Source organism: Tenrec ecaudatus, chromosome 11 (assembly GCF_050624435.1).
Source record: "Tenrec ecaudatus isolate mTenEca1 chromosome 11, mTenEca1.hap1, whole genome shotgun sequence".
Lineage (NCBI taxonomy): Eukaryota > Metazoa > Chordata > Mammalia > Afrosoricida > Tenrecidae > Tenrec > Tenrec ecaudatus.
Window position 1 is genome coordinate 58,866,457 of NC_134540.1, and position 72,089 is coordinate 58,938,545.

General features: G+C 39.0%; 1 pseudogene; it reads left to right on the forward strand.

Annotated features, from left to right (window-relative positions):
- Positions 1-3,284: 3,284 nt before the first annotated feature.
- LOC142460933 (uncharacterized) lies at positions 3,285-57,161 on the forward strand (annotated as a pseudogene).
- Positions 57,162-72,089: the final 14,928 nt, after the last annotated feature.

Below are 72,089 nucleotides of genomic sequence, written 5' to 3' on the forward strand. Positions count from 1 at the left end.
TATGCCATGCACTTTAGAAGGCCGATGTAAGTATAGTATAAAATAGTATGCACCTTTGAAATATAATCTCATATTATATTTATATTGTGCTAATATAAATTTGCATAGATTCCCCATGCAAATATAATCTCTTTTTAAATTTTTTTCATAATCAACCCTATGCTGTGATCTTTGAATAGCTGTAGCAGCTTCTATAGACCACTTAAAATATTAGTTGCACTTCAGTTATCTGTGCACCAAACTCACATAATTCTTTCCCCTAGGATAGGATCTTCAAGAAAATTTCTATGCCTTATTCAGTCTTACATGCTTCATGATGTGCACAGTGCCTGGTGCATCGTGGAGGCTCCACGATGTTTGCTAACTTGTAATGCACCAGAGTTAAGTGGCCCACATGGGGATCCAGGCCATGACCTTCCCCTCATTACCACTGAAGCCACAAGAAAAGTAAGAAAAGTGGAAAGCTTTCTTGTTATCTTTAAGCTTTAATTAAAGTATATTTAATTCTCAAGACAAGTTCCAGTTGCGTGACCCTGAAGAAGAAAAGAGAGTGTCCTGTATTCATTAACTGAGCTAGTTCCTCCAGGAATCTCCATCTTAAACAGTCAATATCAGCCTGGACAAACGAAGGGCAGATTTAAGTGTGAGACATCAACAGAGAGAGATGGAGACCAGAGAAGTCAAGGAACTGTATTATGGGTAAATCTAGGAGCTTCATCCGGGCCACTGTTGCCATCTGTATTTCTAAAGCTGCTGTAAGCACTGAGAGAGACCACAAAATGAAAGGAAAGCGCAAAGCCACCGCTCTCAAAGAGACTCCATTTGCTTTTATATCAGATTTATGTCTTTGTCTTCTTTTTAAATTGTTTAAAATCTGTTTGCTGTTTTATACCTGTAACTAGGCTTTTATTTGCTTCTCTTCCATGAAGTTTCTATTCCTCTAAGGTATGGGAGAGTAGCTTTTTCAGTAAAAGAGGTCTGAGGGAGTAATGTAGGTCTGAGGGGCAAAGACCTTGATTTCCGTCATAATATCCAACCCTGCCGTTGTGGTAGGAAAGCGTCATAGGCCAACAACCTGAGGTCCTGCATCAGAAATGATGGACCGTATGGAGAACAATGAGACCTTAGGGCCAGAAAATGGCTAATTAACAGCCTGCTTTATTCAGACGACACACCTAGCTTGCTGCAAGTGAGGAGAACTTGAAGCATTTTTTATGAAGATCAATGATTGCAGCCTTCAGTCTGGATTACACCCTAATGTAAACAAAGCCACAATCCTTACAACCAGACCAATAGATAGCAAATGGAGACAAATTGAAACTGTCAGGAATATTGTTTTGCTTAGAGTTACGGTCAATGCTCATGGAAGCAGCAGTCAAAATATTACATTGCTTGGAATAAATCTGCTACACAAGACTTCTTTAAACTACTGCAAAGCAAGGGTGCTCCTTTTAAGACAAAGGTATGCCTGAAGTGGTCCCATATGCATGTAAAGGTTGGGCATTGAATAAGGAAGACTGAAGAAGAATCGATGCATTTGACATAGTGTGCTGGCAGACAATGTGAAAAGTATCCTGGACTGCCACAAGAAAAGAGTGAAGTGGCTGCTTTGCCATACGATCCAGCTGAACCCAAGGTGCCAGAGGCATCAGTCACAGCTAGAGAGGCAATGTAGAGTCTTTGGCAGCCTTTGGTGAATCACAACATTGACCCTTAGGAGTTTCGAGAAAAGTTCTGCCATCCTCTGAAGAAAACTACCCACCTTTGGAAAAACTGCTGTTGGCCCCTTACTGGGACTTAGTGGAGACTGAATGCCTCACCATGGCCCACCAAGTCACCATGAGGCCAGAGCTGCCCATCAGGAACCGGGTATTGTCTGACCCACAGAGTTGTGATGTTGGACCTGCACAGCAACACTCCATTGTTAAATGGAAGTGGTGTATGTGAGATTGTGTTAGAGCAGGACCTGAAGGCACAAGTTAGGTGCATGAAGAAGTGGCCCAAATATCCACACTCTCCACTCCTGTCACAATACCTTCCTTCTTCCAGTCTACACCTATGGCCTCCTCATAAGTTGTATGAGGAACAGAAAAATAATGCTTGGTTTACTGATGACTCTGTACAGTATGCTGGTACCACACATAAGTAGACAGCAGCAGCACTACAGCCCCTTGCTTGGATCTCCCTGAAGGACAGTGGTGAAGGGAAGTCTTCCCAATGGACCATTCAGTTAGCCTAGAAGGAGAAATTGCCAAATGTGAGACTGGGTGCCGATTCATGGGCTGTGGTTAATGGTTTGGCTGGATGGTCAGGGAATGGGAAGGAACATGATTGGAAAACTGGTGATAAGAGGTATGCGGATAGACCTCTTTGAATGGGGCAAAAAAAGTAAAGATACTTGTGTTTCATGTGAATGCTCATGAAAGGGTTACCTTTGAAGAGGAGGACATGAACAAAGTGGACATGGTGGTGGGGATGGAGGTTATGCATGAACACAGCAACATGGACTGCCACTCACCAAGGCTGCCTTGGCCACTGTCACTGCTGAGTGCCCTAGCTGCCAGCAGCAGTGCCCATCTGCCAACAACGAGTCCTAACTATTGGACCAAGCCTCAGGGAGATCAACCAACAACCTGTTGGCAGGTTGATTACATAGGACCTTTTCCGTCTTGGAGGGGGTAGCATTTTGTTCTTACTGGAATAGACACCTATTCTGGAGATGGATTTGCCTTCTCTGCATGCAAAGCTTCTGCCAAAACTACTATTCGTGGACTTACAGAATGCCTTACCCACTGGCATGGCACCCCACACAGCATTGCTTCAGATCAAGGAAATCACTTCACAACAAATGCAATGCGGCATTGGGCCCGTGTCCATGGAATCCACTGGTCATATCATGTTCCTCATCATCCTGAAGCAGCTGGCATCGTGGCATGATGGAATGACCTCCTGAAGACACACTTATGGTGCCAGCTAGGTGCCAGCTAGGGGAAATGCTCTCCAGGAACTGTATACGCTCTAAACCAGCAGCCAATATATGGTGCTGTGTCTCCAATAGCCAGAATTCATGGGTCCAGGAACCAAGGGTGGAAGCCAAAGTGGCACCACTCACTATTACTGCTGGTGATCCACGTGCAGCATTTGTGCTTCCTATTCCAGGAATCCTATGCACTTCAGGCCTGGAGGTCCTGGATCCAAAGAAAGGAACTTTCCCACTGGGAAACACAGCACGGATTCCACTTACCTGGCAGCTGAGAATTCCCATTGGCCACTTTGGGCTTCTCATGCCTTTGGATCAACAGTTCAGGAAGGCTGTCACTGTACTGAGTGGTGTGATTGATCCTGGTGACCAAGGGGAAATTGGGCTGGTGTTACTTAATGGAGATGAAGTGGAATATGTCTGGAATCCAGGAGATCTCCTAGGCCATATTTTAGGACTACCTACCACGCCGGTGCTTAAAGTAAGTGGTTACCCAGAGCCACCCAATCCTAGTACACTGTTTTGTACCTGCTTATATTTCATTAAAATTCCTCATTGGGTTTTCATTCCTTTGGCAAAGACATAAGGTTCGTTGATATTGAAAGTAGAGGAAATGGGGGAGAGGAATTGGAAGCTAAAGAGAATGAGCAAGGTGCGATATCTGGCCCAGTACAGAGACAAAAGAATGTGAACACCTACAAATGAGCTCCTGTCTGCCAACTCAAATATCCCTAGAACAATGTTTTTGAGAGCAAGAGAAATTTGGGTCAAATTCAGGTGCTTATTAATACTATGTGGCTTTCTCACTCATTATAAATTAAATACCTAAGGAACAGAACTAATTAAATGACTTCTCAACCACTAGTGTAAGTTAAAAGGTGGTTTGTTTGTTTTTTTTTCTGTAAAAGAAAGAAGTCATCCTGACTGAAATTCTTCACACTTGTGAACTCCTTGCTCGGGTTGGTTCATTCATCCAGGTCACTGACCAAGTCGGAAAGCAACTAAAAAACAGATTGTACTATTCCCAAGTACAAGGAGACTTTGTATGAGACTTCTAATTCAAAATTCCTTTTATGGGGCATTTACTTTTCAAGAGCATGTCAGATTAGGTACATGCAACTGAATGTTGTATCACAGAACATTAACCATGATGATATTCAGCCAAACAAAAAAAACAACCTGTTACCATTGAAAAGATCTGGACTGACAGAGACGTATGTAGGACAAAGGACCGTGGGCTCTCTGGGTTTCCAAAGTGGTTAATCTTTGCAGAACCAGACTACCACATATCTCTCCTTCAAACTTGCTGGAGGATTAAACCACCAACCTTTGGGTTAACAGGGATCCTTTTAAAATAAGCAGTACCCCCAAAATCTCCAAAGATTTTGATGCTCATTTAGTCTATAAAAGCTATGTTTGAATTTTCCTCATCAGGGCACTTTATTTTTTCAATATGAATAAACTCCTCATAAATTAATAATCAAAAATCTTCCAAACAAGCTAACTAGGGACATTAGGCCTCATTGCTAATTAATGTTGCTTGAGTTTGAGGTTGGAGCTTTTTTTTTTTGTTGAATTTTAATATATATATATAACATATCATTCCATATTTCGATCACATCAAGGAGACTTGTACAATTACTACCAGCATCAGTTTCCAACCATTCCTTTGCTACGTGAACTCCTTGATGTTGTCTCCCTGTTACCTCACGATCACCACTGTAACCCCCTCCACCAAACCCCTCATTATACCGTCCGTCCATATTGGTTCAGCAGTCTTGGGCTTTGTGCACCGAAAAGCTGAAAAGCATATAATACAACTTCAAGAGGCATAACACCCCTGAGATACACTCTGCTATGAATTGACAGAAACCAAAGGAAATAATACAAACCAAAAATACAGAGAATTTTGGAAACCAGATCAGGTCCAGCCTGCATCATAGAGGGAAATCTACTTTAAATGTTTTAACTGGAAACACAGGGAATCCAGGACAGATGACCCCTTCAGGACCACTGGTGAGAGTGGCGATGCCTGGAGGGTGGAGAGAATGTGGGGTGGAAAGGGGGAACCTATTTATAAGAATCTATGCATAGCCTCCTCCCTGAGGGATGGACAACAGAGAAGTGTGTGAGGGGAGACATTGGACAGTGTAACATATGACAAAATAATAATAATTTATGAATTTTGAAGAGTTCATGAGGGAGGGAGGAGTGGGGAAGGAGGGGGGAAAATGAGGAGCCAATATTAAGGGCTCAAGTAGAGGGCAAACGTTTTGAGAATGATGATGGCAACAAATGGACAAATACGCTAGAAACAATGGATATATGTATGGATTGTGATAAGAATTGTACAAACCCAATAAAATGATTTTTAAAATTTAACTGTTTAGGTCAGATTTATGCCTTGATCTTTTGTAACCCTCTCTCCCAAGCACTCTGTTTAGTGACCACTTTCCTCCCATCCTTCAATTTTAGAAAGGGGAACTTCTCTGGAGGTTTATTTCCTGTGAAGTTCCACAAATGAACCTTGGGCTCCCACTGTCTCCCATGGCCTTCTGCGTGCTGGATTCTCATAGTTTAGGCTCTGTTCCTGATCCCTCCTTCAACTTTGGATTATATAGATTCCAATCCCTTGGGCACTGATGATGGTGTACTTCTTACACGTAGACTTAGTTGACATCTCTTAGATGGCTGCTTCTTTAGAGACAAGCCTTTAAGATCGCAGACACTATTTTATCTGATAGCTGGGCTCCATCTAGATTTTCCGTCACCACATTTTGCTATAGCGCCTTTACCTTCTGTGTTCCCTTCCTGAGGGTGAGTATGAAGCAGGGCCATGATGGAAGAACTAATTGTTCTTAAGTTGGAGCTAGGATTCATTTTGAGCCAAAAATTCATTCCTGGCTCTATGCCATTTTTTAAAATTTGCTATAACTTAGGAGTTAATACATATGTCATATCATCCCATAGTTCAATCACACCAAACAAAATTGTACAATTGTTTCCATAATCAGTCTCCAAATCTGGTTTCCTTCCTGGACTTCTTGACATCACCTCCATTTTATCTCCCACCCCACTACATCCTGCCTTACCCCAAAACCTTGTTCTATTTGCTTTCCCATTAGGCTCATTCTAGTTGATCAGATGCCTTCTGGTTTCTTGGTTTCCCTCTTACTTGTGGCTAAAGGAATGCACATCATTCTGAACTTTACATGTAATCTATTCCATTTTGTTTCTCTTTTTGCAGGAGAAATGTATTTTTCTGATTGATTTTGTTTGGGTTGTCGGTATTTTTTCCTGTCTTTCTTTTATGTTTTCCTGTCTGTGAAATCCAGGGGTCTTTAGAGAGAGTACCTCAATTAATGGCTTATTGGAGGTATGAGGAGGGAGACTGGAGGGAAATGGGGAGCTGGTAGCAATGGGTGCAGGAAAAAGGAACAGTTCTGAAACTGTTTGTGGTGATGATAGTATACTTCTTTATGATATGACCTATTGAAGTGCATGATATGTGAATTATATGTCAATAAAACTTTTATTAAAAATATGAAGGAATTTATAGACTCCATGTTCAGGGCTGGCTGGGTGAGGCCAAACCCTCCCCTGATGTTCTATACTCTTTCATGCCCTCTTGAATTTTAGTTAAGTACTCAAACGGAAGAGAGTGAAGTGAAAAGATAGGAAGGAATTTTGTTCCTAAAACACCATATGGTGGATTACTTACAGAACATGCATATTGGATAGTTTGGTGAGCAAGAAAGTAGATTTTAGTGTTCAGATGCACTGAGATTTCTAGGGATTGTGGCTTCTAGCTTTAACTACTTATATACCACCTAATATTAGTAACCAACGATCTTCATGATGCTGTCTAATGTATATGTGTTTATAAAGATAATTCAAAATACATTAAATGTTTCACATATTTATATAAATATATACTATATAAAATACGCTTCATATTTATGAATAAAACAAGGGTGCCATGTCTTTTTATCACCATCAATTTATAGTTGGATCCACTTGACACCAAATGGCAGGATTTTGAAATGTAAAGCAGTGGACATATCACATTTATTCTCATTACATGGAATTTTGCAACAACCTAAAATGTATTCCTGGCTTATTCCTGTTCTGCAGCTGAATGCAAAGGGGCTCAAAGAGCCTGAGTGGTATTCAAAATCACATAGTTAATGACTGAAAAGGCTGAAATATAGTATTTGGTCTTCTCCCAATCCTCGGGCTTTTTATATTGCCCCTTTTCCTTCCACATCCCCCAAGCCTTTGAAGGGTCTGCGTTGCTATCACAAGGCCAACCATCTCTCTCTCAACCCACACTGAATATTAACCTGCTTGGGAATCCTCCATAGCCTATGATGGCAGTGATGCCTTGAACAATTTAAGGCTGATAAGAAGTCCAAGGAAAGAATTTTGCTATACTTTATTGATAATTTACTTCCAGAAGTCTGATTGTACTGCATTATGTACTACAGAAGACTTATTGTGATTCTACAACAGCAACTCAATAAGAACACCGTAAAACTTCAAATCCCAGATTGCAGAAGTTAAGACAAATTTTCAGTGATTTAAAATAAGTTGTGAATATTCTTGTTGAATGTGAAGACTTAATAAACCACGAGTCAACAATGCGAAGCGACCCTTGGCATTGTGAAGTGCGTCATCGTTACATTTATAAATAAAACAAGGGTGCTGTGTCTTTCATTGTTAGAACACCTCTTGGTGCCAGCCTGCACCTTTCCTCTGAGGTTTTCTATGGTTCTCGCCTTCTACCAGCCTCGTGATGCTCGCCGAGGAAGCTCTTGTTGTTCCAGTTAAAGTGAATAATGAAAAGAAGACAGAAACAGAAGATAAAATGCTTGTTGTTGAGTTGGTTCCAATTGCTGGTGATATGATCTGTACCACTGTACAGCTGGATCTCCTGTTTTGCATGGGTTGCAATCCCACGGAGATAGGCTGCTAACTCTTTCTGCAAAGCGCTGCCTAGGGTATTGGATCAGCCAGTCTTTCTGTTACTAGCCAACCACAAATTGTTTCCACCACTCAGAGACCTCTCTTACAAGGAAAAATCGGTTTAAATAAGTAAAGTTCAGCTAAGATCAATGCAAAGTCAGTTAATTAATGAACATTCTAAGGAACTGAGTTTCTGCTTTATAAACCAGACTTGTCATCAGGACTTCATTTTACTATTTATCATCTATAAACTTGATCAACATAATTTCCTGTTATTTTGATCATTGCTCAACTGATTTTGATCACTGACTCTGGTGTAGTTCATTACTTAGTATGACCCTTCTAGCAACGGTCCTGCAATTTATGATGTATTGTAGATTCTAACCTTCATACCCGTGGTTCTATCTGTGATGTGAATGATAAAGAATTAAGGTGGGATAAATTTTGAGTCTCTACCATACAAAAGGGCGTGATTCCATTTGGGTTGCATGCTAGTTCTCATTTTTGATATCTCTGTTTAAAAAAAATAACTAACTTCCAGTTTTAAACTTCTCCCTTAAAATGCAAATCACCAACTGCTACTTTATTGAGTTTCAGTCACAGAATTGCCTCCCATGAGACTTGACCCATCAAAGACATAAAGAAGTGATCAAAATGTCCTTTACTCAATTGTTTGACATGGGAAACAAAAACCACACTTCATCAAAGCCCTCTTTGCGACCCTCCTCCTTCTTGCCCTGCCCCGTACCTGCCCCTCCTGCTCCTGGGACTCCTGGCTGAGCATACACAGAAGAATAATGCCGAGTTAGCTAGTGAGAAGAACCAAATGGTCACCAAGACTCAAGTAGCCATCTTGACCTACATTGGACAACTGAAAAATTCACTCTCTTACTCTGACGCCTGTATCTGGTTTGCCTTTGCCTGACCTCCACTCTTTCTTTCTTGAGCTAGCAGCCTATATTGCCTGACTCAATTCACCAGCTCCAACAGCCTTGTTTCCACAGCCCAGATTATCAGTGGGAAGAGCCATCCATGAAGACCTCTGAACTTTGGATTTGGGATGTGCCATCCTCCACAAGCACATGGGCTCCTTCCTTGATAGTTAAAGAGTTCCGTGAGGCTTATGAGCAAATTGTCAAACTCGGAGGCATGAGGGAGAACACTGAGGGTAGAAGTGGTAATGAAGTAGTAAAGCATTTTTGGGAAAAGCAAACTAGGGTCATTTTTACCTTGGACCTCAGAGGGACCAACCTTGTACTCAAATCTTTCTAAAAGAAATTATATGTGCACTGGCGTTTTCAGAATATTCTTGATTGTGCTGGTCTGAAGTAGTCAAGTAGACTGTGCTCTTGCTTTGAAAAAGCTTTATTTTTCATCCTGCTCGAGGTTATAACTGGTGTATAAAAGTTAAAGAGCTTGTCAAAGCTGGCTTGTCAAAGCTAAAAGAATCTAGCCCACAGGGAACGTTGGGTACAAACTATAGGACTACATGAAAATGGAGTCCTTTTCCATTTGAAGTGCCCAACATTTCAGAATGCATATTCAGGGGAAGATTTGCTTTGGGATCATCAGAAATTAAGCACAACTTGAGAAGGTAAAATCATTTAGAGAATTGGGTGGAATTTATTAGCAAGTGGTTGTGAAAGGAGTAGGAGCCCTGGCCATGTAGTGGTTACATGTTGGCCTGCTAACCACAAATTTGGCAGTTCAAAACCACCAGCTGCTCCATAGGAGAAAGGTGAGGCTTTCAATTCCTATAAAGCGTTACAGCCTCAGAAACCCATACAGACAGTTCTGTCCTATTGATTGGATCATTGTGAGTCAGCATGGATTTGATAGCAGTGAGTGTGATTTGGGTTTGATGAAATGAGTACATGTGTATTTGAGGAGGGCATTAGGACACCGATTTATTGATGATCAGACTAAATCAAGTATAAAAATATCTTCACTCCTAAGCCCCTCTATGAGGGGATCTCCATTGGCCGACACTTGGGCCTTGGGTCTCCACTCTGCACTTCCCCCTTCATTTAATATAATATATATATACACATACATATATACATATACACATATATACACATACATACACACACTTATATCTTTTTTTTTTTGCATGATGCCTTATATCTGGTCCCTTGGGCACCTCGTGATCGCACTGGCCGGTGTGCTTCTTCCATGTGGGCTTATTTGTTTCTGAGCGAGATGGCCGCTTGTTCACCTTCAAGCCTTTAAGACCCCAGACACTATCTCTTTTGATAGCCGGGCACCATCAGCTTTCTTCACCACATTTGCTTGTGCACCCATTTGTCTTCAGCGATCCTATCATGGAGGTGTGCAGTCAATGATATGATTTTTTGTTCTTTGATGCCTGGTAACTGATCCCTTTGGGACCACTCGATCACACAGGCTGGTGTGTTCTTCCATGTGGACTTTGTTGCTTCTGAGCTAGATGGCCGCTTGTTTATCTTCAAGCCTTTAAGACCCCAGTCACTATCTCTTTTGATAGCCGGGCACCATCAGAGGAGATTTGTTAATTAGGGTGTGAGGTAGTATCGATGAAGAACACAGCTTTCCCCCAGATCCTGGATGCTTCCTCCCCCCAACTACCATGATCCGAATTCTACCTTGCAGGGCTGGATAGGACAGAGGCTGTACACTGGTACATATGAGGGTTGGAGGTACAGGGAATCCAGGGTGGATGATACCTTCAGGACCAAGGGCGTGAGGGACGATGCTGGGAGAGTGGAGGGTGAGTGGGTTGGAAAGGGGGAACTGATTACAAGGAGCCACATGTGACCTCTTCCCTGGGAGAGGGACAGCAGAGAAGGGGGGAAGGGAGACCCCGAATAGGGCAAGATATGACAAAATAACGAGGTATAAATTACCAAGGGCATATGAGGGAGGGGGGAAAGGGGAGGGAGGGGGGGGCGAAAAGAGGACCTGATGCAAGGGGCTTAAGTGGAGAGCAAATGCCTTGAGAATGATTGGGGCAGGGAATGTATGGATGTGCTTTATACAATTGATGTATGTATATGTATGGATTGTGGTAAGAGTTGTTGGAGTCCCTAATAAAATGTAAAAGAAGAAAAGAGGAGAAAAAAATGATTAGGGCAAAGACTGTACAGATGTGCTTTATACAATTGATGTATGTATATGTATGAACTGTGAAAAGAATTGTATCAGCCCCAATAAATTGTTTAAAAATATATATATATCTTCAGCATCTACTCAAATGTGATAGGATGGAGGTCCAAAATCGAATTCATTTTGTGCAAATTACATTCTGACTCAAAGGGGAACTTCTGCTCCTGTCCTTTCAGACTCCATACAGAGCAATGTGAGTAGTATCTTGAAATGGTGTGTGTTTCTTTTCTAGGCATTCCATACACTGCTAATAATATAATAATCGATCACTGACCTGTTTTATCACTTGAGGGTTTAATTTTTCTCTGATATCTCTAAAATGATTTTTCTTCAAGATAAACAGTATGCCATTGTGTCAGTCTGGGCAGACTAGAGAAACATATGTGTATTAAGAAAGAGCTTTATCTACAAGAGCAATTGAATACTGTGAAAAGTTCCTAGCCCAGTTCAGATCAAGCCCATCAGTCCAATATTAACCTACAGGTCTGATACCAATCTATAAAGTCCTCTTCAGACTCATGAAATACATGCAATGATGCTGAATGCAGGAGGATCACAGGGCAGTGGGTTGGAAGTATTGTGGATCCAGTGGTATTTTAAGCATTTCAGCACTAGTAGGGGTCTCTGCGTGGCTCCTCCAGCTCCAGAGGTCTACTTGCATCAGGTTAGGTCCATGTGGCTTCTCCAGCTCCCAGGGTGCACCATGTGTCTTATCAGTAGAGTGTCTCTCAGGAAGTGGAGCAGAGAATGTGTCTCCTGTCTCCAAGGAGGAAAATACAGGAATTCTAAGAATTCTCAGAAGAAGGCCATGCCCACATAGAGGCCTCATTGACTATGGTCTGATTGACAGACTAGAATCCACCCCTTCACCCCTAATCCAATCAAGTCACAAATTGACACCATATTATGTAACTACCACAGCCATAGAATAAAAAGACAACTTTGAAATTAAATATGTAAGCCAACACTAATGTTTAATAGTTATGTTGACTTGGTAAGTGACCTAATCTAGAGAAGGTTAACTTTTTAAGTTTAGTAGAAATCCAGTTGTAGTTACAATTTAAGGGAATATTTCCCACTGTGAACGGAACCCTGATGGTGTTGTGGTTATCTACTGAGCTGTGATCCCAAAGGTAAACAGTTCAAAACCACCAGCAACTTTTGGGGAAAAAGACTGAGATTTCTGCTCCTGTAAACAGTTATGGTCTCTGAAACAAACAGGGAAGTTCTACCCTGTCCTATAAACAAGGTCGCTATGAGCCTGCATCAACTCACAGGCAGTGAGTGTGTCCCACTATGATAGTTATATTAGATGCAGCTTCATGACATATTTAAGATCTTACTAGTTAGACATTTTATTTCTGAATTTTGACTGTCTGTATTCACATCTTGCCTCGGCTATGTCCTATGTAGCCTTCGACAAATTATGTTCTCCCATGTCCTACCTATTCTTCTGTAAAATGACAACTGCAATTGAACCTACCTGACAGGACTATTTTCTTCGATAATAAGTAGTTCAGGGTCCAGCTTCCAGGATTAACATCTATAAGTAATGTAACCAGGAGCTGTCACTGGAGGTTAAGGACAGACCAACTGGGAAAGTGCTACACACTCATACAATTCTCCAAGTTTGTCTTCTTTTCTGTCAGCAGGTAGAATTTCAGACTTTTATCACTGTAACTATTATGAAATCTCCACCTCAGATTGATATAGACTTCTAAGAATTGTTATTGGTATCTCTGGAAGCCAAAAAGAGGTCTCAACCTAGAGACTTGAATTCTTGATTTTTGAGTTCTTCTTAAGATTGAATGACATAGCCAACATTGCCTCGCCCCAAATCTACAGCCAATCCTTATACTTCTGCATTGGTCCTAAGAATGCTAAACTCTTAAGAGACCTTTCAATATTGCATATCACTTTTCTTTTTCTTGCATAGAGCTCTCGGGTTGTGCAGATGCTACTAACCAAGAGGTTTGAGGTTCTAATTCACCTAGAGATTAATCATAAGAAAGACTGTATAGTCTGCTTCCAAACAAATCATCCATTAAAAGCCAATGAACCACAGATCTGCTCTGAATATGAGTCAACATGAGTCAAATACACTTGATGGGAATGTATTGTGTTTTATTTTTACCTTTGATATATTAAATAAGCTCTTTTCAATTTATTCTAAAATATATTTAACACCGCCCCCCCAAAAAAAGCCTTTGAACTCTTCCTCTTTCCCATATATTTTATCTGCCCTGAATTAATTTTCTATAGTGGTTCTCCCTATTTCAACTCACTTACTCTTCTGTCTTTCTAGTGTACTTTTATTCTTCTCTTTGTATCACATCACCTGTCCCATCATTTGTCTGTCATACTCTGGTGGATACATGTTGGTCATACTGTGGAGGATAGTGTGTCACTGTGATGTTGGAACCCATGTCTGCTATGTCAAATGCAAGCAGTTACCCAAAGTGAACAGGTTTCAGCGAAGTTTCCAGACTAAGAACAGACTACAAAGAATTGATTGGCTGTTCACTCTGGAGGAAGCAGTCTGTAAAAATCTTATGCAGAGGATATAAACATTGTCAGAGACTGAAGGCCTAATGAATGGAAGCACAACCTTGTTAGACATAGTGTTGGAGGACAGGACCCTTGGGACAAGACACTCAAAATGTGACTGAGGAGGAACTTCTTTCTCAAAATAGAGTCAACCATGTTGACGTGAATGGAGAAAAGTCTGGGGGAGTGGAGCATTTGAGACCTTCATTTGCTGATGGGGCACAACTCAAAGTAAGAGAAAACACCTGAAAAAATCTACAAACCAGACCTTGAAAAGCATGAATGTGCACATAGGAAAATTGGAAGTCATCATAACTGAAAAGGTATACACAAAGATCAGCATCTTAGACATGAGTGTGCTTAAATGGACAGGTATTGATCATTTTGGTATTGCATTCTTTTGATTAATTTCCTCAAACATTAATGATGAAGACATTAATAATATTACCAACCTTTTTGGTTATAAACTGAACACATTTTGGGGAGTGAAGAAATTGATTAAATATGCAATCAAGATGCCTTGATAATTAGAACAGTTGGAAACAAAGGGGAAGGAACTGTAGTTGGAAAATAAAGGCCTTGGTGATTAAAACGAAGCATGATAGAATTTCACAAGACCAATAACTTGTTCATAGCAAACGCCTTTTTTTAAAAAACATTTTATTAGGGGCTCATACAACTCTTATCACAATCCATGCATATACATACATCAATTGTATAAAGCACATCTGTACATTCTTTGCCCTAATCGTTTTCAAAGCATTTGCTCTCCACTTAAGCCCTTTGCATCAGGTCCTCTTTTTTTTCCCCTCCCTTCTCACTCCCCCCTCCCTCATGAGCGCTTGATAATTTTAGATTGTTATTTTGTCATATCTTGCCCTATCTGGCGTCTCCCTTAATCCCCTTCTCTGTTGTCCATCCCCCAGGGAGGAGGTCACATGTAGATCCTTGTAATCGGCTCCCTCTTTCCAACCCACTCACCCTCTACTCTCCCAGTATTTCCCCTCACACCCATGGTCCTGAAGGTATCATCCGCCCTGGATTCCCTGTGCCTCCAGCTCCCATATGCACCAGTGTACAACCTCTGCTCTATCCAGTCTTGCAAGGTAGAATTCAGGTCATGGTAGTTGGGGGGGAGGAGGCATCCAGGATCTGGGGTAAAGCTGTATTCTTCATCGGTACTATATCGCACCCTGACTGACTCATCTCCTCCCCTAGACCCCTCTGTGATGGGATCTCCAGTGGCCGCCCAATGGGCTTTGGGTCTCCACTCTGCACTTCCCCCTTCATTCACTATGGTATTTTTTTTGATGATGCTTTATACCTGATCCCTTTGGCACCTCGTGATCACACAGGCTGGTGTGCTTCTTCCATGTGGGCTTTGTTGCTTCTGGGTAGATGGCCACTTGTTCACCTTCAAGCGTTTAAGACCCCAGACACTATCGCTTTTGATAGCCGGGAAGCATCCGCTTTCTTCGCCACATTTGCTTATGCACCCGTTTATCCTCAGCAATCATATCATGGAGGTGTGCACCCAGTGATATGATTTTTTTGTTCTTTGATGCCTGAAGAGCAAATGCCTTTTTACAACACAAAAGGTGGCTATATGCATGAACTTCTCCAGATGATACAGAAAAATCAAATTGACTACATTTGTGGCAAGAGCTGTAGTGGTATAATGGTTATACATTGGACTGCAGTCCACATGGTGGGCAGTTCAAAACTACCAGCAACTCCACAGGAGAAAGCCTGTGCTTTCTACTACTACCCGTAACAGTTACCATCTCAGAAACTCACTGGGTGTTTCTATAGTCACCACTGACATGATCAAGACAGTGAAGGGTTTTTTGTTTGGGAACAAATGATGGAGAAGCTCAATACCAGCAGCTAAAACCTGGCTAGGAACTGTTATGGAAGCTTGCATTACTCAGATGGAAGCTCTGCTTGAAGCTGAAGAAAATGAAAACAAGTGCACAGGAGCCACCATACGACCTTGAGTCCAGCCCAGGTGGATTTGGAGGCCCTCTCGTGAACAGGTCGGACGCACTGACAGAAGCACTGCCGAGGAGCTCCTTTCCACAGTAGAGTGCGCCAAGGTGACTTGCGTGGAAGGAAGCTGGTGGGAGTGGAGCCTGTGGGATCTTCATTTGCTGATGGGGCGCAACTCCAGGTAAGAAGAAACTGCTGAAAGACTCTTCTAATAATTGAAATTTGGAATGCATAAATATCAATTCAGGAAAATTGAAAATCATCAAGAGCTTCATCCATGAAGAACGTAAAAGGTTGTCAAAAAAGACAGGAAAGAAAGAAAAGATCAAACTGGATGCTGGCAGAGACTCTGAAACTTGTTCTTCCTCATTTGCTAAGGCAAATGGAAGAAAGGATGAAATCAAATAGCTGAATAGACATGTCAAAGGGCAACGTGAGAACACAAAGTAAAATACTAGAATGAAATGTGAAAGATGTAAGGTTGGAAAACCAAAAGGGGAGTGTCCACTCAGCATATCTTAAACTGAACGAATTCAAGAAAAACAATTAAAGCCCCTAGTGGCAATCTTGGAAACTTCTATGGGCAACATATTGAACGATGCAGAAGCATCAAAAGAAGATGCTAAGAATACACAGAATCACTGGACCAAAAAGAGCTCCTTGACATTCCCCCATTTCGCGAGGTAGTATATGAGCACGAGCCAATGGTGCTGAAGGAGGACATTCAAGCCGCACTGAAAACATTAGCCAAAACCAGACTCCAGGAATTGATCATTTCAACAAGATTATGAAGCACTTATTCACAAGATTATGAATAATTTCAACAAGATTATGAAGCACTTATTCACCTATGCCAGGAAATTTTTAAGACAAATACTTGGCCAATTGACTGGAGAAGCTCTATATTTGTACCCATTGCAAAGAAATATGATCCAAGAGAATGCTCAAATTATAGAACAATATCACTAATATCACATGTAATTTAAATTTTCCTGAATATCACCCAACAACCATTGCAGCTGCACATCGACAAGGAGCGTCCAGAGATTCCAGCTGGATTCAGAAGAATATGTGGGACAAGCAATACTATTGCTAATGTTAGTTGTATCTTGGTGGAAATCAGAGTATACCAGAAAAATGTTTACTTGTGTTTTATTGATAATGGATCATCAAAAACTATAGATAGCCTTTGAGAAAAATGGGAATTCCAGAACACTGCTTTGTGCTCATGAGGAAGTAGTTCATCGATCACGAGACAGTTGCTTGCACACGACAAGGGAATATTGCATGATTTAAAGGCAGGAAAGGTGTGTGTCAGGGTTGTATCCTCTCATCATACTTAATCAATCTTTATGCTGAGAAAATGATCTGAGAAACTGTAAGGTTTATTAATAACCTTCAGTATGCAAATGGAACTACGTAGCTTGCTGAAAGTATGCAGGACTTGAGGCCCTGGCTAATGAAAATCAAGCATTGCAGTCTTAAGTATGGACTACAACTCAATATAAAGGAAACTCAAATCCTCACAACTGGCCCAATGGAGAATATCGGGATGAATGTAAAACACATGAAAGCTGTGAAGGACTTTGTCTTGCCTGAATCCACAATCCATGCACAGGGAAGCAGCAGTCAAGAGGCCAAAAGACGAGTTGCACTAGGTGAATCTACTGTACAACACCATGGCTTGCATAAGGCACTTGTCACTTTGGAGACTGAGATGCACCTTATCCAAGCCGTGGTACGTTTAGTTGCCTTATTGGTGTAAAAATTGAACATTGAATAGGGATAACTGAAGAAAAATTGATGCATTTCAATTGGGGTGCTGACCAAAAATACTGAAAAGACTGCTCAAAGGACAAACCAATCAGTGTTGGAAGTATGGCTCGAATGTTCTTTAAAATCAGTGATGGCAAGACTTCATCCCATGTACTTCATGCATGTTGTCAGGAGAGGCTAATCCCTGGAGAAGGACATTGTGGTCGTTACATAATCTGTTGTCAATTTGATACTGTAGCATGAAGGGGTGGAGTTTAGACTGTCAATCATATCAAAAAGGGTTGTACAATCAATTTTAGAACATATTATTCTTTCTTTTACTCATTGTTATTAGCTCCTCATTTCCCCAAAATTCCCGTGCCATACCTCCAAGAAACGATTTCCAGTTACCTCACTCTTTCTAAAGCATTCAACTTCTGAATTTTCATAATGCACTTCTGTTTCCTCTCTCTGTTCACTCATGCACAGAAGTATTACATGTGCTCATCTTCTCCTCCCTGAGAATCACTCCTTGATGGTCTTAGTCACGAGGCAAATCTTCAAATACAATCCGTTATCAGCAAAAGTCTGTAATTTTGATGTGTCAAGGAACTATGTGGGCGGACCGCACACCTTTTTCCTTTCCACCTCGCTTTAAAAACAATGAAGTCTTAATTTTAAATCTGAATTTATGGTCATTTTATCACAGTAGCCAACTTTGATCTCAGTTGAATTCAACCAGGAATCAATGTCCAAGAAATCTTCAGCTGACTGCACCTCACCGGAAGCTTACTGCATATTCTCTCGATTCACCTGTTCTTCAGACCTCGGACACCTTTGTTGGCATCAGTTCCAAATTGTGTAGTCCCCTCCTTCTTGCCTTGGTATTATGACACCAAAATGGCAGCAGAAGAATAACTTTAAGCCAAAAAAAAACCTACCAAGATAACCAATTCTGCTAAGATCTCTAATAGATTAGAGATTCAAAGAAAAAATTCTTTGAGAGAGTAGCACTCTTATTAAATCCTTAATATTGGAAGCAGAGGAACCAACAGCCTCAGAATATGAGCTGAGGAAGGAGTGCCAGTGGAAAGTGGAAGAAGATAAGTTCAGGTACACCAACACAAAGAACCTTGTGGTTGCGGTAGAAAATAATGCTACAGTTAATGGAAGTCAATCCTGAAGAGGCCCTGAAAGTGCCAGGGGTGTGCTCTCTGCTACTGAGCTAAAGGTGCATGGTTTGAACTCACAAAAGGCACACTGTGGGTCGAGCCCATCATCCAGAATAAAGTGTGTTTCTGCTTTAATCACCCTCCGGGTCATATCAGCAGCCCCCCCCCCCCCCCCCCGCCCCAATGGCCTGCATCGCCCACTTTGGGAAACCCTGTTAAATTGAATCTTCTTCTCAGGGTGCATTTGTGTACTCTGAGCATCGTTCATTCAGTCCCAAACTTAGAGCGTTTTTATTATTTTCTCCAAGAAGTACAGTTTAGCCTTCACTTAAACATAATTGATTGTCTGATAATGTTATGCTTTGTGCCTATCCTGGGTTGTCTGAGAACCGTCCCCTGGATCAAAGGTTATGAATCTGGAAAGACATCTCTACAGCCTCGGTGAGACCCATAACTGTGCTCCGAATGGCTGCTGGCATTTAAGATAGATGACACACGCCAATCCTGAGCTACTTCTCTTAGAGTCTGTGTCTCCCACTAGAGAACTAGAGCAGCCTCCAACTCATTTGCAATTTTAAAATTGCAAATCCAACTCTTGGGAGAAAATTGAGTGAATCACAAGTGACTATTGCTTAAGTTTTACATGAGTAAATATATTGGCTGTGTTGGTATTATTCACAACTCAGAGCCACAAAATACATTTTTGTATCATTTTATTTGTAGAAGAAAGATACAATTATTTTCAGAATAATTAACTCCTCAGTTTAGTGACAATTATGTTCCATTATAATAATTAAAATCACACCCTGCTATTTGGATGAACTCAATAGAATAATGATTTCTTAGGGGAAGATTTAATCGGATCATTATTTTTCTCTCCAGCACCAAAAATATCTGTAAATTATTTTAACTCCTTGTACTACTGCTTAATTTTAAATTTGTTTGCTGTCCTGTTAAAATAAATATGATAAGATATTAGTCCCAACCCTCTTCCTGTCTTTAACCACCTGCATGCCACAGCTGACAGTGGAGAGAGTCTGGGCCTTTGCAAGATGTAGAGACGATGAGTGGGCACCGTGTCAGGACTATGGAGAATGGAAGCATCTGAGTCCATTGGATGTGATCAAGTAATGGGCACAAGAGTGGCATTTCAGAAGAATGCTCCATTGACCACAGAATGGAAGCAAGAAAGTGATGAAAGGGCAATCGCTTTCCCGAGAACAAAACTGATAAGCATTTGGGAGGTTAGTGATATAAAAGTGTTTTAATAGCAGCAAGATTATCAATATCACCAAGGAAGACACTGCATTGGTACATACTGCTACTGCAATGTGTTGTGTCTCATGAGTTATCTCAGATACTAAATAGAGCTCCTGAAAAATGACCAATCAAATATACCTGAGATGCTGAGAAGTCTCCGCATGGAAAGTTTAAGCATGAGACATCCAGCCCGAGGAGTAAGAAACAATAAGGGTCATAGGTCCACTGTGACATATTGTGTTCCCTAGAGCAGCAAAGCCAGTGACCCTTGTTTATATTTATATACAGAAAGCTATTCACTGTGAGAAATGACCTACACAGTTTAGAAGAAGATAAGTCCAGTCAGTTCAAGTCAGGCATCTCTTGGCTTGTGTAGCTGTGGAAGCAGACGTATAAGAAACGTGATGACCAAGCAGGGAGTGATACAGGTTACTGGATACAGAGGCAAATGGAATCCGTTTCCCAAATAAATCCACTGGCCGTCTACTAACAGCTTCAGGGTGATACAACCGGAAATCTATGAACCAGATGCAGGGACAGGTTCCACCAATAAGCAAAAGACAAGACAGAATCTGACTCTTTGGTTTCTGTCCGATGCAAAAGGTCACCCCCTCATGGAGGTGTCATCCGATGCAACAGGATGAGCAGGTTGGGGTCCACCCCCTTCACCCAGGAGAGGCTTTTTGCCATAAGATCTGACTCTCGAATCCACTCAGTTATGTGATGGTTCAGATGCTTCAGGAGCCATGTCCCGTATTCTTCTGAGGAATGGAGACAAAAAGAATCACTTGCCGCTGACAGTGACTGTTGTCTAGACTAAAAGCTCCGCCCATGCAGCAACCGAGGACCTAGCAATGTCTGTCATACAAAGGTGTGATGCCTTTGAGTTAGATGAAAATGAATAAAAAGTGAATCAATTCATGACAGAAAAGCAAATAGACTCCACCTCTTACATAATTGCGAAACTCAATACACATGGCAACAAGTTCAGAAGTGAAGGCTCTTCAATGAACACATTATTATTTTTTGACTTTTCCCTATCATTTTCACTCAATTATAGTGAATGTGCTTCTCATTAACTCATTCTAATCTCCATAAACCCAAACAATCAAACACATCGACTTTGATCATTTCTGACTCAAAGCAATCCATCCATTAAAGAACAGAAGGACTCCATAGGTTTTTCTTCATTGTAATCTTTGAAGAAGTTGATTGCTTTCATGGTAGGGTGTGGTGAGTTCCATTTTCTAACACTTAGCTTAGTAGGGTAGCACACTGTTTGCTCTCCCTAGACATAGGAAACCACTGAGAGCCTTGGGAGAGAGCAGCTTTCTTAGACATTAAGACAATAAAATAAAATGGGAATGCGTGAAGTCTACTAAGACAGACCAGAATTAACCTTGTGACTGCGTTCGATGGGACACGGTGAGTAAGAATTTCTACTTCTTAGGACAGCAAAGCTAAGAAATGAACATGTACAATTTTAGGAAATATCTTGAGCCTTGGATTTGATTTCTTCATCTGCCTTTTTGGTTCCAATTATTTCACTTTCATCAAAGAGACTCAAAAGAACTTGGCTGAGCAGGGCCATTTTAAGGCAATCTAAACACTGATCATTTATAGGGCCTTTCATTCGGCCTCTTCCCACATTCAAATGAGATGTATAAAATATTTATGTAGGTGACTTCCTGTAATTGTAAAGACTGAAAATCTCAGAAACCCCAAGAGGCCACTGCACTCTGTCCCCATTATTTCTAGGGGTTGACTCAGTAGCAGTGAACTTCATTTAAGACTGGTTACACACACATGCACACACAAATAATTGTTTGTATATATATTTTATGTAACTTAATTTTAACCATGATGTAGCTTCATTTTACATGCCAGTATAATATTAGACTCTAATTGTAATACTGAAAGATTCCATGGGCACAATATGGAATGGCACAGAAGCATCCAAAGAAGATGGAACGAACCGACAGTCACTGCATCAAGAAGCACTAATCAACATCCCACCCTTTCTAGAGGTAGCATATGAGCCAGAACCAATGATGCTGAAGGACGAAGTTCAATCTGCACTGAAAGCATTTGTCAAAAACAAGGCTCCAGGAATTGATCGAACACAAATTGAAATTTTTAACAAACTGATGAAGTACTCACTTGTCTATTCAAAGAAAATGGGAGACAACTACTTGGCCAACTGTCTGGTAAAGATTCTATATTTATACCAATTCCAAAGAAAGTTAACTGAAAGAACATGCAATATATAAACCAATATCACTGATACAACATATAAGTAAGATTTTGTGTAGGATCATCCAAAATGCGTGCAGCAGTACATTGATAGGGAGTTATGAGAGGTTTAGGATGGATTCAGAAGAGGATGTGCTACAAAGAATAATATTGCTGATGTCAGATGAATCTTGGCTAAAAGCAGAGAATACCAGAAAGATATTTACTTGTGTTTCATTTATTATTCAAAGATATTTGACTGGATAGATCTTAAAATAACACGAATAGCCCTGAGAAGAACGGGGATTTAAGAGCACTTCATTGTGTTCATTCAGAACCTGTACATGGGTCAAGATGCTGTCGTTCATACAGATTTAAAATCGTTATGATTTAAAATTAGAAGCATACTTTTAAATCAGGAAAGTTGTGTGGCAGGGTTGTGTTCTCTCACCCACCATACTTATTCAATCTTCATGTTGAGCAAATAATGAGAGAAACTGGATTATATAAAGAAAAGGGTAGCTTCGGTATCCCATAAGGACACAACCTTGCTTGCTGAAAGTGAGGAGGACTTGAAGCATTTGCTAATGAAGGTCAAAGCTTATGGCCTTCTGTATGGATCACAACTCAATGAAAGACAACCAAATAGTTTATAAGTGGTTCATGATAAATGGAGAAGATGGATGTCAATGATTTCATTTTGCTTGGATCCACAGTCGGTTCTCATGGAAGCAGCAGTCAGGAGATCAATGAGGCATCACATTAGGTAAGATTGCAACACAAGACTACTTTAAAATTTTCAAAAGCAAGGATAGTACTGTGAGGATGAAGGTATACCTGAATAAATCCATAGATTTTCCATCACCTAATATCCATGAGAAAGTTGGACATTGAATGTGAAAGATCAAAGTAAAATCAATGTATCTGAGCTGTGGTACTGGCAAAGAATATTGAAGTGCCATGAACTGCCAAAAGAACAAGCAAATCTGTCTTGGAGGAATATGGCCAGAATATTCCTTAGAGGCAAGGATGGCTATATTTCCTCTCACACACTTTAGACACGTTATTAGGAGATTCAAACACCTAGAAAAAGACATCATGTTTGGTACAGTGGAAGGGCAATGGCAGAGAGGAAGACCCTGGTCGGATGGACTGGCAGCGGCTGCAACAATGGGATCAAACACACGAACAAGCATTTCATGCTCTTGAACATAAGGTTGCTATGAGTCAGAACTGACTTGATAGTACCTAACACCACCACCATAGGGGATCTATGCTATAAATAGACACAAGGTGATGTGAGAGTGATGGTGAAAGCCAACTATCCAGGTACGTAGGCCCATAAAAAAGAGAATAATTCTTATGATTTTCAAATATTGAACACAAATTAGGCATTCAAAGAGGAACAGAGAGTCAACTCTGTTGGAGGATTGACTAGGAAAGGCAATGCCTTCCTTGTAGCGATCATTAGAAGAAAAGGCAAGTGTGCTATACAGCCTTCACGTGCTGTTCTGTGAGCACTGCGGGGTTGCATGAATATATTTTCAATTTAGGTATAAAATACTGGAAATATGCAAAAGATTCATTTGAGAAAGGAAAATCTCAAGCCATAAAAAACACTACTTGATCATAAAGATAATCTACAGAAAAGAAATTTGAGGACTTCAACAAATTAGAAAGATGCATAATGTTTTGGGAGAATTATAAGCAAAAAGAAAATAAATGTGTTTCAATGTCAAGGGGTCTAAAAGTTATACAGAAGTCAAGAATAATTTCCAGAGTACTAATTAGGTTGCACAGGTGGATCACAGTGACACTAATTGAATCAGAAACTGTAAAAGAGGGAAGCAAGGAGTTCTGCTTTGAGTAAAGATGCCTGCAGACTATCCACCCATGTCAGATATGTAAGGAACTCCATGAATTTGAAGTTTCAGGGAAAAGAACTGAAAGTATCAATTTGGAAGTCATTAGAATAGAGACAGTAAAAATCCTAAAAATGTGTAAGCTGATTCAAGAGAGAATCAAGAGAACATCTAACCAAGTACTAAATTAAGGTAATGAAGCTATTTAAGTAATGTACAAAGAAAGAAAAGCCTATATGCTTAATAAATATAATGACTTTTATCCAGGTCAATATTCTCCACCTTTCATCTTACTGTGTAGTCCACTGCAGTATAATTTCTGCCATAAATATATTTAAATTAAAATTTCATCTTGAAGTACCACAGATTCACATGCAGTTGGAAGAAATGACACAGGGGTCCCTTGGACTTTATGACCAAACTAACTTTTCTCTTGTATCAATCCCTCCTTGGAAGCCATTGATCTGGTCTCCAGTTACACAAACGTGTGTGTGCACATGTGCGCGCGCACACACACAAACACGAAATCAAGTATAAAAGTATTTCTACTAGAATTCCAGGTGATATACGCACAAGTCTATTGTACCGAATACATGTCTAAACGTGTCTCTGCAGTTAGCGGATGGCGGTAGACATCCTCACTGTGGTGTGCCTATTAGGATGCCTTCCAAAAATACTCTGTGTGAAAAAAAATGATGTTGAGGTTAGGGTGAATATCGAATTCTTAACAAAATTTAAGTGAATGTCTTATTAAATCATTGAGGCCTTGCAGCATTTTGCAGAAATGAGGAGCCCTGTATGAAATAACACTTTCAAATGGAAACAAACATTTTAAGGAAGGTCATGAAGATTGTGTGAAGACTCTTTCTGCCATATTTGATTTTCAGAAGAAGCAAGACTTACCAAGGAGGCTCATTATACTTTTAAGAAAATCGAAAACTACATTGGTGAGAAAAAGAACTGGTTTCTTTGTGAGAACGTTGCACCGAGGAATGGATCAGGACCAACACAAATTCTGCTCACCTCATTTCTTTCTGGGTTTGTTGTCTTATGTAAAGATGTTCTTTGGGGCTTCTCAGACCCCATGTAACTGCTATCCTGAACTGGTTGCACTCTGCCAGGCCAGCATGCAAGGCACTGATGAATCTCCACATTCCAACTGCTTTTCATTACAACTTTCTTTCAATGCTGCTCTGCTCAATTCTTCAAAATCAGGGATACAGGTCACTTTATTAACTCATTGAATTAATTGATGTGCCTCAGATGGTAAACCACAATGTGAACAGAAAGCCCTCAGCCATTTTGAGTGCTTAGAAATGTTATATTTTTATTTTTAAGTGTTTTTTTTGCTGGCAGGTCAATGTTAAATTGCTTCTTTTATATTAATCTTGTATCCTGACACTGCCACAGTTACATATTATACTAAAAAGGAGATACAGATGGTTAAGGATGAACATCAAATATAGCCTGAAATTTAGAAAGTGAAGTTTCAGTAAGGTATTTTCCTACACTGAAAATAGTAATGACTTCATATGAGATCTCAGAGAATAATAAAATTTTAGAAGCATTTTTATGGAAATGGAGATGGAATATCAGCACTGGATTAAAAGAATGACAGGGGAAAAAACAGGAGTTTGTCTCTTTGTGTGTCTTTTTTTTTTAAACATAACAATTAATTAACTCAAATTTAATGTTAGTAAGATAGTTTCTATTTTTATTTAATTGACTGGGGTCAAAGAGAATAATTTTACTGGTGAGAGAACGATTCACATGAAAACATGGGTTCAAAGGTAGACAGGGAAAGAAGAGAGCATAGAAAAAATGCAGAAAGATAGAAATCTAGGAAACATGGAGATTTGAGATGTCAAATGAATGGCTTTGTAAGAGAAAGGAAGGGTAAATAGTAGAGCATTGTTAGAAATGTTACCCAAAGAGTTATACCTTCTTATTTCAGTGAAAACATTGATGTGCTGAACACTACTTCTGTTCCTTTGACTAGTCCTTCATAAAGCGAAGCCACTATTGTATTAAGTGAATTAGCTACATAATATCTGTCATAATAACTAAGAAAATATTCCAAGTAATCAAGATATTAGAGATGAATATTTATTAAGTAGAGAGGGTATGAATGTAGATCATTTCCTTTGCTTGGAAAACCTTCATTAAAAAAAAAATAACCACAAGCCTTAAATTTGGAGTGTGGTGTGCCATCCACATTATCTACTGATTTTCCTATACATGGATCTAAATTTTAACACTCAAGGTCAAAAAAAATTCTATTCCACTTTTCAAGAACACTTTTTCAAATATTTGAAGGATCTTGCAATGTGTTAGTCAACTGAATGGAATAAATCGTCTGTAAATTGAAATATTCAAATATTTTAACTATTATTTATTATGAATTATTAGTCGAGTAAAAATTCAATACCCACACATTGCCTCAATTTAAAAAAGAACAATATATGCCAAATATGCAATGAGATAAGAAATATTGCCTTCACCTGACTCTCACTCCCAGGCCAGTGCTTTATGTCTTCCAATGTTTGATAAACGTTTCAAGTTTGAGTAATGAGGCAAAGTAAGCATTCTTATTAGAAACATCCTGGAGCAAAAATAAATTATATTTAGATAATTTTCAAAAGGAGCTTGTCTGATCTTTCATGCAGTTTTTGTTTGGCTTATTACAGAAGCAAGTCTGAAGCCAATGCTCAGTTGCTTTGGAAAGCAACGCTGCTGGAGAATTGTCACCCAAGGGACTGTTTATTTATCTTTTCTCCATGGAGCATTCGGTCTTTGTTCTGAATTAAGATTTAGTAAATATTTAATAAAGTTTCTGTCCAAGATTCAGAAATGTGTTACCATGCCTAATCAATTCTTAGGAGTGAGGATAGAAATGACTGGTAGATACCTCAATTTTTTTATCTGACTGACTCACATGAATTATCTTCAATTTCAAAGTATCCCTACTGAAAGGGGACACCAAAGAAGGAGCATATTTTCCTAGATATAATCTTGGCATGAAAATAATAAAACACAACAATCACTTTTATTCCTGTGTCTATCGTTTTTCTGTCAAGACACACAAGAAAGAAAAGTGAATCCAAATATTATTCAATTTGCAAACCAACCATGAAAGTCAGTAATGAAGAAGCTTATTGATTCAATTTTAATCTGAAAATGCTCAAATGTACAAACTAGGTGCATTGATAATTACTGGTGACTAGAATGAAAAAGCTAGAAACAAGGTGGAAGGACTAATGGCTGGACAACACCATCCTAGTGAAAGACATGAAGGTGGACATTACAAGATAGGGATTTGCATGACTGTAAATAGCCTTTTTTTTCAGAAGCAAATTTTGGTTATATATGTGGACATTAGCAGCTAGGATTCAGAGGAATCAGATGGATTATATCTGTGGAAGGAGATGATGGAGAAGCTCAATGCCATCAACCAAAATAAGATTAAAGACCAACTGTGAAACAGGCCATCAATTACTCATACACAAGTTCAGGTTAAAGGTAAAAAAAATGAAATAGGTCCACAAAAGCCAACATACCTTGTATTTATCCCATCTAAAGTTAGAGACCCTCTCAAAACAGTTTGGCACATTGGAGTCTAATGACCAGAGCAGGTGTAGAGTGACATCTTTATACACAAAAACTTTATACACAAAGAAATCAAAAGATCATTGAAAGGAAAGGAAATAAAGAAGAGATCAAAGTGGATTTCAGAAGAGCCTCTGAAATGTGCTTCTGAATGTAGAGTAGTAAAAGAAAATGGAAGAAATTATGAAAGATAGCTGAACAGAAAAACTCAAAAGATGGCTTTTAAAACATTATAATGAAATATGCAGAGGCCTGGTGATGGAAAACTAAAAGGGGAGAACATATTCACTATATTTCAAGCTGAAAGGTTGAAAGGGAGAATTCAATTCTCAAATTTCAATAAGGAAGATTCTATGGGCAAAGTATTAAATATTGGGGAAGGTATCACACACACACACACACACAAAGACAAAAGAAATACACGAGAGCCACTGTACCAAAAAAAATTGTTCAATATTTAACCATGTCAAGAGGTAGCATAGTATATAGTCAAAAATACATAATACTAAGGAACAATTCTAAACTGTATTGAATTCAATTGCCAAAAAGAAAGCTCCAGGAATTGATGGAAGGTTTCAGCAAACTGAAGCAGCATTGAAAGCAGTCACTCATCTATGCCAAAAATTGTGGAAGATAGCTAATTTGGAAGAGATTTGTGTGTGTGTCAGTTCCAAAGAAAGGTGATGCAACATAATGCAGAAGTTATAAAATAATATAATTAATTGGCTTGGGTAAAATTTTACTGAGTATAATTCAAATTTGGCTACAGCAGTACATCACTGGGTAGCTGCCAGAAAAGCAGATCAGATTCAGTAGAGGACATGGAATGAAGAATATCACTGCTGATATCAGATGGATCTTGGCAAAAAAAGAGAATCCAAGAAAGATATTTATTTATGCTTTATTGATTATGTGAAATAATTCAACTCGATGGACCCTAATAAACTATGGGTGGGTTACAAAGAGAGGGACTTCCAGAACACGTCAGTGTATTCTTGCAGAACCACTACGTGACCAAGAGTCAGTCATTCAAACAGAATAAGAGGAAATGCTTCTTTTAAAATTAGCAAAGGTGTGTATCACTGTTGAATCCTCTTTCCACACTTATTTAGTCTTATGCCTAGCAATATGAAGCTCTATAAATCTGAAAACCTGAACAATATAAAAGAGAATGTAGCATCAGGATTATAGGAATGCTTATCATCAATTGGCAATATGCAGATGACACCATCTTGTTTGGTAAAAGACAAGAGAACTTGATGTTCTCCCTGATGAAAATAAAAATACTGCTTTCAGTATGCATTAAAACTCACTGTAAAGAAAACATAAATTCTCAGAAGTGGATCAATAGGCCATGTCATGGAAAATGGAGAGAAGGTTGAAGTTGTGAAGGATTAAATTTTGTTTGGATCCACAATCGATGCTCATAGAAATAGTAGTCAATAAATCAAACAGTGTATTTCATTGGTCAAATCTGATGCACAGACTCCTTCGACGTGTTAAAGAACACATATGTCACTTTTGGAACTATGGTGCATCTGACCCAAGCTCAAGTTTTTTCTATCACCTCATGTGCGAGTGAAAGCTATATAATGAGTCAAGAAGATAGAAGAACTGATACACTTGTATTATGGTGTCAGTGAAGAATATTTAAGGCACCATGGACTGCCAGAAGAAAAACAAACTGTATTGACAGGAAAGATTAGTTTGTAGGAAAGGACATCATGCTTGATAAAAGAGACAAAAGGAACATCCTTTATGAGATGATTGACACACTGGCTGCCGCCATGTTAGCCAACATAACAGAGTTATAGTCACTGTAGTTAAGAATCAACTCCTGCGTACCTAAAACAAGAACAGCAAAATAATCCAATAGTAGGTTAAAATAGATGCCACAGCAAACTAAATATGGACCAATTGTGCATGTGATGATAAAAAAAAGCTTGATGAGTTAGTAGAAATAAAATCCAGTGTAAGGTGAAAGTTGTAATTTTGCTAGGTATTGTCAGCTCTGATTCATGAACATTTTACATGTAGCAGTATGAAGTGCTCCATAGTTCTTCGTAAATATTCGTCATTGTTTGTGTCCATATGAGGAAGATGCTGTGGTGCCTCTTAGGTGCCGTGGAATTGGTTCTGTGTCCTGGACCCCCTGTGGACTGTTGAAACACCCTGCAGTCCTGGACCACACTGACAATTGTCATGCTGCGCCATTGCTGTAGCCTTGTGTCAGTTCATCTCCTGAGAGTCTTCTTCATTTTCACCAACTCTCTAGCCCAACATGAGGTACTTTTCCATGGACTGTGCTCTTTGATAGCATATTCAGTTTCTTCATCATCAGCTTTAGTACTTGATGTTTAAATTTGAATAATATTCACATTAGCTGTCTTTTCTTGTTCCAGTATAGGTATTATCCTGTCAAAGAAAGAATTGTACTTCAAGAACTTTCTCGTAGTGTTCTTTTGATGATGAATATGGTGCCATTGCTTTGCAAATGTTCACTTCTGGAATAGTAAACCATATTAATGTCCAACTCCAAATGGCTAATACCAGTTCATTTAAGCTCATTAATGGTTGGATATCAATTTTCATGTGTTCCATTTTGGATGACTTCAAATTTTCTTAGATTCATGCTTTATACAGACTCTGTTCCCAGTTATTGATGGATATTTGAAGCTCTTTCATTTCAATTTTAGACATGCAGCATCAGCAAATGAAGGCTCTCTTCCATCCACATCATTAAAGTTGGATCTGCTTTGAGAGGCAGGTCTTCTCCGGTTCTAATTTGAGTGACTTCCATCCTGATGGGCTCATCTGCCAGCATTATATAAAACAAGGTTTTGCTGCTATTCATAAGGCTTTTGGTGGCTAAAATTTTATATATGGACAACTTCCACCTTACGTCTAGTCTGTCAGTCTGGGACCTCAAAGTGAAAATATCTTTCCATCATAGGTAACCTTACTGGTATTATTTGACATACTCGTGGCCTATCTTTCAGCATCACAGGAACTTGGAGTCATCACAGGATGACAAACAGAGATGGGTGGTGTTTGTGTATGAAGTGTAAGTATTTTTATTTGAGGTTTTTCTGTCAACGAATCCCTGTTGGTCAGTGGAGACCAGTGTGTGTGATGGTGCTGAACAGCCCAGGGGGCTTTTACACTAAGAGTAGAGAGGAAGATCTCCTTATCCATGACTGACAAAGTCGCCGATGGAAATGGTGCCCTTGTTTAATGCATCCTCAATATTCATGGGGCTTACTTAATAAGAGCACAACGACATCTATGTAGCTAATTCTGTGCTTTCAGGTGGAGATATTTAAATAAAATATAACTGACAGACTTGCTAAACATTATCCAACATCAATAAATTTTATATAAAAATATACAACCTTAGCATGCACTGGAGCCACAAGCTATAGAATACTTGACACAATAGATTTATATTTTAGTATACCTGCTTTGTCACACTTTCTGCTTGGGGGTGAGAGGGTGTCCGTGTATAAATACGTAGATGACACAATCAATGGTATATTGTATTTCTGGCTGTGTATATTTCTCATGCCCCTTCTGTAAGTATTGGACAAGCAAATCAATAAGCACAGAATACATTAACAATTGTACGAGGAATATGAATCTTGAATGTGTATGTGAAAAATCATCACCGTTTCTGACCTTGAATATGCATATTAATTTTCACTTAACCATTTAATCCAAACATATCTATCCAATTTTTATGGGTGTTTTCATTCATGAGCATACTAGAGTTAAAAAACTTTTCACTGTGTTTTCAGAAATATTTATCCACTGAAGTATTCTATAAATAAAAGACAATAATATTAAAAAACAAGAGGAAATATGTATTTGGAAATAAAGAAACCTCACTGCCATTGAGTTGAACCGACTCATAGAAGACTCTGTAGTACAGAGTAGAGCTGCCTCTGAGTGTTTTAGAGACTGATACTGTTTACAGACCTAGAAAGCACTGTCTTTCTCCTACGTGACTGGTGGTTTCCAACCACTGACCTTGTCTATTGCAGCCCGATGCATAACCATGAGACTCCAGGGCTGCTGTATTGGAATATATATATAATTATCCAGAAATTTCTACTTCTGGCTATTATGGGATAACTAATCTAGAACTTGCCATTTGAATTTAAACATGCTTAAAACTTGATAGACTTTTTTAAAACCCATGGAGTTGACATGGGACAATGGGCAGCATGGGATTCTGGTCTGTTAGAGAAGTCAAACAACAGAGTTAAGCATTATGGTTGCTGGGACATTATGTGTGGAGGTGCTTTCTTAAGTCTTGTTCTGGAAGAGGTGATTCAATCAGAGAAGAGCACAGTAATATTGTTGGGGAAAATGAAAATTCACATTTAGGTAGGTTTATGCAAATGGGCGGTTTGTTAAGTGGGAGCAACCTTTTCCCACAAGTATGCCTAATAAGCCTATCATGAACATAAAATAGGATACTGAAAATGACCAATTAAAAATTCAGAGAAGTTATAAAAGAAGAAAATATGAGATAAACAGAACTAAACCAAAAAATGTTTGGGCTATCCTCAATCTTACAATTGTGTAAATATAATAGTCTGCATATCCAAGTAGAGGTGAAAACTGTTAGATTGGAGGAAAAGTGATAATGAGATACAATGAAACATTGGTTCATAGAGAAGTGTACCTCTCAGCAGACGGAAGCACTGCCTAGTTCTGGACAGCGCTCACAATTGTTCTTATACTTGAGTTCGCCATGTGACAATCTATCTCATAAACAGTCTTCCTCTTCTTCAATGATCCTCCATTGTACCATGGAATTAATGGACATTACACATTGATGTTACCAGTAGGAATTGTTGTTGCTAGGTGCCATCAAGTCGACTCCAGCCCAGGGTAACCCCGTGTACAACAGAACGAAACCCTGCACAATCTTCACAATTGTTCCCAAAGCCTGGGAACATTGATGCAGCCGCTGTGTCAATCCATCCCATAAGGCCCTTCTCCTCACCTTCCCTCCACTTTCCCAAGCATGCTGTCCTTCTCCAGGGACTGGTATCTCCTGACAATATGCCCAAAGTGTAAGGTGCAGACTTGCCACTCTGTCTCTAAGGAGCACTCTGGCTTTACTTCTTCCAATACAGATTGGTTTGTCCTTTCAGCCATCCGTGGTGATTTCACTAGTGTTCTCCAGCACCACAATTCAAATTCATAGATTCTTCGGCAGTCTTCCATATTCAGGCTATTAACAATCTGTGATACACAGATGATACATACAACCTTGCTTCATGAAAGTGAGGAGAACTTGAAGTCCCTGAAGATCAGAATTTTCAGCCTTCAGAATGTATCAAAACTCAGTGTAAAGAAGATCTAAGTTCTCGCAATTCTTATCTAAACCAGCAGATAAAATCATGATAAATGGAGGAAAGATTAAAATTGTCAAGGCTTTCATTTTGCTTGGATCCATAAGCAATGATCATGGAAGCAGGAGTCAAAGAATCAAATGGCACATGAAGAGGAAGAGGATTTCTTTGAGGGCAAAGGTGCTCGTGACCCAGGCCATGGTATTTTCAATTGCCTGATATGCATCTGAAATTTAGACATTGAAAAAGGAATGCTGGAGAAAAATTGGTGTTGTTGAATCATGTTACAAGTATCATGTACTCCCAAAGGAACAAGCCAATCTCTCTTGGAAGAAATATTGCCAGAATGCTCCTTGGAAGTTAGCATGCCAAGACTTTGGCTCACTTACGTTCAATGTATTATCAAGAAAGACCAGTCCCTAGAAAAGAATATGAGGCTTGATAAAGTGCAAGAGTAGCAAAAAAGATGAATATGCTCAAGGAAGTTGTTAGACCCAAGGGGAGAAACAGTGAGGTCAAGCATAGGAATCGTGAAGATGGGGCAGGTACAGGGAGTGCTTCATTTTGCTGAATGAGGTGCTGTGAGTTGGGACTGATTCCATGACACCTAACAACCATCCATGATAGACATAGAGGAAGGGAGATTTATGCAAAAAAATGATGGAAGCAGGAAAGACACAGAGAGGAGTATAAAATTATAGACAACAAAGATAAATATAGTCATATACAAAATCATAAATTAATGGTTATCTAACAGTGGATAGACATGTAAGCAGAATGGGTGTGAGCCTTTGACTATACTTTCTAATATATATAGGTTTGACCGATGTTATTTCTACATGCGTTTATCTCTGCTGGAAATGTAACCATGTATGTGGTGGAGCATATGAGGGACAAAATTTCACTCTAGAGATAAAAAAACAAACTTTTCTCTTTAAGCTCCTAGTTTATTTTCAAGTGTCCTTGGGATCTCTCTTATGTCTCTGCTTCTGTAATTTGCTTCCTTAATATTTCTCTCTCTCTTAAAAGAGATTGACACATTGATCCTCCTTGACTAAAATAACAAAGATAATCCATTTCTAAGTTGGATTTTAATCACAGGAAAACCTAATGTCACCGAGGCAGATCCAACCCATAGTGGCTCTATGGAGGGTTCCTGAGGTTTCAGATCACTATGGGAGCAGAGTATCCTGTCCTTCTTCCTTAGAGTGGATTTGAACCACCAACTTTGTAGTTAGCAGTCCAACACTGACCTATACAGTGTGAATGGGCTCCGTAAACCACAGGATAGGGATTAGTAATTATTCATTTTAATACATACAGATGACTTCTTCACAATGACCTTGACAAAATTAGGCAGTGTCTAGACAGAACTGTCACCATGATTATTTTGTCTAAATGGATGGTTAGGTCAAGTAATTAGCCATTCAATCAGACTTTACATCATTTAATTAATGATCATATTATTTGAAGACCTCATAAAATGTAGTTTCTATCTACTGAGATTTTTTGTTGCTGTAATCTATTTGACATAACTCATATCACCAGAATTTCTTAGTATTAGATACCTCAAAACTCTTTCGTCTTCCTTCATTACGCAATTCTAAAATTGCTCCCAAACTTGAGATATCTGTTAGAGAACCATTACACTCTTTTAATACCAAATCCTTAGTATAATTCTCTAGTACTGTCAAAATAGAAAAAGAAAACATAAATGAGTTGCTTCTTCCTTTATTTCACTTGACAAATGTATACTGTGTGCCTTTTATGAAGAAAGGAATTCTTGGACCCCAGGCTTACTATGGTGAACAAACAAATTCTACATAAGGTAGTGTGTCTAGTAAAGACCAAAACCAACCAACCAAACAAAAACCCACTGCCACCAAGCCAATGTTAACTCATAGAAATCCTATTGAACAAAGTGGACCTGCCCCTCTGATGTTCTGAATCTGTACCTTTGGATAGGAAGAGAAATTCCAGTTTTGACTTTCTGGTTAAGTAGCACAACATGTAAACACTACGCCAACAAGGATCTACCTAGTACCTAGTAGAAAAGCAGACATCACATAATCAAGAATAAATACAAAATATTTTTCAGTATCATAGAAAAAATTTTAAAGATATCAAAATGTGAAACCATAACTTTGGGACATACCTTCTATTGAAGTCTATACATTTATGAAGGTGGCATTTCCAGCTATAACACTTCTCCAAATAATTATGTGCTGTCTAATTTACACAACACAGAAATATAGTTTAGTTATGAACCCACTGTTCTTTAATTAGAGGAAGAAAATGATGCCATAATAAGCAAGATCAGGACTGTCGGACTGGGTAAGGCTTCCGATGACATTCTCATAGGACGGCCTGAACTACTCTCAAGAATGAGTGAGTTCATCAAGGAAAAACCCCTTGGGGTAGGCTTCCTATACTTCTTCTCATTAATGCAATGGTAAATGCTCTTACATAGTCTTGGCGATACTCCTTCGTGCGCATGCTGTGTTCTGCAGGAAACTGCATTTGGAATCCCATAATACAATTGCCACAGCCTTCTGAGCTGACTTCGCTGCACTGAATTTAATTGGTCCTGTGGATCCTCTCAGAAGACAATGGACCATTTTTGAAAGCCTTCTTATGACATTAACACAAGCGTGTTACTGAAAGAACATTTCTGCAACCATCACCGATCACAGAATTATGTTTTGAACATATTTTGTTTGCAATAAGCCTGTGTACTTCAGAGCTAGCATCCTAGTAGTTATCTTTGGGGACTTGCCATTAATGTGTCTATCTATGTATATGTCTATATGTATATATCTGTATAATTTATCTATACATGATATATAGATATAGATCTTAATATATTATGAATAAACAAGTGTTTTGAACAAAAGAAGACAGGAGTATTAAAGGAAATAAAGTAAGGTATTGTTTACTTACATGGTTAATTAAGTCTGGAGAAATGTGTTTTGGAGAAATAAATGTTTAATGTAAAAACTAAGGCGATCCCCTTACAGAAGGGTCTCAGGGAGGAGATGAGCCAGTCAGGGTGTGATGTAGCAACATGAAACACAACTTTCCTCTAGCTCCTAAATCCTTCCTCTTCTCCCACTATAATGATCCCAATTCTGCCTTACAAATCTGGCTAGACCAGAGGATGTACACTGGTACAGATAGGAACTGGAAACACAGGGAATCCAGGATGGATGATCCCTTCAGGACTAGTGGTGTAAGTGGCGATACTGAGATGGTGTGTTGGAAAGGGGGAACCAATGACAAGGATCTACATGTGACCTACTCCCTGGGGGGCGGACAACAGAAAAGTGGGTGAAGGAAGACGTCGGACAGGACAAAATATGACAAAATAATAATTTATAAATTATCAAGGTTCCATGAGAGAGGAGGGATCAGGGAGGGAGGGGAAAATGAGGAACTAATGCCAGGGGCTTACGTGGAGAACAAACATTTTGAGAATGATGAGGGCAAAGAATGTACAAATGTACTTTACACAATTGATGTATGTATGAATTGTGATAAAAGTTGTATGAGCCCCTAATAAAATGATTTAACAAACAAACAAAAACTAAGGAGCAGAAGAATTGAAAATAATCAGGGGAAGGAAACAGAGGTGTGGTCAATGACCAGAATTCTTTGCTAAGGACAAATGTGTACAAAGTTCCAGAGAAACAATATAGGTCCCATATTACAGCTCTTGCTGTTCAATGTGGTTAGTGTATAACATGAGAGCACATAGTCATTAGAACGGGTAAGGATAGGCATCTTACTAGTAAACATTTAATACTGTACCTCTCAAATGTCATGATAAAATTATATTCTTAAATTTTCAGAAATAGTCTTTGTCTGAAATATTAGCCCTTGATGAAACACTGAATAGCATCCCATTCCACCATGGTCAACTTTAGAAACATGGACCAGTAGCTTAAAATGTAACTTGGATAAGTAATGATTCTTTTGATCTCTAACCTTGCTTCGGTTTGGCAGTTCCATCTTATGTCGCCTTGATGGTCCTGTGTGGAGGTGGGGGCGGGCACAACCAGTAAATCAAGTGGTAGCATGATGACACGTCCTTGGACAGGGGGAGGCGGGTGGGTAAAAGACATGAGGAATTGCTTCTCTTTGATCCTTTGCCCTCCTGCTTCCTGGAATCCGTGCTTGCCAACAGAGGTGGTCTCATATAGGCTGCTCAACCCTGAGAGCTTAGTGCCGGCTACATTTCCACCAAACTTGGATCCATGTGCCTCTGCATCCCCTGGCCTGTGGTCTCCCTGCTTCCTGCTTCACCTTTCAGCATCAGCACACCACCACTGTGTGTGGTTGAAGAAGGCTGGCATCGCATTGAACCAATGGACTTGGGTTGGACTGGGTGGGGTGCCTTCATGATGTAGTGTCGATTCTTGATATACCATTCTTTCTTGTACATAGATGAGTGTCATTGGTTTGCTTCTCTAGACAATCACACACACAGATCTAACTGAGGTTTTGTACATCTTTTCATTGATGATTAACAGATTTAAAAAATAACTTCTCCAAATTAGACTTAACTCATCCTCAAATTTTCATTTTAAGATCAGCAAGTCAGCTTTCTGGTTCCTGAGGGCAAAATTTTTGGGACTATCCTAACCCCCAATTCTTATATGCGCCACATGTTATCCTTTAGCAAATGCTTTTAGACTTAAGTTCAAATTATACCACCTCCACTGCTGCTAGGCTTGAGCCACCATGATCTCAGATCTGAATTGATGCAGCCGACACTGGGATAGTCCATTTTGTGCCAACTTGGCTAGTCCAGTATTCCAGAAGTTTGACTGTTGAAACTTCCTCTAAGATGTTATCAAACATAATATAAATACCTCGAATGTTGAATCCACTATGGGCAGTAAAGCAGTCATGGGAAGCTTAGAGAGAAGTATAGTCTCCTTTATCAGGTCAGCACCATGTTGTAATTGAAAGGAAGTTTCTGTGGGATCGTGGCCAGACTCCTATTCAAGCATATGCTAGAGGAAGACTTCCTTCTTAATGCTTGTCTGGATCCTGCCTTTGGCTCACAGACTTGCCTTATTTTCTGCTAGCCTTATCAGAAGCCTGCCATATTGCCTGAAAACCTAGGGTTCATTTGGCTTTGCATCCATAAGCCTGACTTGCTGCCTAGTTTTTCCTCCTAATTCCTGGTTCATCTTCCTGTTCCCTAGTTAATCAACCCCAACAACTTAACACGTCAGGACAAGGCTTCAACAAAACATCTGAACCACAGACATGAACCAGACTGGACTTAATCACTTCTGCAACTATGTGTGATACATATGTCACAGTAAAACCAGTGAGATATATGTATAATTCAATATTGAATGACATATGTATATTATATTGCTATCAATATCTCTTTATCTATTGAATGATGTGGGAAGGATCAAAAAAAAAGATTAGAAGAATACAGTCACTGTACCTAAAAGCATTTCATGTCAGGAAAAAGAAAGGTGAGGCTCACAGAGCCATTTGTCTCTCCAGCCTTCAATTAATCCCACATGCATTTATCAGCCAGGTAAAAATGATGTCACTGATATTACAAGCAAGTCAAATTTTGCCTAAAATCATCCAACAATGATTACCACAGTACCTTGGAAGGGAACTGCCTGATGGTTAGTCTGGATTCAAGAAGAGGACATAGGACAAAGGATATCATTGCTTATGTCAAACGGATCTTGCCTCAAAGCAGAGAACACTAGAAAGATGTTGACTTGTATTTCATTGACCATGCAAAGGCATTTAACTGATACAGTGGATGGTGTAAGATATATATATATATATCAAAGGCTCCTAAGGGTGGGAGGGTGGGGGAGGGAGGAACAAAAGAGGGGGTGATAATCAAGGCTCAAATAGAAAAATAATGTTTGGAAAATGATGACAACATTTGTATAAGTTTGCTTGATATAATTGCTGTATAGATTGTTATAATATTTGTAAGAGCTCCAAATAAAATGATTTTTAAAATAATTGTAGCATTCAGTATTGATTACAACTCAATGTGAAGAAGACCAACATTCTCACAACTAGACCAATAGGTAGCATCATGATACAGGGAAAAAAGTGTGAAGTTGTCTGGGATTTTGTTTTACTTGGATCCACACTCAGTATCATGAAAGCAGCAGTCAAGAAATCAAAAGAGGGATTGCATTGGGTATATGTGCTGTACAACACCTCTTCAAAGTATTGAAAAACAAAGATATTTCTTTGAGGATTAAGGTGACCCAAGCCATAGCATCCTATGCATATGAAAGTTGGACAGTGAATAAGGAAAACCACAGAAGAGCCGGTGCATTTGTATTGTGGTGCTGGAGAGATTAGAAGCACCATGGACTGGAACAAGTAAGACCAGAGTGTTCTTTGGAGGCAAGGATGACAAACATTGTCAGAGAGACCAGTCCCTGGAGAAGGCCATCATGTTTGGTAAAGTGGAAGGAGAGTGAAAAAGAAGGAGACCGTCAAGGAGATGGATTGACACAGTGGCTGCATCAGTGGGTTTATGCAAAGGAGCGATTGTGAGAATGGGCCATGGGGCCACTCAATTTTTCATTATTTGCTTAGTCTAGAGAATTCAGTTTAACCCAGACTCCTAAATTTTTCTTTCTGCCTTGTAACATGTTGATTTTTGTCAACATAGTAACAAGAATTCTTTCTTTTAAATTTTGTTAATAATTCTCTTAAAATATATCATTATTCCTCAGCTCTGAAACCCCTGAATAACATCCTAGCTTACTCAAAGTTCTCTAGAGAAAGCAAAATCAGTTATTTATAAATATATACACACTAATATATCTAGTTTTATAAGAAACTATAAAACCATAAACTAAGTGGCTTGACTGATTTCACATTCCTATCAGCAATTATGATAATTCCACTCATACCATATTGTCACCTACATTCAATGTTCTTAGTCTTTTTAATTTTTGATAGTTTGATGAGTAATTATCTCATTATCATTTTAATTTGCATTACTTTGTTGACTAAAGATGACAGTACATTTTAATTTTTTACTGGCCATTCTTATATTTCTTTAATAAAGTATCTACTCATACTTTTCCTATGTTTTAAAGATTTGTTTTTGTTGTTGCTGGTATTGTTTCATAAAGTTATGTAAACATTCCTTGAAATAGGTGCTTTATAGATATTGTGAGGAATTATTTTCCAGACTCTGATTTATAATTTCATTTGTTTAAGAATGTGTATAAAACCTTGATGTGGATGATAAAGAAAAGTAATCCAAAATTCATTTTTTGCTTAGTGACTTTCTAGACCCCAAAATAGGCAAATAATTTTTTATCTATTCCATTTTTATGAAGTTCCTTTCTCCTTTCTTCTAGAAACTTTGGTTATTTAGCTTTCCGTTTTTGTCTAGGATCCACATTCAATTAAGTCTTGCACTACATGTGATTCAGCAGGTGATGTTCATGTTTCTATAAATTTATTCAGTTTTTCTACACTTGTGAACCTATTTATTTCCCTATTAACTAGCCTTGACAAAATTTTTTTCATGTGGGATTTGTATTGTGTTTTGTTTATCTTTGTTAATCCCCAATTGACTTGAGTTGTATAATTTTATAGCAAATTTTATAATAAGTAGTATGAATTCTCAAAACTTAAAATCATATTCTTAGAATCAATCCTTTCAATGTATATTTCAAATTTAGAAAAATGTTTTCTTGGATGTTGATTGTTTTTCTAGTGAATCTAGAAATCAATTGGAAAGATTGACATCTTAATATTAGATCTTCATATACAAAAACAAATTTCCTTCTTTATATGAATTTTAGTTTTCATTAAGGTAATTTTGTACATATTTTGTTAACCTATTATAAATAATTCATATTGCTATTATCTTTCATGTGGACTTATTATTTATTTTCCTATCATTTTCTGCTACCTGGAAATGCAGTTGCTCTAACCCTGCTACATTCACCTATTGATTATGACTTTCTTCTTTTTTTAAGTGATTAGAAAACATCCTTATTTTTATTTTTCCTTTATGGTGAGACAATTTGGTTTTTCAGTATTAACTATGATCTCACCTGTTTCTTTCCCTATAGGACACTGCCTTCCCCCCACCAACCCCAGATTGAACGTGTAGCCTTTAAATTGTAATTTGCTGAGAATTTTCAACAAGATCAGGTGCTAAATTTTCTGTATTCTTTTCCTGAATCTATGGGGATAATTATATTTTCCCCTGTAGTTAACATGATAAAGTAGATTAATTACATTTATAATGTTGGGTGAAATTCACAACATAATACGTTTTATACTGAAAAGGAGACAGAAACACATACTTCTCCTGACTTATCAACAATTTTGTTAGCTGACACTCTGCATTGACAGCAATAACAAAAATAATCTAGAGACTATTTTGTGTATTAAAGGCATACACCTGGCAGAAATAAATGTGGAGGTACAAGGTGAGAGTAACTGTGACTACGATAATTAGGGTTATGTGTTAAATTGAATAGCCAATATTTACAGGGCTTTGTAGGAGTGTATCAATGTAATTAGGCTTCTGTGCAATGCTAAAAAATAAATTAGCAGTAAGTCATGATAAAATTTGTCTATCGTGGAAAAGTATAATTTGGCAGCTATATAATAATGTAATCATTCTCCATTTTGTCATCTCCATTTTTTCATAGCACTAATTTTCACATAATGATGGGGCTTTGGGAGCAAACCATGTTGATTAGTGTGGAATGGGTACACATATTTAGACAAAAATTCTTCAATATGTTCATAGAAAAAAATCCCTTCTATCTTTAAAATAGCAATTATTCATGAAACCTTCTTATGTGGGTGTCTATGTGTTAATCATTGGTCTGCTAACCACAGGCGCCTCAGCTCCTGTGTGGGAGAAGTACAGGATGCTCCAATCCTCTGGAGATTTACAGCCTCCAGAAACCTGCACAGGGCTGCCAGGACGCAGTCAACTTGAGTGCGTTTCTTTCTTTGGTTGGTTTTGCTTAAAATATCATCTATCTATCATTTATCTGTCTATCATCTATCATCTATCTTAGAAGTGAGGGAGAAAGAAACCATCATTAAACAATTGGTGCCTAGCCACAAAAGAGAAAGTTCAACACCACCAGTTACCATGTGAAAGAAAGCCATGGCAATGTACTCCAATAAACATCACGGCCTTTGGAGCCTTATGGAGAAGTTTTACTCTGCCTTGTACAGTGTGGCTAAACCTTGGAATCACCTTGCCAACAACAACCCACTGACAGTCTTAGGCTGCTAACCCCAGGGCAAGCAATTCAAAACCACACCAGCTGAAAGATGAGCCTTTCTGTATCCATTCGATTTACAGACTTGGAAACCCAAACAGGAAGTTCTACTCTGCTCTATAGAGGACCCCTGAATTGGAATTGGCTTGATGGCAGTGTGTCTGGTGCATTTATCTATTTCGAAAGGATACACATAAAAATGCACAATACTTTATTTCTCAACACGAACTCCATTATGTTCAAGACATTTTTGTAAACTATGGTATCAGGAATTTGGGCCTCCTCTAAAGAATGGATGGTCTTACAAATTTAACCATGTTAATGCAGGACTTTTTTACACTTTGAAAAATTATGAAATACTTTTATTGGGGGCTCTTACAACTTTTATCACAATGCATACTGGATAAATGTATTATTTTTAAAGTGGGAAACAAACAAGGTAGAAGAAGCCAAATCAGTACTGGTAGTGGGAACACCTACTCATTTTCCACCGATAGTCTTGTAAAAGTGTCTTTGTTCTGTCAAGGGAAGATACAGGGGCATTGTGATGGTGGAGAAGCACACTGGTGAAGCTTTACTGGGTATTTTTCTGCCAAAGCTTTGGCTAACTTTCTCAAAACACTTTCGTAACAAGCAGATCTTACTATTCATTAGCCCACCAGAAAGTCATCAAGCACTTGCCTTGAGCATCTCAAAACAGTTGCCATGGTCTCTACTTCGTGGCACTTATGCTCTGATTGCAATTTATCTTCCCGATCATAGTAGGGAGCCATACATTATATGCAATCACTATCCATCACAGAAAGGCTTCAGGATCTTTAATCCATTTTTACAAGAATTTCCATTGAATGCTATATTCTTTTATTTATTTATTTATTTATTTTTAGCAATTTATTGGGGCTCATACAATTCTTTTCACAGTTCATACATATACATACATCAATTGTATAAAGCACATCTGTACAGTCTTTGCCCTAATCATTTTTTTCTCTTTTCTTCTTTTACATTTTATTAGGGACTCATACAACTCTTACCACAATCCATACATATACATACATCAATTGTATAAAGCACATCCATACATTCTCTGCCCCAATCATTCTCAAGGAATTTGCTCTCCACTTAAGCCCCTTGCATCAGGTCCTCTTTTTTTTCCCCCTCCCTCCCCATTCCCCCCTCCCTCATATGCCCTTGGTAATTTATACATCGTTGTTTTGTCATATCTTGCCCTATCCGGAGTCTCCCTTCCCCCCTTCTCTGCTGTCCCTCTCCCAGGGAAGAGGTCACATGTGGATCCTTGTAATCAGTTCCCCCTTTCCAACCCACTCACCCTCCACTCTCCCAGCATCGTCCCTCACACCCTTGGTCCTGAAGGTATCATCCACCCTGGATTCCCTGTACCTCCAACCCTCATAAGCACCAGTGTACAGCCTCTGTCCTATCCAGCCCTGCAAGGTAGAATTCGGATCATGGTAGTTGGGGGGAGGAAGCATCCAGGATCTGGGGGAAAGCTGTGTTCTTCATCGGTACTACCTCGCACCCTAATTAACCCATCTCCTCTCCTAAACCCCTCTATGAGGGGATCTCCATTGGTCGACACTTGGGCCTTGGGTCTCCACTCTGCACTTCCCCCTTCATTTAATATGATATATATATACATATATACACATACATATATACATATACACATATATACACATACATACACACACTTATATCTTTTTTTTTGTGCATGATGCCTTGTACCTGGTCCCTTGGGCACCTCGTGTTCGCACTGGCCGGTGTGCTTCTTCCATGTGGGCTTATTTGCTTCTGAGCTAGATGGCCGCTTGTTCACCTTAAAGCCTTTAAGACCCCAGACACTATCTCTTTTGATAGCCGGGCACCATCAGCTTTCTTCACCACATTTGCTTATGCACCCATTTGTCTCCAGCGATCCTATCATGGAGGTGTGCAGTCAATGATATGATTTTTTGTTCTTTGATGCCTGGTAACTGATCCCTTTGGGACCACTCGATCACACAGGCTTGTGTGTTCTTCCATGTGGACTTTGTTGCTTCTGAGCTAGATGGCCGCTTGTTTCTCTTCAAGCCTTTAAGACCCCAGTCACTATCTCTTTTGATAGCCGGGCACCATCAGCTTTCTTCACCACATTTACTTGTTCACCCACTTTGGCTCCAGCCGTTGTGTCAGGAGAGTGAGCATCATAGAGTTCCAATTTAATAAAAGAAGGTATTCATGCATTGAGGGAGTGTTTGAGTAGAGGCCCAAGGTCCTTCCGCCACCTTAATATGCTATATTCTTGCCAACAGGTTAATCCCGGCACAATCATTTTCAAAAAGCTTGCAAAACTTAATTTTTCAGTCAGAATCGCGCAAGCTAAACCAATTGAGGTGTTTATTGGGTTGGCGATTGTGTCTGCTGTCAACCATCCATCCTCCTCAATGAGCGCATGAACAACCTTGTTTTTTTCTCAAAAACTGATGTGGCTGGTCTGGGCTGGTCCGCTGCTCTGGGTTCCTTCTTCAATAATTTTCACTTTAGGGCAGTGCTCAACTGCAATTCCCCACGACCACACCCTATGCAGGCAAGTTCCCCACGTTTGGGGAAATCACAGAGGTCGCCACATCTGGAGTGAATGAGTCAGTCTGCTCCAGAAAAACCACCCCTTTGGTCATGTTATAGTCCCTGCCAATGAAGTATTCATCTTCAAAGTTGTCCTGTCTCTTCTTAAAACAAGTTATCCATGTGTATACTGCTAATGTCTTTGAAGGAATTGTCTCTATAAACTTTTTGTAAAGTATCAATAATTTTATCTTTCTTCCACCCCAGGTTGGTCATAAATTTCATGTTTATTTTTGCTTCAATTTTAACAGGGATCTTTGCAACTGCTGTCTTTCAATCCTTCTTAGTGTCTCAAACCATTTACTGTCTACACATGTTATAACACACTGGTACAAGTTTATTTGGGTGTAAATTTTTTAAAAGTCATTCAGTTTTATTTATAAAATGAATTTTCATAAATTGTTAAATGGCATATACACTTTTTCAAGTTAAAAATTTTAAAGATATTTGTGTTTATATTAGTGATATAGAGTTATCTATTGAAATTGAAATAATTGGTCAATGATTTTATTTCATCTGCCTTCCTTATATCTCCAGTCACTTTTATAGTGTCTGCCCCGTGTATGCGATAAATAAATGTTTTATAACTGAATAAATAATAATAGCTAACAATTATTCATCACTTAATTTGAAAATTTCTAAGGGCTCTTATGATCTGGATCTTGAGAATGGGGCTTGTTTTATCTATGTCTGAAAATGTTTATGTCAGCCACTGTCAGAATATCCCGATAGGTAAGATAGGATCCCTAGAAACAAACCATGGAAATTAAAAAAAATTAGATACTCTGTAACTTCATTTATAGTCTAAACATTTAGCTTCTTGAAATCTATTTGAAATTCTACTGCGCACAGGGGAATAACTGCATCACACAATAACAAGAATTTTTACTTGTAAGGAGTTATTTCCTTCATAAACTTTGCTTTGTGTTTCCCAGAATGCATAACTATCAAATCCATTTCTTATATCTCTGCAATGTTAGGTTTTGAAAATATTCAAATTTATGGAAAACTTGGAAGATTACTATTAAGAACACAATATATATTCTTCATCTAAATATACAGGTTACCAGTTATCTTCCAATATTCATGATCTCTTTTATTTAATGTATATGCATACACACTTTAAGGTGTACACTTGATTTTTTTGGTGACCATTTGAAAGCCAGTTGCTTCCATCATGGCATTTTCTATCTCACAGCTCACTGTTGCTGAGTGCATTTCGAATCCTCTCTGCCTTGCTGTGCCGTGCACAGCTGCCCTAACGTGTTTGCACAGCTGCCAGCTTTATGGAAGCACACCTCCACATCTTTCCCCCATGCAGCGCTTGGTTGTCAGCCTAGTGCTTAACCCTGTGCCATGATCCTCCACAATGTCTACACCTTGGTAACTTTTTATGTAGAAATTGTACAAAAGTTGGTTACATGCGTCCTGAAGTACAATCCATAGTATCCCGTATAATTACAAGAGGATTACTGTTGTGAGGCGTCATCAAGTTGGCACTGGCCCACAATGACCCGGTGTACAACAGAATGAAACACTGCATGATCCTGTGCCATCCTTGCTGATGCAGGCACTATTGAGCCCACTCCTGAGCCCACTGATGCAGGCACTGTGTCCATCCATCTCCCTGATGGCTCCCTCTTTTCTGCTGGCCTTCCACTTTACCAAACACGATGTCCCTTTCCAGGGACTGGTCTCTCTTGACAGTAGGTCCAAAGTATGTTAGCCAAAATCTTGCCATCCTTGCCTCTAACAAGCACTCTGGCCTTACTTGTTTCCATATAGATCAGTTTGTCCTTTATAGCAGTCCACGATACTTTGAATATTCTTCTCCAGCACCACAATTCAAATGCATCGATTCTTCTACAGTCTTCTTTATTCAGTGTCCATCTTCCGCATCCATATGAGGCAATGGAGAATACCATCACTTGGGTCAGGTGCACCTTAGTCCTCAAAGGAACATCCATGCTCTTCAGTACTCTAAAGAGGTCTTGTGGAGCAAGACTGCTGTTCCATGAGCATTGATTGTGGGTCCAAGCAAGACGAAATCCTTGACAACTTCAAACTTTGTTCCACTTGTCATGACGTCCCTTATTGGTCCGCTTGTCAGGATTGTGGTTTTCCTTGGCTGCAATCCTTGATCTTCCTCTGGAAGCAAGTGCTGCAAGTCCCCCTAGCTTTCAGCAAGCAAGTAAGACTGTGTCATTTGCATACAGCAGGTTGTTGATAAGCTTTCCTCCAATCCCGGAGCAGCGCTCTTCTTCATATAATTCAGTTTCTCTGCTGGCTTATTCAAAAACCGATTGAAGAAGTACAGTAAGAGGATACAACTCTGATGCATACTTTCCCTGATTTTAGACCATGCAGTATTGCCTTATTCTATTCGCACAGCTGCCTCTGGAGTCATGGACAGGTTCTGAATGAGCACAATGAAGTGGTCCAGAATGCCCACTCTCCTCCAGCTTATCCACACTTCATTATGGGTCCACAGAGTCCAGGATTACTGTAGTGAAATAAAATTACTAGACAGGACTCTTCTCTCCATTATTGTTTTAATTGCCACCAAAAGACTGATGGGAGGGAGCATGGAAATAAGGCTTAGAGGACTCTAACCGAGGGATTCATCACTTTTGATATTCCACTAAACAGAGCAATTGCAGAAGTAGAAATGAGGAATCCCAGGACAATAAAGAAAGAAGAAATGCCAATGGTTGTGTTCACAAAATAATGGAACATAGAGGCACTGGAAGGCATAGCACATAAACTATGAGATAGAGCTGAGGAGCCATGCCAATATCATGAAACAGAGTGGTGGACTGCTCAGTATAGAATAAGCAAAGGTGAGAGCCCTGGAGCAGGAGGCTACAAGGCAGGGTGGGATGCTCGCTGGACTTTTACTCATTGGACTGCTAACTGAAACACCAGCAGTTTGAAATCACCAGTTGTCCTCAGGAGAAATGCAAAGCTTTCGAATCCCATAAAGAGTTACAGTCACAGAAAAACTGTTGCCCATAAGAGAACCTCACATAGGCAGTTCTACATACTCCTTTAGGGTTTTGGTGTCCCCTCTATGGTAGTGAGTTTTTTGGGGTTTGTTTGTTTTAAGAATTAACTAAGTTTAATTTGACCATTTGTGGACAATGTATGTGGAAAAATAAGATTTTTAAATTAATGTTTATAGTGATTCTCCACATTACCCAAAAGTAGTTAAATTTGGTTGTGATCTCTTAATTTAATTTTTTTTATCATTTTATTAGGTGGCTCTTACAAATCTTATAGCAATATATCATACAGTTACATTAACATTTCCATCAACATTTCCAAGTCATTTTCTTCCCACTTGAGCCCTTAGTATGAGCTCCTGTTTTCCACTCCCCCCCCCCCCCGCCAATACCTTTCCACCCTCATGAGGTCGTGATCTCTTTAAATAAATGTTCTAAGTTGCCTTAAGCTAAGTAGATTTTAACTACGGGTGAACAAAGATACTCTATCCATCCTTCATGTTTTTCAAAATGAGACATAGCTTGAAATGCAACCATATGTGACATTCTTACTTATTGTTTTATTCTATTCCTATACATATTTAGGCACATATGTCAGCATAACCTTTTTAAAAACATCTATTCTATGCCGATTCTAGCATCCCATGATATGGCAGTGAGTTTTTCAACAAAAGAGCTTTGTGATACTTTCCCAAGCAGGGCAGAGGTCAAGGGGCCATGTGGTCCAGAGGCCAAGCCCCAAGAAAGATGAGCGTGTTGGCCTAACTGAGAAGAAGCACTGTTACAGCTTAAGGGCCTGCACCCTTACAGTTTTCTGATTCTGGCAACTTGCTTACTTCTTTAATAAACCCACATTTTTTCTGAGTTCTTTGTGGTCATTGCAATGGACTATCAAACCCAACAGAGATGTGAAATTTAGTGGACAGGACACTTGGTATGGGGATAAAGGAAGTTGGCAGGTGAAGGCATATGGACCTCCGCCATTTGGCTGGAATGGAGTGTTTAGCTCTCCCTCTTTTCGCAGCTGAACAAGTCAGACATGGCTTCCATGTCATGACCTCAATTGCCAACAAGAATGTTCCGAAGGGTGTCCAAAAGCATCGTTCCGAAGGGTGTCCAAAAGCATCGTTCCGAAGGGTGTCCAAAAGCAGACACAAGAAGGGACAGACATTGGATGGTGGCACATAATATATTACTGAGCAAGGAAAACATGTTTTTTCTTAAATTCTTGTAACATTATGTTTTGAAAATATTCAAATCTATAGGAAACTTGAAAGATTTTTATAATGAATACAATATACTCTTAATCTAAATAGATTATCAGTATATTCCATATTTTCTTCATTTCTTTTATTTAATGTATGTACGCATATGTGTGTGCACATATTTTCATTTCTTTTCTTTAATGTATGTATGCATATATGTGTGCACACTTGATTGTTTTGCGGCTGACCATTTAAAAGTCATTGGCTTCCATTGTGGCATTTTATTCTCACATACTTCAGTCTGAATCTCTTTAGAAAACAAAGAGATGTCCTAAGTGCAAGCCTGGAACAGAAAAGGAACATTAGGCAATTTTTCAATATTTAAATAAAGCATGGACTTAATTGATGAAATTGTATCAATATTGAATGCTTCATTATAATAAGTTTATCATACTAATGTAAAGGTTGCTATTAGGGAAGATGAGATATTGAGGTTTTAAGAACTCTCTACACTATCTTGATCTGTTTAGTTATTTAATGCACATAATGCTATAATATGAAAAGCTTATTAAAAATAAAATAGTTTAACTCTTCCTTCAGGTATTTACAGATGTATTTTATAGTCTGTTTGTTTGTTTACTTTAATCCAGGATATAATTATTAATTCAACTTTAATTCAATTAAATAATTAAAAAATATTTAATCCAGGATCTAATATCATTGCCTTTGATTTTTATACAAAGCAACCTATGTTTTATATTATATCTTTAGGTTTATATCCTATGCTGTGAAAGAAATTTGCAATTCTTTTTTCCCTTTAGATCTAAGTTAATTTTAATTTTGCTTGCTTTCCACACCTGGGCCAATGTAAATGCTTTACCCTCTCTTTTAATTGTGCTTTAAAAAACTCAGGTCATCCATACAGGAATCAGTTTGCCTTCTTCTTCCTTATAATTATTTTGCCTAGTCATGTTACTTATAATAAAAGAAGTTTCTAACAGGTTAATGCAATTTTAAATATGCAAAATGTTAAGTGTGGGCTGATAAATAATATTGACTAATTTATTACTTGTACTGAGTCATTGAATTTTGGCCCAGTGATTTAAATTTTACATAGTAAGTACTGTTTTGGACCTAGTCCTTATTTCCAGTGGAACCCCACACATACTGATAATCCCATGATGGTAGAGTGGAATCGCACTCCATAGTTTACAATGGTTGATACAAACATTTCATGCTCAAGTATAATTAGAAAGGTTAGTGGCTAGAATCTACCTAGCACTGCTCCAGAAGAAAGACCTAGTGCTTAGAAAACCCCATGAAGCTCAGTTTTACTCTGTAATGCATATGGTAAAAATAAGTTTGAGTCTTCTCTGGGAACTTGTTTGTCTTTGGTTAACTTCACAGAAATACATCACTTTTACATTAGCTTTTCTTTGGCAGTGCTACTGACTTTATACAAACAATCAATCTCAGGGTTAGTAGCTCAACATCAAGATTTAAATTCAAAAGACCACAAATTCATTCACAAAGAAGTGAATTAGCTAAAGATTCAAAAATGAGATGCTTATAGCAAGTGCAGGGGTGGGAATAGATGGTGAGATCAGATACAGTATTCTGGCTATGGAACCTAGGAACCACTTACATGCCTGTGGCCAGAATGCTTGAATTGCTCTAGAGGACTAAGCTGTCTACTTCCTTGGCCCTCAAGACTTGAAGGACTGCCAGTGTATTAGCTGTCTCATAGAAGTGAGTTGCACTGAGCCATTTGTACTGCTCTATAGACAAATTAGCTGTTTATTTCATATGTTGCATATCTATCTATATAAATATATATAAAACTATGTGTCCCGGTTTTGTTTCTCCAGAGGACCCTGTCACACATAGTTATTGATATAAGTGCATGAAGAAAATCCTAGAGAAAATCTTATTTTCATTTGGACAACTGATTCTTCCAACTTGATAGTGCATGACAACATATGGATCATAGTTTGTCAGTAGTTACCAGAAACAAGAAGCCGGGAAAAATAAATGAGGAGCCATTGATTAGTGAACACAGAGCTTCTGCTAAAGGTGATGGGAAAAAAAGAAACATAACGATTATGATTAAATACCATGACACATAATTAATGCCACTAATTTGTACATGTGAGGAATGTTAAAAAGGCAAAGTTTTCCTGCATTCATGCCAGCATCTCCTGTTAAATACGCAGGATTCACGTCCTGTGGATATTCTCTCTGCTCTGCGCCAAACTGTCTCTTTCCACTACTGTCCCTCACAGAGCCATTTGAGTGTCCTGCAATATCTCCTATGTATATCAGTTTCCAACAATTTAGGGGAGGGAACAGGCCACGTTGTTCTCACAATTTCAAAGTTCTTAACAGCATGCTGAACATGATGTCACTGCGTAAACACACCTCATAAAAAAAGCCACGTGAAGAAACTTAAAGGTACAAGAGTAATCAAATACTATCCTGAAACTTTGTTTCTTCATCCATTAGATCATTCCTAACTATTCATTTATCCAGGCCTTGGGTGAAGGAAAGTGCTAACAGGAAATTCCTTTGATGACCCTAATTTCAACAACAGCCAGCTTTTCAATCACTGAACGTATTTGTAAGAACTCATCCCAACACAATGCTCATTTTTCACCTGCTGTGTGAAAGGATCCTCTTTGTATCTCAGATTGTCCACTGAGACAGATGCCGTAGATTATCTTTGAAACACTATAGAAAAGGAATATTGCAACATTCTTGCAAGCATTTGAGGGCAAAGAGAGAGATTTTTCTGTTGGTTTGAGAGTAAATAAGAGAAAGTTCCCTAGAGCTGTTTGGAATATGAATCTGACCCAAATTTAAGAGCTAGTCCGCTCTGCTCTGCAGCATCTCCAAGGAGCTGATCTAGGGAGCTGTCTTGATAGAGCTCAGAGTTGGGGTCAGCTCTGTCAGGAGGGAAGACACAAAGAGAAATAGCTACAGAAGTCAATGGATCACTGAATTGGAAATTCAAACAAAGACACATATGGGAGAGTGGGCAAGCACACCCAAAAGCTGAGTGTGTTGAAACGGGGTGAAGTAGAGCTGCTTTGGGATGAAATGGCTCTTTCAACCATGATACAGAAAACAGTTGCTGTCACAGAACTACCCCACAGATCTAACTACAGATGAACCCACAGCATCACCAGGAATTAGAGAGGAGTGTCATGGGAGAGGTTTTTGGAAAAATGGAAGTATACTGATATGCACTGGTGTTAAGTTTTAAATTCTAAAAATATTTAAATCAGATATGCACACTGTGGTTACTATAATTTAAGGCCTTCTTGTGTTCTGAAGCCAGTGAATTTCCTGAAATTATTTTCTGGAGCCAAAGCATTTGAGTTTGTCGTTCCGGCTCCTTATTACTTGAACACTGAAGATGTGCATGGAAGAGATTACGGGATTTACCGATTTCAAACCAGAAGGACTAGCACTTGGCTCCCCTTGCTTTCTGTCCAGCATATGTACATCAGGGCTTTTATGGTTCTGTCTGTGTAATCATGAAGAGAATACTCAGAGAAAGAGAGGGTGACTCTCTGGGATCAACCAGTGTTGGAGTCAGACAGAGGAGTGCATGATTTTGCACTCTCTCTCTGCTCCCACAGCCCCCATTCTCCCTCTATCACTTTTATCCTGTTTTCAGGTGAAGAAGACAATGAAGCTATCTTTGACAAGTTTTAGAATGTGTGGAGCTGACTTAGATGGCCTCTTTCAAAAATCAATTACTGGGCACTCGGGGGAAAGATGAGCTTAGTCAATGGTGCTTCTTCCAGGTTCCTAGAGAGTGCGAAAAATACAGTACTTCAGAATTACTTGAAAACCACATACAGCAAAAATGGATGAGCTTATCCAAAGTGTGAGAGTAAAGAAATGCTTGTTTCTGATGAGGAGGAAGAAAGAAGAGCTATCTTTCTTTCCAAAATAGACAAGGCTTGTGGAAAAAAAACTACCGGGAATTGTTCATGGTCAAAGTGCTGAGATGGAGAAACAAAGACAGAGGAATGAAGAAAGAGAGCAGAAGAGCAAAAACGGAGAAGTGAGCAGGATATGTTACAAAATTACAAAGAAGAAGGAAAATAGTCTATGCACGCGCAAACAGGCTGAGGATTTGGAGGACATAATCTAGACAGAACCTGAAGGGCATTCGAGGAAGGAGATGATTCACTACTTGTGACAGTTGTACCTGTCAATCAAGCAAAATATCTAGAAAAATAAAATAAATATTGAGGCTCTAGAAGAAGAATGAGAAACATAAAGCATTAAATATTAGGAAGATGAAATAATGCAATATGAAGAACCAGGGCAGTCTCTGGGGGCCGTGAAGTGTCTTGATTGGTCACGGGAATGAGAAAGAAAGTGAGATAAAGGAGGAGATAAATGAAAACAAATTTCTGAAGAATTTTAAAGGTAGACAAGAAAACCAAAAGAGACCAGTTGAAGAAGATGCAAGACCATGTTGAGAGGCGGGCTTTAGAAGAAGCAAGGCAGCAAAGGGTCCGTGAAGAGGAGGAAGAGTGAGATAGAGAAATGGGTTTTGAAGGTACCGCTCTGGTTAGTGTACACTCAGTGTTGAGGAAAGAGAAAGTCAGGGGGTGTGAAAGGAAGAAAAAGATGAAACTGGAAAGAATCGAGGAAGAGAGATGGTATTTGCTAAAGCAAGAAGGAGCTTGGTCATAGATGAAGACTGCACAGATGAGAAACCCGTCTCCCGAGAATCTCCAAAAAATGGAAGAAAAATAACAGTGAACAGAGGTGGAGCAATAACAAGAATTACTGAGACAAGGACTGGCAGAGGAAGAAGACGAAAATGAAACCTTGAACTTAGCAGAGACTAGGAAGAACTAATAAGATTCAAGGGAAGTAGGGTTTACTCAAGAAAAAAAATCTAAAGAGCAAGTTTGAAAATGTTGGAGAGTTATCTGAAAAAGAAACAGAAGAAGATGGAAAACCGAGCAAGAAGAACATTTGATCTTGAAATTAAAGAGCGAGAAGCAGAAAGCTTTCACGAGGAAGATGAGGTTGATATCAAGAGCAAGGCTCCATTGAATTATAAATAGAATATGCGGACTAGTAGTTACTATGCCCGCAGCTTGAACAGAAGGAAGTTGACGCCACATGGCCCAAGGTACCATGCTTACATGAAACTGCCAGAATTTTATGATATACAAACTATCCTTACCTTTGTGGTAAGCTGATAATACACTTCCAAAGGATGCTACTTGATTTTAAATGCCAACCTGAATATAGTTCTCTTAATATTGAAAAAAGAAGCGAAGGGAAGTGATGTGGGTCGCAGCAAGTCGGTCCCCACTATTGGAGACAAACAACAAACCACATCAGGAGCTCCATGAAAAACACATCCTTTGTAGCTGACGAGCCAAATGGATTTACTGTTACATAACAGGAGAACACAAACCGAAAATCACTTCAGGGTGTGAAGGCAAAATATTACAGGATAGAGAAGACGATCAAATATTGAAAGAGGAGAAACTTATTGCCTTTATTTACCAGAAATTTTCCATAAAGATGAAGGAGAATATATGTGTAAGGTGGTCAACCACAAAGGCACTGTAGCTACTACATGAAAGAATTAAAGATCACCCTCTTAATCTAACTGTGGCATTTAAAGGGAATTGCTTTTTAAAAACAATCATCTTTCTTCTCTCTTTTTTAGCTGGCAGTTATGAATCCCCTCTGTTCCCTTACTTAGAATTTTCTCACTCTCCAACTCTTTTACTAGCGCCACCTTTTCTGTGGCGGGGCCAAAGGAGGAAGCTAGACATGCAACTGTGTCGATGTTTGATTCCTTTTCACAGGAGTCTTCAAGACACAAGCACCTCCAAAGAATATTTATGCCTTTGCCATACCGTGCAATAGACAAGAAATATGTAGTCGCAGGGTAATTGAGACATATATATTCTGCTAGACCCTATTTTTAAAAGTCTGTATTTCTCAACAAAGCTTATAGCAAAAATAGTTGTATTCAAAAAAGCACAATACATTATTTTGCATGAAACAATGCCATCTATATACTACTTTTGCATGAAATAATTCCATTTATATAAAATTAACATGATAGAAGGTAGTAATTAATGAATTTACAATGCTATTAAGTGATTTTTTTTCCCCTTTAACCTATTGTTTTGGTGGTTGCATGTTTCAAAAACTTTCTGAAACATATATTTGGGTGTTTAGATGCATGCGGGGTGGGCAGGGAGATGAAACAAAAACTTTAAGTATGAGTTTAAAGAACAAATTGCCTGAGAAAATCTGATAGAAATTCCTGCTTATTTGAGCTCTGAATGTTAAAAGTATCCAGTACATATTTTCCAAAGGTGAAATGCATACACAAATGTATGCTGTGAATCTTTTCCGAAAATTATATTTTAATGAGAAATGTCTGAATTAATATAATAGTTCATGTACAAGAAAACCTTTCAACTTTATTCAAATCCTTAAGAGGACAGTTTCTTTTTTAAATCATTTTATTGGGGCTTGTATAATTCTTATCACAATCCACCACTCCATCCATCCATTGGTTCAAGCACATTTGTATATTTGTTGCCATCATCATTCTCAAAACATTTGCTTTCTACTTGAGCCGTTGATATCAGCTCCTCATTTTCCCCCTCCGTCGCCACTACCCCCTCCTCATGAACCCTTGATAATTTTAAAATTATTATTATTTTGTCATATCTTATACTACTTGACCTCTCCATTCATCCATTTTTCTGATACCCATTCCCCAGGGAGAGGCTTATATGTAGATCCTTGTAATCAGTTCCCCCTTTCTCCCCCACCTTCCAGGTATCACCACTCACACACTGGTCCTAAAGGGGTCATCTGTCCTGCATTCCCTGTGTTTCCAGTTCTTATCTGTACCAGTGTACATCCTCTGGTCTAGCCATATTTGTAAGGTAGAATTGGGATCATGATAGTGAGGGGAGGGGTGGGTGGGTAGAAGCATTTAAGAACTAGAGGAAAGTTGTATGTTTCATCATTGCTACTGTGCAACCTGACTTGCTTGTCACCTCCCTGCGACCCTTCAGTAAGCGCGCGGGGGTGGGGGGTGGGGGCGGGGGGCAGTTTCCTACAGATGGGCGCTTTGGGTCTCCACTCTGCACTCAACCTTATTTACAATGATCTGATTTTTTTTTCTGATGATGCCTGATACCTGATCCCTTCAACACCTTGTGCTCACACAGGCTGGTGTGCTTCTTCCCTGTGGGTTTTGTTGCTTCTGAGCTAGGTGGCTGTTTATCTTCCATCCTTTAAGACTCCAGACGCTATCTCTTTTGATAGCCGGGAACCATCAGCTTTCTTCACCACATTTGCTTATGCACACATTTGACTTCAGTGATCATATCAGGAAGGTGGGGACCCACTGATATGAATTTTTGTTCTTTGATGTCTGATACCTAGTCCCTTCTTTACCTCGTAGTCACACAGGCTGGTGTGCTTCTTCCCTGTGGGCTTTGATGCTTCTGAGCTAGATGGCTGCTTGTTTACCTGCAAGCCTTTAAGACCCCAGATGCTATCTCTTTTGATATCCGGGAACCATCAGCTTTCTTCATCACATTTTCTTAAGCACACATATGTCTTCCGTGATTGTGTCAGGAAGGCGTGCATCATGGAATGCCAATTTAATAGAACAAAGTGTTCTTGCATTGAGTAAATTCTAGATTGGAGGACAGTTTCTTAAAAGCCTTTGATTTGAAAATAATTACAAAATCTTCAAGTTTTAAATTCTGATTTTTAAGAGTTTCAAAAGAATGAGCTACCATATTCTATTATCGAATTATTTAATTTTTTAAATTTCCTGGAAGACAATTTGTTTTACAAAACAAAGTCAATAAAGTTAACTTCTGTATTAAAAAATAATAAATTACCAATTTAGCTACACTGAAGAGGGATGGCATTGATAGAGGCAGCTGCTCAACTTCATTTCTTCTTTCCCATTCCTCAACTAAATTCCCTATCCTTGGCCTCTTTCAGTCTACATGTTCAGTTTGCATCCACTCTTCAGACTGTGCTCACCAGAAGAGGCATTCCAGGTTTGCATAATCCCCCTGAAGTGAACTACAGATTACAGCTACTTCTTCCTGAAACTTTTCATCACCCGGAAACAGTCAGCAAGTAATGATTTTCAGTTGTGACTTATCAGCCTGAGAATATAATTTTACTTTCTATTTAAGAACAGTAAATTAAGCAGGGCATCAGAGAAGACAAGAGATCAAAGGGATGACAATTGTACTTGTGTTCATGCATAAACTTATACTGAAGATATAGGAAGCTCTGAAAACTGAGAATTTATGAGTTTTTTTATATAATGTAAAAACTTCTGTAGTGGATTGCATTTTCCTTTTAATTCTGTAGTGGCTTTAGCCTGTTTTTTATTATAGAAAAATGACAGGGCAATAAAAGAGGTCCTTGCTTTATGACATTGAAATATTTTACATAAGACTCAGTGCTGAGGCTTAATTGATTTTATGCAAGTGGAGAGTGGAGAGAGGATGTGGAATGATTATTTTACAGTCTCAACCAGTCAAAATCCAGGAGGAAAATAAGGAGAAAACTAGCATTTTTGTTTGTGTTAGACAAACCAGCCATGGAGTTGGGGTAGTCATCATGTGCCTGTACCTGGACTGCATACTTTAGAAGACTATGTAACAAAAGCAAATCAGAAAACCCTGGTCCTGAAAGGGGTGTGAAGTCCCTGGAAGACACTAGCTGAAGACAGCATGTTCAATGTTCATGGGAAAGTTGGGGGTTCGCAGCGATTGAGGACTGCTTCACAGGAAAAGCCTGGCGATCTACTTCCACGTCATCAGTCATTGGAAAGCCTCAAGAGCACAGTTTTACTTGGACATAAAAAGAACCACCTTCAGTTGAAATGAACTTGATACCAGTGAAAAGTATTATATATAATTTAATTTGGGGAACAGAAAAGATGCTTCAAATCAAATACTATTTTGTATGGTTCCAATATTCCCCATGATGTGAAGAAAGGAAGACACTTGAGAGAGAATAATTTAGGAAAGTTTCTTGAACAAGATGGGTCCAGAAGAATTGGTGATATATAGAGATCAAGATGGGAACTCAAGAGGCAAGACTGGCATGATATTAGGAGAGTTGGACTATGAACAGGTAGTAAGGAGACTAAAAAAAAAAAGGAAGTCCATGCAGGAAAGCTGGTGGTCGATGATTTCAGATCCAATCATTCAAAGACAGATTCTAGAGTCCTTCTAAAGGACATCATCTCCACTAGCAGGAGAAACACATATTCCTCTACAGGCAATAGGAAATAGGGTGCATTGCCTGACTGCAGTAGGGAACTTTACTGTGTTTTAACTCCAAAGCACTAACCTGCTTCATGATGTCTGAGGTCAGTGGACCAGGAGAAAGTCTTTCTTTTCTCTGGGAGAAATGAAGTTTCAAAGGTCAAGGACATGTCAAGAGACTGACATAGAAACATGACACATGGAGAGTGACAGTAAAACTGAGGCATAAATGGCTGGTGGCCAAAGCTTTTCCGAAAAAACAGTTTGGTGAGTAGAGAGGGAAAATACTCCAGCCTAGAGACGATACAAGAAGTGGCCCATGGTACAGGCCTTTAAGAAGGAGGTTATGAGCTTACAAAGGACCCCAAAGGGAAGGCCTCGTGGTGTGGTGAAACGGCTGGAACCTTCGATTCAGGCAGGACTTAATGTTTGAATTCCGACTCCCAGTTTCTTGTGATGGGCAAATAGTCCACTCTCAAATAACAATCGCAAAATGTCCATTAGATTACAGAAATCACGGAGTATGTAAGTAAGACACCAGGCAAAATATCTACCATCACCAGTCACCTAAGAAATAGTAGAAATGATTAATTTGAGATAAAAGATAGGAGCATCACAAGCCAACTTGACCTTTTTGACAACTTAAGCTCTGATCAAAGAGGAACTGAGACATAGTTTCGACGTCATTAAAAGCTTCTTAGTGTTCCTCATCCAGTGCTTGCAACAGTGTGAAACCTTTGTCAGGTCGGCCTTCTCACAACAATGGAATCTATAGGAAGGGTGCACTCCATGGCCTCTGTCTCTGCTACCTGCACCCCATTTTCTTTCTGAAGCAATACCACTCTACTTTTACTGGGGACGAGCTCTGCAGCAGGAGGAGAACTGGACACCAGTAGAATAAGTTGTAGTAGACTGCCTCCTGCTGGCTATGTTTCCTGCTAGGGATGGAGAAGCCATTCCTAAATGAGTCCCATTAGAGGAAGTCATCTTTCTGTAGGGTCCTGAGAGCACACACTGAGTGTTGAGAGCTGGATACATAATCAGAACCTGTCAGAATGGAACCAACACGGAGAAGGGAGATGACAGAGGAAGAGTCCCATTCTGAATATAGCCAATATGCCGGGCATGGGCCTAAATGCCTTAGATATTTTTGCTTTCTTTAACTCCTTCGGCAGCTTCATGAGGTAAGCACTATTTTTCACAGTTTAGAGAAAGATAAATCAATTGTTCACTGAAATGTTGAGAAGTTGTGTCATGTGTTACACAGCAAGTAAGTACAAGTAGTTGGCTTTAATGTTAGGGGCCTGGCCTCAGTCTTTGCCTTCCCCACGGTGCTGTGTTCTTTCTCCAAGGGGTGTCGGGGCTTCTAGGTCCGTCACATTTTCAGTGACATGAGCTAATGCAGTTTCAATTGAACCTATTTTGGTTCGTTTTACCCCCTGGCACCCTGAAGAGTTCTGGGTAGACAACTTCATACCCAGGGTTCTGTTTTTCTCCTGGTTCCAGTCTTAGTCTCGACTCTCCTCTTCATCTGCTGATCCCATATCTCAAAATATATACTGTATATAACTGCCATTAAAAGTCTTCCGCATTTGGGTACAAACTGTATTGGGATCTTATTTATATTCCTCCTCCAGCAGTATGAAATTATTCCTCTCTGTTGCCTCCCAAAGGTTCTATAAACCAGACACCTAAGCTAATTAATTACCTCCTTGGAATTTTTCTACTCCCTTAATGAATGGGGTCATTATGAATCAGAATCGACTTGATGGCAGCAAGTTTGGTTAGGTTTGGTTTTATCAATCATGGTCACATGGAATCTCTGCTCAATGGCATTACTAGGGAAGAAGTCTAGCAAAGTGTTTGTGATTCTTTGAAACCACATGTTGGATAGATACAGTAATTTTAAACTCTTGTGACATATTTTAGGATTCCAAAATAAAACAAGTTAGACTCTAGGATTCTTTGGGCTCACCTCTTTTCTCTTCTGGTATCTGGGAGAGGGAGACTGCTGACTTTTCCTAGGTCCAGTACTACCTGTCTGCCTCTAAGGAGTAGTTTCAATAAAATGCCAGACAATGCTGCCATGGAAGGTGGTTCTCTTCCTTCGAGTATAGTCCCCTTTTCAAAGTGCTGACACTTCTCCCTTTTGTCACCAGTTACCTCACGCCACTTCTTCCACTTACACAAGAAAGTGGGAGTGAGTGAGTGAGTGAGTGAGTGTGTGTGTGTGTGTGTGTGCGCAATACACTCTCGGAAACCCACGTTGGCAGGTCCACACTGTCCTGGAGGGTTGTGAGAGTAAGAATTGACTAGATGACAGTGACTGTCTTTATAACAGAACACACACCAGACTTATGTTTAACCATGGCATCTATTTTTACTGGCTATCCCACTCTCCTTCTCTGTATCACTACATTTATTAGAAAATGTATTTATCCTCTCAGCTGTCTGAAATTGGATGTTTCCGTGTAGTGAAAGCTTGAGAAGAATAACTGGTCAACACAAGACCTAGGGAGGGAGGCCAGGGGGACAGGAATTGTATTGGAAGAAACTGCCATTTCCATCTGTGGCTGAGAAAGCTATAATTTTCTAATTGAAATCTCTAGGACTGAGCCTGTGTTTATGAGAATGTTCATGACCTTTTTCTTGACAACATGGATTTGTTTGGATCTCTGCCTTTGAAGGAAGCCAATAGATTCTTTGGGGTGCTAGTTTAGGAAAGGATTGCCCCATCAGCAAGATTAGCATGGGCCCACATGAGCTTTCTTACTAATCTCTAAGCATGCTGTCACGTGCTGGTCACCACAGCTTATTTGCTATTCAGTCGCTATCGGGAATTGGAAAAGAGGTTTTGTTTCTATAAAAAGGTGCTGTAGGGTTCAGAAGACAGACAAATGCCACCATACCTCGAGTAGAATTTTTTTCATGAGAGAGAGAGAGAGAGATGGAGAAGAAGAAAGAGAGAAATCATTCATTATAATTAACTATACAAATTCATTTGACTGTGTGGATCATAACACAATGCGGATAGAATTGAGAAGTGAGAATTGCAGAACACTTCATTGTGCTCATGTGGAACCTGTGCACGGCTGATGTAACTGTTTCAACAGAATAAGGAAATATTGTGTGGCTCAAACCCAGAAAAGGTGTGCATTAGGGTTGTATCCTCTCATCACAGTTATCCAATCTCTACGCTGAGCCACTTACAGTAGCAGCTGGTCTACCTGAGGTCCTTAGTGGTATCGGGATTGGAGGAAGTCTTATTGAGCAACTGTGTGCAAGCAACAAGCTGATGAAATCTCCATGCTTCCTGAAAATGAGGAGGACTTAAGCAAACACCTGTTGGTGAAAATGGAGAATTGCAGCCTTCTATCAGGATTACAACTCAATGGAAAGAAAATCGAAATCCTCACACTGAATCAATAAGTAACATGATAAATGGAGGAAAGATTGAAGTTGTTAAGGATTTCATCTTGCTTGGATCCACAATAGATACTCATCGAAGCAGCTGTCAAAAAATCAAGCAATAGGTTGCATTGTGTGAATCTGCAGCACAAGATCTCTTTAAAGAGGTGAAGGTCAAGGATGTCGCTGAGGGCAACATGAGCCTGGCCACAGTCATGGAATTTTTCAGTCATTTCAGGTATATGTGAAAGTGGTACACTGAATAAGGATGACTGAAAAAGAATTGTTGCATTTGAATTATGGTGCTGGCTAAGAATACTGAAAGTACTCTCATGTTGCCAGAAGAATAAATAAATATGTGTTGGAAGAAGTCAAACCAGGCGGCTTCTTAGAAATGAAGGATGACAAGGTTTCATCTAATGACTTTGGACATGTTATCAAGAGAGACAATCCATGGAAACGGACGTAATAAAATAGAATGAAAATAATGAAAATTAGAAAAAGTCTCAATTAGCTGGATTGATACAGTAGCTGCAACAATGGGCTCAAATATGATAATATTGAAGATGGTGAAAAAATCAGTCGTTTCCTTCTGTTGTGCATAAGGTCACTATGCATTGGAACAGATTTGATGCTACTTGACAATAACAACATAGATATACAACTAAATAAGTGAATATGCTAAGTAATCCCCCACTTCACATGCTTATCAAAGAATATGCACCGTGTGTGTGAAGGAGCCCTGGTGGGCAATGTTAATTGCAAGGTCAACAACTCAAATCCACCAGTTATTCCAATGGAGAAAGAGAAGGTTTTCTATTCCTGTGACGAGATACAGCCTTGGAAACTCCAAGGAAGAGTTGTTCCCTGTCCTACAGGTTTCCTATGAGGCATGATGACCATGATTTTGATTGGTTTAGGACACTGGGTTGGTTACATCCTGACAGGTTCTTTAGTTTTATTCACACCTTCCTATTTTCTGCTCACTCCATTAATTGATTTTGTCAGTCAAACATATGTGTAAATAGACGAATTTCAATTTCAAATTTCTTGCAGTCCCAAGGGAAGGATTCAGTAGATGAAAATAAACAAGCTACAGTTGTAACAACATTTCAACGTATCTCTAAAAGTTTGTAACCAAATAAACTCCTTTCCCATCTTGAAAGATCTGACTCTCCCCACATCTCATTTCCTGAGCAGAATTGAACAGGTGTTTTTTCAAACGCCTGAGGTAGATTAAACTGTATTGTCAATTACTGAATGTGATGTCTGCACAAAGCAAGACAAACGTCCTTTGAAGGAAGTGACACATTTGCTACATTATTACAGCTATGATGGGTCTTTGGAAGGAACTTGATGTTGGTGAGGAGTCTGATAGACACTTTAATCGTATGCAGTAGGACACAGATGCTCAGCTCAACAGCAGCTGAGGATGGTGGCCCCAAAGGATCACCATGAACTCCAACTATAGTCTGTAAAGTGTTTGAAATTTTGGGAAAAATATATAAAGTTAAGGAAAAAACATAATACACTTCCCAAGCATGTCACGAATATAAATATGTTCTTCAGTATATTTCTTGCTATTGAGTATATGTGTCTTTATGAATTTCTTTGACTACCATTAAACACAGATGTGACTTTGTCTTAAACTCAGCACAATAAAGAAATTGGAGCTTGTAGATCTTGATTGTTCAGCTTTATATTGAGTCATACTCTCATAAATAAATATATATTTAAAATTTCAACGATCTTTGTGAATGGAAAATTATAATGCTTTGATTGTGAGGGATTTAATTAAATTTCCTCGAATCCAGCTGCCATGACCATAGTAGTAGTAGTAATGTTCTCTTTTAAATTCACTGGGTGAATAATGCCATGTCACCTTCTGGGCATGTCACTGCTTATTGCCATTTCGAAGTTTGCTCCTCTAGTTTCCACTTTAATTTTCCTCCCTCATTTCCTTACTCGATTTCTCACTTGCTTGGCCAAGTGAGGATTCTAGGACACAGTATCAGTGCACATGGTTACTGTTTCATGTTGTGATATGTTAGTCACATGCATAGTATTTTTCCTGAACTATTGCTTCTTTCTTCCAAATATTCTACTGCTTACATGATTTTTTTGTTAATTCACTGTGCACCCAAATTTCAGTTATTCATAACAAAGAAGATGTTTTGTTCTCCAAGAGAAGAAGGGTAACATCTATCTATACCTGCAAATTAGAGGGTTAACTATTCGTAAACTTTTATTTGACACAGTAGTCCTAGCAAATACCACGAGGGAAAAGCCTAGTGATAACCTAAATTAAATGCAGAAGAATGTAGCATCAGCATTGGAGGAAGCATATTCATAGCCAGCGACATGCAGAGGACAATCTCGTGTGCTGTACATTAGGAAGACTTGACACATTTCCTGATGAAGATTAAGGATTGCAACCTACAGTATGGATTACAACTCAATGCAAAGAAGGCCCACATCCTCACCACTAGACGAATAAACAGCATCATGACAAATGGAGAAAGCACTGAAGTTGTCAAGGATTTCATGTGGTTTGGATCCACAATCAAGCAGTCAAGAGATCAACTGACACATTTCTTTGAGTGAACCCGCTGCAAGTCATGACTGATCCAAGTCATGGTATTGTCAGTCACCTCATATGCATGTGAATGTTAGCCACTGAATAAGAAAGACTGACGGAAATGGATTCATTTGAAGTATGGTGCTGGCAGGGAATACTGAAAGTATCATGGATTATCAAAGAGCAAACTATCGTATATTCTCGAATATAAGCTGACCAGAGTATAAACCCAGGTACCTTATTATTACCTGGGAAACCAGAAAAAACTGATTGACTCGAATATAAACCTAGGGTGGAAAATGCAGACGCTATTGGTGAGTTTCAATAATCAAAACAAATGAAAATAAAATTACTAAAAATTGAGACATCAGTGGGCCAATGTTTTAAATATTTATTTTAAATAAAAACAAAAATAAAAAGACAACAAGTCATTTAACATTAGTAAACCAGCACAGTAAATGGAAAATAAGTTCAACAAAAACAATAAGGTATCAACAATGATACCTTAACAGTACAATTCCCTGAACTCAACCAGCAACTGAGTTAAGATGTAAAGAGTTAAAATCCTTCAAAACTGGATTCATCATCATCATCCGTATCCCAATGCAGAGCTTCAGCTGGTGTGAGGTCATCATAGACGCTGTCCTCACTGAGATCGCCGTCATCACCATCACTGCTGTCATTTTCATACAAAGCACAGTCTTCACTGCCATCCATAGCATTACTAATACTACATTTCTGGAAGGCACGTCGCACCATGTCTTCTGGAATGTCTTCCCATGCATCTCGAACCCACTTTGCTATTAACTCTATGTCAGGCTTCATGAGATTTCCTCCTTTTGTTAGTGGGGCTTGACCAGATGACATCCATTCATGCCACATCCTTTGCACATGGTCTTTAAAAGACTTATTCAAAGATACATCCAGAGGCTGCAGTACAGAAGTAAGCCCACCTGGAATAATGGCTAAAGTAACTTTACTAGATTTTGCCAATTTTTTTATGTCATCTGATAGGTGGGCTCTGAATATATCCCAAACAAGTAACAATGGCTTTTTCTTTAAGGCTGCTCCTGGTCGTCAGTTCCAAATTTCTTCCAGCCATTTTTTTGTTCCCTCTTCATCCATCCAGCCTTTAACATGTGCATGCACAATACTTCTTGGTGGGAAATTGATCTTTTTAGGCAAGGTCTTTCTTTTAAAAATAATGACAGGACACAGCTTAGTTCCATTAGCCAAACATGATAGAAAAACTGTAAAGTGATTTGTTTTGTTTTTGTCATTTCCTGTGGTTTTTGAGAAAAATGATTTTTTTCTCCTAAATTTGTCACAGTTCTCTTCCTTGGAAGATTAAAAGTCATGGCAGTTTCATCCATATTCCCAATATCTGCCAGGTCATAATTATAAAACCTTCTTTGTTTTATAATAAATGACTGGAATTACATATTTTTTCTTCAAGGTTTTGTGGCAATTTCTGGGAAATCTTTGTTCTTTGTCTCAAACATAGGCCAAACCTATTCATGTAGTGGGTACACCATCCTGCTGATGCAGCAAATATTTCAAAGCCTGGTGCTTTATATTTGTTTGTCATCCTTAACCATTTGTGGAGCACGTATGTGGATTCCCATGCATGTTATGCAGTAACCATTTTGATGACACTCTATAACCCATTTATGCAATTCACTCTCTAGAGCCCTGTAAAAAGATGTTAAATCATGAGGGGCTTTTTAAGCTTTTGGAATCTATTCCAAGTCAGCCTTTATTTCCCGCCACTCCCTCACTTGCTTTTCATCAACACAGAATTCCCTACTTGCAATACTATTATTGCTCTCTTCTCCTCTTGACTCAACCTTCATTTTGAAAGCAGCCTCATATGACTGGCGTTTTTGTTTGGCTTCAAGAGTATCCATTTCTAATAGGATGAAAAAAAACCAAGACTTTGAAAAAGAATTTTCATGGCAATGCCCCCCTTACCCCCTCCCCCGTGATGTGTTAACCAGGAGAAGGGGGTGGAGTCCGTGTGGGTGGGAGATGCAGGATGTGAATTAACACAGAGACCAGAGGAGAGAGACTGAATGCAGCCACAGACACATCCTTACCAGTTCAGCTGCTGGTGTAAGTGAATCACTACGGGTGCTTCTGCTGATTGGAGCTGTCCAAGTCATAGGATGGCTCTGATTGGTTAGATGTGAGTAAACAAACGTTCAAAGCCCTGCAGTGTCAGCAGGGCTTTGACTGAACAGAGGAGAAATGGCAATCACCTGCGAGATATCAGGCGTTCGTCCCGTTACCTGGCGGTGGGGGTGGGGGGCCAGCTAGATGTTATACCTCAGTGGGGTACCACTGACCCGTATACAAGCCAAACCCCAGTTTGTCAGCACATTTATTGTGCTAAAAACTTGGCTTATACACGAGTATATACGGTAATCTACTGTGGAAGAAAGACAGCCAAAAGTTCCTTAGAGGTGTGATGGTAAGACTTTGTCTCGCATACTTGGGACATATATTCGGTCCCTGGAGAAGAGCATCATGCTTGGTAAATGGGAGGGGTAGTGAGAAAGAGGCAGACCCACAACAAGATGGATTGACACCAGGGCTCCAACAATGGGCGCAAGCATAACAACTGTGAGGATGGCGCAGGACCAGGCACTATTTAGTTCTGGTAAACAGTAGGGTTGAACAGTGAGTTGGCACTGACTTGATGGCCCCCTAACCAAATCAAGTGATACACTGAATTTTTTTTAACGTTTTATTAGGGGCTCATACAACTCTTATCACAATCCATACATATACATACATCAATTGTATAAAGCACATCCATACATTCCCTGCCCCAATCATTCTCAAAGCATTTGCTCTCCACTTAAGCCCTTTGCATCAGGTCCTCTTTTTCCCCCCTCCCTCCCCGCTCCCCCTTCCCTCATGTACCCTTGGTAATTTATACATCGTTATTTTGTCATATCTTGCCCTATCCGGAGTCTCCCTTCCCCTCCTTCTCTGCTGTCCCTCTCCCAGGGAGGAGGTCACATGTGGATCCTGGTAATCAGTTCCCCCTTTCCAACCCACTCACCCTCCACTCTCCCAGCATCACCCCTCACACCTTTGGTCCTGAAGGTGATACACTGAATTTATATGCTTCTCTCGTTCCTCATCCTTTTCTCCCATCTCTGACATCTTTGGAAACCTAACTTCTGAATATATATATATATATATATATATATATATATATATATATATATTTCCCCCTCAATGCTGTTTTTCTAAAGTTCTGTTTACTTCTCACCATTTTCAGTTTTTCTACCTCTCTTCCGAGCCTCTTGCTTCATGCCAAGAATGAGCAAATATCTTGAAGCAAAGAGTAGCACCCAGGCATTTAGGCTTACATTGAAGATATTTCTTTCTCTCGAGGCCCTGGTATTTCAAACCTGTGGTACCTCCAAAGAAAAAAAAGAAAAGAAATTTTAAAAACCTGAGGTCTTTTTAAAAGACTTAAAAAAATAAACCTGCTTTTCTACAAATTTTTCCATTATAGTCAGAATAAAAATCTCTTTACATAATTCAGTTATACATTTTTCAAAAGAATTTAAGAAACAAGTGTTCATTTCCCAGATGTCCAATTATTTTGGTTAAGGCTATGTCATTCAATTATGAGCTAAAATACCCTGGACTCTTTAACATATTCTCATATACCTTTTGCATAATTTTTGGTGTCTTAAAACAGGACATTCTCTTGTAAAATTTCTCCTGGGAAAGAAGTGACCTTTTAGGTCTCCTTGTATTTCCAAAGCCAGTGTCTCACTGGTGACTTTACGTATATTAGAAGATGGGATATTTACCTAATTATGTTCTTGCAGAAATCCAGAAAGATGATCTTAACTATATAAAAGATATTTAAGGTAAGAAATAATTTTGTTACCTGAATTTTACTCCAAGTAACAAATTTCTTCAGCATGATTTCTCAGAAATGTTAACGTGTCATTGTTATTTTCATAAAGGGTATATAACATGCAATGTTCCTGAGATAGTTTATTGAGCCAGCCTGGCTGATAAACATAACTGGGATTAATTGAAGGGTGGAGAAATAAATGGCTCAGTGAGCCTTGCCTTATTTCTCACTCTTTGATCATCGGACCAGTGTACAGCTGCCTTGCTTGTTCTGTGCCTCAATTTACAGGCTAGATTACCCATGGGACACCTAGCCGGTGGACTGTGTCACTGTAAGTTGAGGTCCCTTTAAAACCACACGATTGGAATGTACATCTCTGGAGCTGGGGACTTATGATTGGTGACCTGGCTGACAGTTGGTGACCTACCTTGCTGTTTGCTGCCTATGCTTATACAGACTAGCTCTCTCTCTACAGAGGAAGAACTGGCGGCCCTCACGACTTGAATGACTGCCAGTGTCTCACAACTCTCTCAGGAGAGTGAGTTGCACTGGGCCATTTGTACTGCTTTATCATTTAACTGTTCATTTCTTGTATTATATATCTACCTATCTGTATGTAATTTAACAGTTCATTTCTTGTGTTATATATCTATCTTTATAAATATATATAGAAAATACTAGCAATCTGGTTTTGTCTCTCTAGAGAATCCTGTCTAACATAGTTCTTCCAGCTCATATAACCAAGGAACCCTTTTTATTAAGTGTATGAAATATTGAAATCTGGGGAAAAGCTTTGAAAACATTTTTAATATAACATAAACTATAAATACTCTTGGAATAGGTTAATTAATCAGAAAAGTCATATAAGAGGCCAAACTATCTTTCAAGTATTTAATAGGTCACTTTTGTTATCAAAACTTTAGGAAGTAAAACTGTTTACTGTTAAGTGAATTTTTCTGGTCTGCTAGTTTTATTTTAATTTATTAGTATTATGAAAATGCAACACCACTGCAAATAGTAACCATTTAAGAGATGTTAGTTTCCTTTATGTCACACAATTTCTTTGGATTCTGGCAAAAACCTGTGTGAAGTACATGATAACTACACTTTACTTAGTTATTACATCTTATTTGTAAAGTTTTATAGCTATACTTTTTTGGGTTTGTTTAATTGGTTATTTTTTGTTGCCAATTGAATATATGTTGAATCATTGAGCATTTTTAATTTAGAAGTTTTCGTTTTTTATTTTGGGGATATATTTAATTTTCCAGTATTTAAAATTTTTTCTTTTTATGATGGTATGTAGTAAGTAGTGTAGGGCACAGATGTGCCAATAGATGCTGGTGGTAGGACAGATAGGTGGATGAAGCATTGAAAGATGAATTGTATCTTAGTTAGTCTATTGCATTGAGTCAACCTTTTGGCATCACAGGGTAACACATAAAAACACTTTGCATGGCCGTGCACTGTTAGTGTGTGCTTCTCCGTAACTGCATTTCTTGCACCACCTTCTACAAGTAAATGATTTCCAGCCTGTCAGAACCATGCATCATTTGCTTATGGACTCCCTCCTGTTGCTATGGATATGGGGACCTGCACCCTAATACCAGCATATACTTCACGTCGGTGGGAACTGTGCAAAAGGCTCCAGAGGCAGAAAACATAAGGGGGACTTATATGTGGTACAAGAGTAAAGATGAGCAAATTAAGGTTGAAAAAATTAAGTAATTTTTCAAGATTAAAGAAGTATTCAGTGGAAAAGAAAGGATTTGACCTTCATATTATTTATTTCTAAAACAAATATATAAATAATAAGATTTTAAAAAATCATTTTATTGGGGGCTCATACAATTCTTATCACAATACATACATACATTGTGTCTAGCGCATTGTACATTTGTTGCCATCATAATTCTCCAAACATTTGCCTTCTACTTGAACCCTTAATATCAGCTCCTCATTTCCCCCCTCCCTCCCCACTCCCACCTTCCTCATGAACCCTTCATAGTTAATAAATTATTATTATTATTTCATATCCTACATATCTGCCGTCTCCCCTTGCCCACTTCTCTGTTGTCCATCCCCCAGGGAGGAGGCTCTTTGTAGATTCTTGTAATTGGTTCCCCCTTTCCACCTCACATTCCCTCCTCCTTCCTGGCATTGCCACTCTCATCACTGGTCCTGAAGGGGTCATCTGTCCTGGATTTCTTGTGTTTCCACTTGCTATCTGTACCAATGTACATCCTCTGGTCTAGCCATATTTGTTAGGTAGAATTGGGATGATGATAGTGGGGAGAGGGGAGGAATCATTTAAGAACTAGAGGAAAGTTATATGTTTCATCGTTGCTACCCTGCACCCTGACTGGCTCATCTCCTCCCCACAACCCTTCAGTAAGGGGGTGTCCAGTTGTCTACCGATGGCCTTTGAGTCTCCACTCTGCACTCACCCTCATTGACAATGATATTATCTTTTGTTCTTTGATGCCTGATACCTGATCCCCTCGACACCTATAGTACTAGATTAAGAAGAAAGGAAAAATATTGTGATATAGATTTGGGGGAAGAAAAAAAAAAACCCAACAAGCTACACTGATGATTAGATCATATTCCAATGATCTTTAGTGGCCCAAGAGAAAGAAATTCCAAGAAGAAAGTAATGGATTTCTTGATGGTAATTATATATGATGATACCTTCCAAACCCATAGCCATCAAGTCTATGCCAATTCATAACAATAGGGTGGAACTTCCCCTGTGAGTGTCCAAGGCTGTAACATCACAGGAATAGAAATTTCCACCTTTCTCCTGCTATGATTACATAAGAAGCAATAATTCAATAGTTTGTCTTATGTGCAAGACACAGTTTTAAATGATGTACACATACATATTATGCACCATTATTAAAATTGTTTTCTTCTTTCACAGTAGATTAATGATATAGAAACTAAGTTTTTTTTTCCATGAAGATACTGAGGCATAAAGAACTTCAGTAGCTATATTAGTGTCAATCACTTGCTTAGTGACTCCAAACCAGATGAAGACAAACTTATTTTTCATCACTATACTACACTTGAGCTATTGCAAATCCTAAAGGGTTGGGGGAAGTGGGGTGGGGTGGGGCTATGAAACAAACATCACCTAAATTCTATGACTTTTTACATTTTCTCATTTAAAGACCCATAAAAGATTGATGACAAGCAGCTAAGCAATTATATTGCTTTGTATGATTGTTATGGCTAAACAGTAAATGGTATGGGATCTAGATAGAATTAATCATAAGAAAATATTTTTTTAAATGTCCCTAGAGCAGATTTTGTAATCTTTTACTCTGGCAAAATTGCAATAAACTCCTCAAAGATAATACACATAATTAGTTTCTAACACTGTTATGCATGGGGTTCATTTGAAAATGGCAAGTTTGTGAGTGGAAACGTGAGTGGATAGCCTTTGAAGTAGCAGCATCGTGCCTTTTACATTGCTTGCTGGGCAAACGTCTCCCTCGTCAGCACATCCTCTCAGCTCACGCCTACAGATGGACTAGGAACAGAAAGTGCTTTGACTAAAATGTATGTAATCCCTAAAAAGTGTGCACATCAATGTTTTGATATTTCAGTTGGCTCTTTGTATAACTAAAAAAGCATATTAAAATACTCCACAAATGCATAGCAATAAGACAAGATTACTCCTCAGACTCACTTCTCAGAAAAGTTTTGGGTAAACTTTGTTCTTGTTTCCGGTTGCTGCCTGCCTTTGAATGGATTATACAGCTCCATCAATTGCCATGTGACTGGCAGTTCCTATCTGTGGGATGAATATACTTTCCCCAACCTATCAATTATAAGCACAGCTGTTTGGCCTGGGAGGAAAAGTAAGTGTGCCATGTCTGCACAGAAGCTCCACGTGCCACTGAGTGACTTCTT